Raw genomic sequence first — 72,089 nt, forward strand, 5'->3', positions numbered from 1 at the left:
GATGTCTACTGCGGCGACTTGCTTCGTAAGGACAATACGACAGTCCCCAACCGAAATGCGCCGGGATGTCTACTGTGGCGACTCGCTTCGTAAGGACGACAACACGACAGTCCCCAACCTGAATGCGCCGGTATGTCTATACTGCGGCGACTCGCTTTGTAAGGACGACAATACGACAGTCCCCAACCGAACGGCGCCGGGATGTCTACTGCGGTGACTCGCTTTGTAAGGACGACAGTACGACAGTCCCCAACCGAACGGCGCCGGGATGTCTACTGCGGCGACTTGCTTTGTAAGGACGACAATACGACAGTCCCCAACCGATCGGCGCCGGGATGTCTACTGCGGTGACTCGCTTTGTAAGGACGACAGTACGACAGTTCCCAACCGAAATGCGCCGGTATGTCTATACTGCGGCGACTCGCTTTGTAAGGACAATACGACAGTCCCCAACCGAACGGCGCCGGGACGTCTACTGCGGCGACTTGCTTCGTAAGGACGACAATACAACAGTCCCCAACCGAACGGCGCCGGGATGTCTGCTGCGGCGACTCGCTTCGTAAGGACGACAATACGACAGTCCCCAACCGAAATGCGCCGGGATGTCTACTGTGGCGACTCGCTTCGTAAGGACGACAACACGACAGTCCCCAACCTGAATGCGCCGGTATGTCTATACTGCGGCGACTCGCTTTGTAAGGACGACAATACGACAGTCCCCAACCGAACGGCTCCGGGATGTCTACTGCGGCGACTCGCTTCGTAAGGACGACAACACGACAGTCCCCAACCGGAATGCGCAAGTATGTCTACTGCGGCGACTCGCTTTGTAAGGACGACAATACGACAGTGCCCAACCGAAATGCGCCGGTATGTCTATACTGCGGTGAGTCGCTTTGTAAGGACGACAATACGACAGTTCCCAACCGAAATGCGCCGGTATGTCTATACTGCGGCGACTCGCTTTGTAAGGACAATACGACAGTCCCCAACCGAACGGCGCCGGGACGTCTACTGCGGCGACTTGCTTCGTAAGGACGACAATACAACAGTCCCCAACCGAACGGCGCCGGGATGTCTGCTGCGGCGACTCGCTTCGTAAGGACGACAATACGACAGTCCCCAACCGAACGGCGCCGGGATGTCTACTGCGGCGAGTTGCTTCGTAAGGACGACAATATACGACAGTCCCCAACCGAAATGCGCCGGGATGTCTCCTGTGGCGACTCGCTTCGTAAGGACGACAACACGACAGTCCCCAACCTGAATGCGCCGGTATGTCTATACTGCGGCGACTCGCTTTGTAAGGACGACAATACGACAGTACCCAACCGAAATGCGCTGGCTTGTCTACTGCGGCGACTCGCTTTGTAAGGACGACAATACGACAGCCCCCAACCAAACGGCGCCGGTATGTCTATACTGCGGCGACTCGCTTTGTAAGGACGACAATACGACAGTCCCCAACCGAAATGCGCCGGTATGTCTATACTGCGGCGACTCGCTTTGTAAGGACAATACGACAGTCCCCAACCGAACGGCGCCGGGATGTCTACTGCGGCGACTTGCTTCGTAAGGACGACAATACGACAGTCCCCAACCGAACGGCGCCGGGATGTCTGCTGCGGCGACTTGCTTCGTAAGGACGACAATACGACAGTCCCCAACCGAACGGCGCCGGGATGTCTACTGCGGCGAGTTGCTTCGTAAGGACGACAATATACGACAGTCCCCAACCGAAATGCACCGGGATGTCTCCTGTGGCGACTCGCTTCGTAAGGACGACAACACGACAGTCCCCAACCTGAATGCGCCGGTATGTCTATACTGCGGCGACTCGCTTTGTAAGGACGACAATACGACAGTCCCCAACCGAACGGCGCCGGGATGTCTACTGCGGTGACTCGCTTTGTAAGGACGACAGTACGACAGTCCCCAACCGAACGGCACCGGGATGTCTACTGCGGCGACTTGCTTCGTAAGGACGACAATACGACAGTCCCCAACCGAACGGCGTCGGGATGTCTGCTGCGGCGACTTGCTTCGTAAGGACGACAATACGACAGTCCCCAACCGAACGGCGCCGGGATGTCTACTGCGGCGACTTGCTTCGTAAGGACAATACGACAGTCCTCAACCGAACGGCTCCGGGATGTCTACTGCGGCGACTCGCTTCGTAAGGACGACAATACGACAGTACCCAACCGAAATGCGCCGGCTTGTCTACTGCGGCGACTCGCTTTGTAAGGACGACAACACGACAGTCCCCAACCGAACGGCGCCGGGATGTCTGCTGCGGCGACTTGCTTCGTAAGGACGACAGTACGACAGTCCCCAACCGAATGGCGCCGGGATGTCTGCTGCGGCGACTTGCTTCGTAAGGACGACAATACGACAGTCCCCAACCGAACGGCGCCGGGATGTCTACTGCGGCGACTTGCTTCGTAAGGACAATACGACAGTCCCCAACCGAAATGCGCCGGGATGTCTACTGTGGCGACTCGCTTCGTAAGGACGACAACACGACAGTCCCCAACCTGAATGCGCCGGTATGTCTATACTGCGGCGACTCGCTTTGTAAGGACGACAATACGACAGTCCCCAACCGAACGGCGCCGGGATGTCTACTGCGGTGACTCGCTTTGTAAGGACGACAGTACGACAGTCCCCAACCGAACGGCGCCGGGATGTCTACTGCGGCGACTTGCTTTGTAAGGACGACAATACGACAGTCCCCAACCGATCGGCGCCGGGATGTCTACTGCGGTGACTCGCTTTGTAAGGACGACAGTACGACAGTTCCCAACCGAAATGCGCCGGTATGTCTATACTGCGGCGACTCGCTTTGTAAGGACAATACGACAGTCCCCAACCGAACGGCGCCGGGACGTCTACTGCGGCGACTTGCTTCGTAAGGACGACAATACAACAGTCCCCAACCGAACGGCGCCGGGATGTCTGCTGCGGCGACTCGCTTCGTAAGGACGACAATACGACAGTCCCCAACCGAAATGCGCCGGGATGTCTACTGTGGCGACTCGCTTCGTAAGGACGACAACACGACAGTCCCCAACCTGAATGCGCCGGTATGTCTATACTGCGGCGACTCGCTTTGTAAGGACGACAATACGACAGTCCCCAACCGAACGGCTCCGGGATGTCTACTGCGGCGACTCGCTTCGTAAGGACGACAACACGACAGTCCCCAACCGGAATGCGCAAGTATGTCTACTGCGGCGACTCGCTTTGTAAGGACGACAATACGACAGTGCCCAACCGAAATGCGCCGGTATGTCTATACTGCGGTGAGTCGCTTTGTAAGGACGACAATACGACAGTTCCCAACCGAAATGCGCCGGTATGTCTATACTGCGGCGACTCGCTTTGTAAGGACAATACGACAGTCCCCAACCGAACGGCGCCGGGACGTCTACTGCGGCGACTTGCTTCGTAAGGACGACAATACAACAGTCCCCAACCGAACGGCGCCGGGATGTCTGCTGCGGCGACTCGCTTCGTAAGGACGACAATACGACAGTCCCCAACCGAACGGCGCCGGGATGTCTACTGCGGCGAGTTGCTTCGTAAGGACGACAATATACGACAGTCCCCAACCGAAATGCGCCGGGATGTCTCCTGTGGCGACTCGCTTCGTAAGGACGACAACACGACAGTCCCCAACCTGAATGCGCCGGTATGTCTATACTGCGGCGACTCGCTTTGTAAGGACGACAATACGACAGTACCCAACCGAAATGCGCTGGCTTGTCTACTGCGGCGACTCGCTTTGTAAGGACGACAATACGACAGTCCCCAACCAAACGGCGCCGGTATGTCTATACTGCGGCGACTCGCTTTGTAAGGACGACAATACGACAGTCCCCAACCGAACGGCGCCGGGATGTCTACTGCGGCGACTTGCTTCGTAAGGACGACAATACGACAGTCCCCAACCGAACGGCGCCGGGATGTCTGCTGCGGCGACTCGCTTCGTAAGGACGACAATACGACAGTCCCCAACCGAACGGCGCCGGGATGTCTACTGCGGCGAGTTGCTTCGTAAGGACGACAATATACGACAGTCCCCAACCGAAATGCGCCGGGATGTCTCCTGTGGCGACTCGCTTCGTAAGGACGACAACACGACAGTCCCCAACCTGAATGCGCCGGTATGTCTATACTGCGGCGACTCGCTTTGTAAGGACGACAATACGACAGTACCCAACCGAAATGCGCTGGCTTGTCTACTGCGGCGACTCGCTTTGTAAGGACGACAATACGACAGTCCCCAACCAAACGGCGCCGGTATGTCTATACTGCGGCGACTCGCTTTGTAAGGACGACAATACGACAGTCCCCAACCGAAATGCGCCGGTATGTCTATACTGCGGCGACTCGCTTTGTAAGGACAATACGACAGTCCCCAACCGAACGGCGCCGGGATGTCTACTGCGGCGACTTGCTTCGTAAGGACGACAATACGACAGTCCCCAACCGAACGGCGCCGGGATGTCTGCTGCGGCGACTTGCTTCGTAAGGACGACAACACGACAGTCCCCAACCTGAATGCGCCGGTATGTCTATACTGCGGCGACTCGCTTTGTAAGGACGACAATACGACAGTCCCCAACCGAACGGCGCCGGGATGTCTACTGCGGTGACTCGCTTTGTAAGGGCGACAGTACGACAGTCCCCAACCGAACGGCGCCGGGATGTCTACTGCGGCGACTTGCTTTGTAAGGACGACAATACGACAGTCCCCAACCGATCGGCGCCGGGATGTCTACTGCGGTGACTCGCTTTGTAAGGACGACAGTACGACAGTCCCCAACCGAACGGCGCCGGGATGTCTGCTGCGGCGACTTGCTTCGTAAGGACGACAGTACGACAGTCCCCAGCCGAATGGCGCCGGGATGTCTGCTGCGGCGACTTGCTTCGTAAGGACGACAATACGACAGTCCCCAACCGAACGGCGCCGGGATGTCTACTGCGGCGACTTGCTTCGTAAGGACAATACGACAGTCCCCAACCGAAATGCGCCGGGATGTCTACTGTGGCGACTCGCTTCGTAAGGACGACAACACGACAGTCCCTAACCTGAATGCGCCGGTATGTCTATACTGCGGCGACTCGCTTTGTAAGGACGACAATACGACAGTCCCCAACCGAACGGCGCCGGGATGTCTACTGCGGCGACTCGCTTTGTAAGGACGACACGACAGTCCCCAACCGAAATGCGCCGGGATGTCTACTGTGGCGACTCGCTTCGTAAGGACGACAACACGACAGTCCCCAACCTGAATGCGCCGGTATGTCTATACTGCGGCGACTCGCTTTGTAAGGACGACGATACGACAGTCCCCAACCGAACGGCGCCGGGATGTCTACTGCGGTGACTCGCTTTGTAAGGACGACAGTACGACAGTCCCCAACCGAACGGCGCCGGGATGTCTACTGCGGCGACTTGCTTTGTAAGGACGACAATACGACAGTCCCCAACCGAACGGCGCCGGGATGTCTACTGCGGTGACTTGCTTCGTAAGGACGACAACACGACAGTCCCCAACCGAATGGCGCCGGGATGTCTGCTGCGGCGACTTGCTTCGTAAGGACGACAATACGACAGTCCCCAACCGAACGGCGCCGGGATGTCTGCTGCGGCGACTTGCTTCGTAAGGACGACAGTACGACAGTCCCCAACCGAATGGCGCCGGGATGTCTGCTGCGGCGACTTGCTTCGTAAGGACGACAATACGACAGTCCCCAACCGAACGGCGCCGGGATGTCTACTGCGGCGACTTGCTTCGTAAGGACAATACGACAGTCCACAACCGAAATGCGCCGGGATGTCTACTGTGGCGACTCGCTTCGTAAGGACGACAACACGACAGTCCCCAACCTGAATGCGCCGGTATGTCTATACTGCGGCGACTCGCTTTGTAAGGACGACAATACGACAGTCCCCAACCGAACGGCGCCGGGATGTCTACTGCGGTGACTCGCTTTGTAAGGACGACAGTACGACAGTCCCCAACCGAACGGCGCCGGGATGTCTACTGCGGCGACTTGCTTTGTAAGGACGACAATACGACAGTCCCCAACCGAACGGCGCCGGGATGTCTACTGCGGTGACTCGCTTTGTAAGGACGACAGTACGACAGTCCCCAACCGAACGGCGCCGGGATGTCTGCTGCGGCGACTTGCTTCGTAAGGACGATAGTACGACAGTCCCCAACCGAATGGCGCCGGGATGTCTGCTGCGGCGACTTGCTTCGTAAGGACGACAATACGACAGTCCCCAACCGAACGGCGCCGGGATGTCTACTGCGGCGACTTGCTTCGTGAGGACAATATACGACAGTCCCCAACCGAAATGCGCCGGGATGTCTACTGTGGCGACTCGCTTCGTAAGGACGACAACACGACAGTCCCCAACCTGAATGCGCCGGTATGTCTATACTGCGGCGACTCGCTTTGTAAGGACGACAATACGACAGTCCCCAACCGAACGGCGCCGGGATGTCTACTGCGGTGACTCGCTTTGTAAGGACGACAGTACGACAGTCCCCAACCGAACGGCGCCGGGATGTCTGCTGCGGCGACTTGCTTCGTAAGGACGACAACACGACAGTCCCCAACCGAATGGCGCCGGGATGTCTGCTGCGGCGACTTGCTTCGTAAGGACGACAGTACGACAGTCCCCAACCGAATGGCGCCGGGATGTGTGCTGCGGCGACTTGCTTCGTAAGGACGACAATACGACAGTCCCCAACCGAACAGCGCCGGGATGTCTACTGCGGCGACTTGCTTCGTAAGGACAATACGACAGTCCCCAACCGAAATGCGCCGGGATGTCTACTGTGGCGACTCGCTTCGTAAGGACGACAACACGACAGTCCCCAACCTGAATGCGCCGGTATGTCTATACTGCGGCGACTCGCTTTGTAAGGACGACGATACGACAGTCCCCAACCGAACGGCGCCGGGATGTCTACTGCGGTGACTCGCTTTGTAAGGACGACAGTACGACAGTCCCCAACCGAACGGCGCCGGGATGTCTACTGCGGCGACTTGCTTTGTAAGGACGACAATACGACAGTCCCCAACCGAACGGCGCCGGGATGTCTACTGCGGTGACTCGCTTTGTAAGGACGACAGTACGACAGTCCCCAACCGAACGGCGCCGGGATGTCTGCTGCGGCGACTTGCTTCGTAAGGACGACAGTACGACAGTCCCCAACCGAATGGCGCCGGGATGTCTGCTCCGGCGACTTGCTTCGTAAGGACGACAATACGACAGTCCCCAACCGAACGGCGCCGGGATGTCTACTGCGGCGACTTGCTTCGTAAGGACAATACGACAGTCCCCAACCGAAATGCGCCGGGATGTCTACTGTGGCGACTCGCTTCGTAAGGACAACACGACAGTCCCCAACCTGAATGCGCCGGTATGTCTATACTGCGGCGACTCGCTTTGTAAGGACGACAATACGACAGTCCCCAACCGAACGGCGCCGGGATGTCTACTGCGGTGACTCGCTTTGTAAGGACGACAGTACGACAGTCCCCAATCGAACGGCGCCGGGATGTCTACTGCGGCGACTTGCTTTGTAAGGACGACAATACGACAGTCCCCAACCGAACGGCGCCGGGATGTCTACTGCGGTGACTCGCTTTGTAAGGACGACAGTCCCCAACCGAACGGCGCCGGGATGTCTGCTGCGGCGACTCGCTTTGTAAGGACGACAACACGACAGTCCCCAACCGAACGGCGCCGGGATGTCTGCTGTGGCGACTTGCTTCGTAAGGACGACAATACGACAGTCCCCAACCGAACGGCGCCGGGATGTCTACTGCGGCGACTTGCTTCGTAAGGACAATACGACAGTCCTCAACCGAACGGCTCCGGGATGTCTACTGCGGCGACTCGCTTCGTAAGGACGACAACACGACAGTCCCCAACCGGAATGCGCAAGTATGTCTACTGCGGCGACTCGCTTTGTAAGGACGACAATACGACAGTCCCCAACCGAACGGCGCCGGTATGAGTACACACAGCCGGCGGACCAAGTATTGTTAATGGATTCGCCGTTACCGTCACGGTTTGTTTGAAGCGGTGGAACTCCTGGAAGAACGTGTTTTGCGGCGCCGTCTTACGGGTCTTAGAAGTCGTCAGTCAATGGACAGACGCGGCGGCCACTGTAGCGGGGTCAACTCCGGGACCTAGAGGCACCTGCTTAGGGCAAGACCCGGCCGTGTCTGCGAAAACGCTCTCACGTTGGTGTGGTCAGTGAAACCTGTGCGGAAGTCTGTGTAAACCCTCCCCCTCAAAGGCGGGTCGGCTACGATGACTTTGGACGCTCTGAATTGGTCGACGGTTGAACTGCCGTTTTCCCTCACATAGGGATCTAGGGAGGACAGAGTGTTTATAAGCAGCTGTGGCGCGGCTGGTGGGTGTGCATTCTCTTTTAGTCATGCTAGACTGATGAACTGTAATGTTCTCATGTAGATACTGTAAATAAATCCCATATTTCTCGTTTTCGATGAGAACAAGTCTCTCCCTTCAACAACGCCCTCAGCGTGGATGAGTTGGACGACGGCATCGGCCAGCTACCATCTATTTCATGCCCGACCCCAACCATTACAACTGACTGACAGCGGTTGGATGGACTTTGTGATGTGGTGCTGTGTCTGAGGTGAGTGCTTGGTTCTTGTTTTGATTTTCCAGGCATCATTTTGTGGTTTAGTTTAGAACAGTAGGGAAGCTGGATTGTTGATTGTTAGCTTGGTTGTGTTTATCTAGGTATGTTTAGCGAGCACGACCAAGGCAGTATAGCAGCAATCATGGAGTTAAGGACACTGCTGAGAGACGAATTGTTGATTGTTGGTGAGGAACTGAGCCTAGAGGTAAACAAGGAAATGCTAAAATCGGTATTATAGTGGCTGATTTTCGAACAGGCCAGGGACGAGGACATTGAAATTGGGTTGGAACTTCTCAGGAAAAGTGAAACGGGACAGAGGTAGAGAAGAGCGGGGCAGAGAGAGAGAGAAGCGCGAGTAATATCACGAGTTAAGAAAAATGCAACTTGAGCTTGAAAGCAAGGATAAGCTGCGGTAAGGATGTAGTTGACTGGAAGCATGCTGAAAACAGTGATAGGTGAGCGCAAAAGCTATTATACAATAGTGGAAGGCAGACGACAAGTGTGGCCGTAGCTGTAAGAAAGTACGATCTTGTTGATCAAGTCGATATTCCTGCGATTCATGTTTTTCGAATTGTTAAATTATTTGTGCAATATCTGCGTGTTTTCGTAGTTTCCTGTCCAACGTGCCAAACTCTGAAGGCATGCGCGTCACTGAAATGGCTGAATGGATGTTGAGGTAATCCTTATAGGAGAGGCACTTGCAAAGAAAAAAAAAGCCTCATAGGTTTACTCATTACATGTAGGTACATTGTTGCCCAATATAGAACTAATTTTCAGATTGAATGGAATAAAACTATAATAGTGCCAGAAGTGAAACAAATGAAGAATACGTTTCAAATTGTTTTGAAAAGATGAACAGGTATTATCGAAATATGCATGAAACAATGTGCACGTCCTGGTATTCATAACACTGGCAGGTTCTTTTAGTTACATCGCACATTATGAAGCACTGTTTATTAAAAGCACAAATGGAGCAGAAGGAATGAATGAGCAAATAACTCTCATACAAACGGCTCTTCAGAGTGTGAAAATGGTCTCTGTATAGCCGGGAAAGCCTAGCTGCCTGAGACGTGTATCCTGCCTCTACTACGGACGCTCTCATGTGTTATGCCTATACTATGCCTACGGGGGTGGCATTTATCATGCTTTTGCTTCCATTTGAGGTTTATTTCTGTACACGTAATGTTTTAAGTGTTCGAAGGCTATAGGAAAATGGTTCTATTGACAAAGTGACTGCTTTACCGTATCAAATATTTGCATGTCCTTAATCTAAACAGTGAATCCTTGTATTATCTTTAAAGCATGTCCCGTGCACAATTTTGTCGGTGAAGAAATTCCCGATGAGAGACTGGCCCTGTTTCTTGCCTTCTGCACACAAATGTATTACACAGTGCAGGTCTATACTGGAAAAGTTGGGCCTGGTCTATGCAGGCCCAACTGGAAATGTAAAGTTTATACAAACATTTCTAGAAATATATGTCATACTAGTGCTTATAGAAATGCTGGTACATTAGTTGGAATTAAATGTAGGAATGAATTAGGCATGGTGGACTTGACATTAGATTGAAAAAAATTACTCATTTATGTTACTTATAACAGCTTCTTTCTATGCTAATTATGAATTTGCGAATGTCGCCACTAAACTTCTCTTCCAGCTCCAGATACAATAAAATGCTAAGATCCGTTTATTGCAGCTGTCATACAAGCATAGAAATACCAACAACAATGAATACTCGCAAACACTGACATTTATTTGATGCTCTGATGAAACATACCGTCGAAAGCTTTAATTTAGTGAACAAGCAATTCCACTAAAGAAGTACTCATTTGCAAAAAAAAACATGTGAATAGAATAAGTTCTAAATAATCCAGGATGAACCACGTAAAACAGAACCTAGAGCCAACAAATACATGAATTGGTCAAACAGAAAAATTTCGTATTACCAATGAGAATACTGAAAACAAAACTGCTTAAAAAGCAGATCATTCATACATCTGTAATGTAATAATAATATCACATACAGTGACATACATAGTTTGTAGGGGCATGCAAACAGTAATTTTTGAGATAGGAACGAACATCGATTAATTTTCGAATAATGAAAACCCACAACATGACAAACGAAATTGCTGATTTTACCGACTTCAAGAAAAGAGTTTCAGGCATCCTTTAAGAGGAAGCTTCAGCTCAGGGGCTCCCATCTAAATACATGGGAAAGGAGAAATCGTTTTTCTCAACAACTACTACACCAAACTTGATGAGGTTTGTTGAAGTTAAAAGAAATACAATCTAGTAACTGCTGATAGTGAATTCTTTATTTAGGCCACCAATCTCATAATAAAAATGGTTGAAAATCACAAATTTTCAGAGAACGAAACCATCAAGTTTGCAACTCAGCAATGAAAATGATATCACAATTCTGTAAAGTACATCGAATAGGACATATAAAGCAAACAAAATTGATGTATTAAACAAGGCTTTCAACTATGCCACTAATTAGTGGCACCCTGTCAACGTGTAACAGCCGAGCTCCGTCGAGTGAGGCTAGCATAGCATGACTGTTTGAGGAACTATCAGACATTCTTTAAGATATCATCGGCCTAAGACGGATAAGAAACAATGGTGAGGCTGATACATTGATGAATAACGGCCATGTCTTCTGCTATAGAGGTCTCCCAGAAAAGAACCAATACGGGGTGCGATTCCTAATCCATAAGGACATGCCAGGCAACATTGACGAATTTACAGCATTAATGAGAGGCTAGCAGCAGTCGTAATCAAACTTAATAAGAGGTATAGACTAAAGATAGTACAAGCCTATCCTCCCACATCCAATCACGATGTCGAGGAAGTAGATCGGTTTTATGAAGATGTTGAATCAGCAATGAGAAACGTGCAAACTCAGCATACTGTAGTAATGGGCAACTTCAATGCAACAGAGGGGGGCAGCAGGCTGGTGAACAAGCAACTACAAACTACGGTGTCGATTCTAGGAATGCTTGAGGAGAGATACCGGTAGAATTGGCAGAAAGCAACAAGCTTCGAATAATGAACACCTTTTTCGGGAAGCGTAATAAAAGAAGGTGGACCTCGAAAAGCCCTAATGGTGATAAAAATGAAATTGATTTCACACTTTCTGCCGATCCCAGCAGAGTGCAGGATGTAGAAGTAATAGGCAAGGTAAAGTGCAGTGATCATAGGCTAGTGTGGGCTAGGAGTCACTTAATTTGAAGAAGGAGTAAAATTGGTTAAGAAGAAACAGGTCAACCTAGAGGTAGTAAGGGTAAAAGCAGACGAATTCAGGCTGGTACTTGCAAACAAATATGTAACCTCAGAACAGAGATGAAGATGACATAGAGGTAATGAATGAAACCATAACTAGGCTGGCTACAGAACCTGCAATTGAAATGGGAGGCAAGGCACAAAGGCAACCAGTAGGCAAGCTCTCCAAAATAACAAAGGACCTAATGAAGAAACGACAAAGAATGAAAGTGTCCAACTCAAGAGAGAGAATTTGCGGAACTGTCAAAACTGACCAAAAAGGCGAAAATAACTGCTTTTCAAAACTATAACGTGAGAAAGACTGAAGAAGCCATAAAAAATGGATGAAGCCTGAAATCAGTGAGAAAGAAACTTGGCATAGGACAAAGCAAGATGTATGCACTAAAATATAAGCACGGTAAATATCATCAGCAATCTCAAAGGTATAGTAAAAGCAGTGAAGGAATTCTCTAAGGTCACATACAGTACCCATAGGAGACAGGATACCTCCACTGAAACAGTAATGAACAGGATTTGGAAACTCGTCCTATAACTAGCAATGAGGTCAGAAGAGCCTCGCAAGACATGAAACGAGGAAGCGCGGCAGAGCAAGATGGAACAACAGTCAATTTAATCAAAGATGGAGGAGACGTAATGCTTGGAAAACTGGCAGCTCTACGTATTTACGTGTCTATCGACCGCAAGGGTGCCAGAAAACTGGAGGAATGCAAACATTATACCAATCCACAAAAAGAGAGACGTGAAAGAATTGAAAAATTATACGCCCATTAGCTTACTCCCAGTATTACATAAAATATTCACCAAAATAATCTCCAGTAGAGTAAGGGCAACACTGGACTTTAGTCAACCAAAGGAACAGGCTGGCTTCAGGAAGGGGTACTCTACAATGGATCACCCCCATGTCATTATTCGGGTAATCAAGAAATCTGCAGAGTACAATAAGCCTCTCTGCATTGCTATCACAGATTACGAAAAGGCATTTGATTCAGTAGAGATACCAGCAGTCATAGCGGCATTACGTAATCAAGGAGTACAAACCGCTTACGTAAATACCTTGGAAAATATCTCGAGAGATTCCACAGCTACATTAAGTCTACAGAAGAAAAGTAGGAAGGTACATATAAAGAAAGGGGCCAGAAAGGGAAGCAACCTCTTCACTGCGTGCTTGGAAAAAGAATTCAAGCTATTAAACTGGGAAGGCTTAGGATTAAGGATCGAAGGCGAATATCTCAGCAACTTTCGGTTTGTCGATGACATTGTTCTATTCAGCAACACAGCAGACGAGTTACAACAAATGATTGAGAACCTTAACAGAGAGAATGTAAAAGTGTGGTTGAAGATTATTAAGTAAGAAGACAAAGATAATGATGAATAGATTGGCAAGGGAGCAAGAGTTCAGGATCGCAAGTCAGCCTCTAGATTCCGTAAAAATGGGTTGGATTGCATACAGAAAGCATTGTGAGCTCGTGACTGGGAGCTTACCATTATCACTGAAAGAGATGGTGCACAATCGGTGCATTTTACTGGTGCAGTATGCTACGCATCACATTAAGCGACAGAAAGAGAGCGGTTTGGATCAGAGAGCAAATGGGGATAGTCGATATTCTAATTCACATTAAGAGAAAAAAATGGAGCTAGGCAGGTCATGCAATGTGTGAGATAACCGCTGGACCATTATGGTTACAGAATGGGTACCAAGAGAAGGGAAACGCAGTCAAATACGATAGAAGACTAGGTGGAGTGATGAAATTAGGAAATTCGCGAGCGCTAGTTGGAATCGGTTGGCGCAGGAATGGGGTAATTGCAGATCGCAGGTAGAAACCTTCAACCTGCAGTGTACATAAAATAGGCTGATGATGATGACATTTGCAAAGTCCCTGAAAACAATGTAACAAGTTCACGAAAGATATAAATTGATACAACAAATTTGTACACTTTGGATTATTATCATATACAACTTACAGAACTACGATACCTATTCCAGGTGCAGAGCTACAAATTTATGAACATATTGCTTCAATTCTTTTTCAAGTTGAACAACTTTTGTAAATTCCTGTTATAACATTCAGGCCTTCAACCGAAAATCTGCTTCCAGCAGTCACCAGAATTCAATCTTATCTCAAAGATCTAAGGAATTTCCTTATAATGGGCCCACTGGTTATCTGAGCAAAGCATTACTGTGTTTTACATGCGTTTAAATAAGCGTATTTGGAATGGGGCCCGAGCGAAAGCTTCCCCTTGGGAGCATGTGGAGACACTTGTGCTACCTGATGCTGTAGAACACTACGTAACATGCTGCACATATGTAGATGTTTAATTCAGACTCTAGTTCAACGAAATTGTTGACCTACCCTACAGTATCATGGTTCTGTGCTCTTTTAAATCTGTTCAAGTGATGAGGACCTGGAGAAGATGGTGAAACTATATGGACACTCATCAGGATGAAGGCACTGGTGTGTCTTCAGGGCATTCTGCAACGAGAATCTCTGAAGACCGAGTGGGCATTGAAGTGGCTTCCCGCTTCATGTGTTTTTGGAGGCTGGACTTTAGTTTGAACCTCTGAGAGCACGAAGGGCACTGATATGGCTTCTCGTCTGTGTGGCTGAGCAGGTGGGCTTCCAGGTGGCCCTTTACCAAGAATCTCTGAGGGCATGATGGGCAATGATATGGCTTCTCATCTGTGTGGCTGCGCATATGGGCTTTCATGTACCACCCGCTTGAGAAGCTCCGAGAGCATACAGAGCACTGATATGGCTTCTCGCCTGTGTGGGTGCGCAGGTGGGCTTTCAGGTGGACCTTGAGTGAGAAGCTCCGAGAGCATGAAGGGCACTTAAATGGCTTCTCACCTGTGTGGATGCGCAGGTGCTGATTGAGGGTGCTCTTTCGTAAGAAGCTCTGAGAGCATGAAGGACACTGATATGGCTTCTCGCCTGTGTGGCTGCGCATGTGATCAATTAGGCGGTTTTTGTGAGCAAAGCCCCGAGAGCATGAAGTGCACTGATATGGATTTTCGCCAGTGTGGGTGATCACATGGGCATTCAGGCTAACCTTGTGTGAGAAGCTCCGAGAACATGAAGGGCAGTGATATGGCTTCTCACCAGTGTGGGAGCGCAGGTGCCTATTCAGATAACACTTGTGTGAGAAGCTCCGAGAACATGAAGGGCATTGATGTGGCTTCTTGCCTGCGTGGGTGCGCAGGTGAACTTTTAAGTTGGATTTGACTGAGAAGCTCTGAGAACATGAAGGGCACTCAAACAGCTTCTCGGCAGTATGGATGCTGGCATGTGCTTCCAGAAGAAATAGTTCATCGGCCTCATAGTCACACAGGTGACATCGGTGGAGGCATCCTTGCCTTGAGTTGTCACGTTTGGCAGTGGATGGAGAAATACAGGGCCTCGACGCTGCACAAATAAAACAAAAGCACTTAAGAGTTATTGTGAAATGCGAAAAAAGAACACAAATGCTAAATTTAATAACAAGCTGGCTTTCATTTACGAGACCTTCTGGGCGATTTTAAGTAGGATGAAACAAAAAACTTCTAATTGCCCTTTTTAATTTACTCAATATTTTTGCACTTGAATACTTCATGTCGCCATTTGTGAAGTTCACTTACAAGAAGTATTTTGCCAGAAGGCTAAAAAATCACAAATGAGAGAATGTGGAGTGTGAACATGGATTCCTACGACTGTTAGAGAAAACTAAAAATGCTAGGACTAAGCTTGCTCTTTTATCTTTAATGAGCATTTGAGGCCCCGAGGCCTAATTTGGCATTTGCAAAAGTTGTTGCGATTCTCTGGCACAAAAAATTTGTCTCGTATGAGACTTCATCAGCGGGTTTGCACTTGATCACACATTGAACTTTGGCAATGTTTTTATAAGTTGAGATTGCAAGGAGCTGGCTAGGAAATAACATATTTTTCCCCATATAACCCAGAAACACGTATAAGCTACATCCTTTTTCAGAACAGCCCAGAAGGAAAAAAATTATGTGCATATAACGTATGGAAATAACTGCATACAACCCTTAGATGTTTACCATAACAGCATCCATTTGGGGATAAACAACTTGTCCACGTTGTATCTTCAGCCAGTGGCTCTGCATTGCTGTTTTCAGAGACTGGTGCTGGGCCATTAAGCATGGCTTATCGTGACCCAAGTTATACTTTGCCAGTGCCATGTGCACTATTCACCAACTGCTAAACGCTAAATGGTGACCCATGTAGAAGAGGAAAATGACCGACAGTGCAGGAGGATAGAAGAGATCTTCCACACACAGGTGTGGAAAACTGTGGGGTTCCTCAGGAGATAACAAAAGTGTGGGTAGTCAAGAACTTTGCCCGGAAGAGTGGCTTTATGGCAGCGCACATTGCACTGCCATGGACACACACCTCGAATCCAAATCCCAGTGCTTCATACCCTGATCCTCACCTCACAGTAAAATTTTTCCGGTGTTTGGTGTGGGTTGTAGGTGCACAAATAGAGCAATATCTTTTTGCTCTGCCATCACAAAATAGTGGCAAATGATTGCTGGCACCGACAAGGAATAGTGCAGAACAACCGCACCCTTTGCAAATCGGAATGCATTTTAACACACTAACAGGTGAAGGTACTGTAGTGTTTCCAAAGGGAGGAACCGACCACCGTCGGTGGCTCCGATGGAACGACATCTACACTAGTTTCATGCCCCGGGCCCAACTTACCCCTGAGTTGCAGTGAGAGTGTTCATATATTACATATATATATATATATATATATATATATATACACACGAGGATCGCCCCAGAATTAAGCTTTACATCATTGGAAAACTGAAACTTTCCTCTATTTTCATACATAATCGCCATCTCTTTCTCAGCATTTTTGTAAAAGGTGCTCCAATTTCTGTATCCCAATGTCACAGAACTCTGCCACCAACCCATTGAGGCGTTTCACCTCTCCTTTGACTTCATAGTCACCACAGAAGCGTTGGCCATTCAAATGTTCCTTTAACTTGGGCAACAAGTGATAATCGCTAGGCAGGAGGTCTGGACTGTACCGTGAGTGGGGCAAGACAGTCCACCCAAAGTTTGTCAAAATGTCATGGGTTTGATGGGAGAAGTGAGGTCGGGCGTTGTTGTGAAGCAGCATTACACCGGCTGCCAGTCGTCCTCGCTGGCAGTTCTGGATAGCTCGCCCGAGTTTCGTTAGTGTTGCACAATAACTGTCCTGAATTGACTGTTGCCCCACGTTCGATGAAATCCATCAGCAGTATCCCGTTACGGTCCCAAGAAACACTGGCCATGACTTTGCCAGCAAAAGGAGTTCGTTTGAATTTCTTTGCGACTGCCGACTCTGGGTGACGCCACTGTTTGGACTTTTGCTTCGTTTCAGCCACCTTTCGTCTCCCGTAACAATCGAGTAACTACACTTCTTTATCTTCTTGACACTCTTCAAGAAACTGGCGAGCACAGTCAAGGCATCTCTTCTTGTGGTCTGATGTCAATAGCGAAGGTACCCATTGAGCGCAACACTTGTGAAACCCCAATTTTTCAGTCAAAGCACTTTCCACTGTACTGTAAGAACTCCCAGGAATCTGAGCGACAAGTTCACAGATGGTGATGCTTCTGTTTTGATGCACTTCGCATTGGACCATATTGATAACAGCCTCCGAACTGATGGTCTTCCACTCCGTTCTTCATCGTGGACTTTCTTCCGACCAGCACTAAACTCCTTGCACCACATTCGGACCTGTTGAATGAACGTACAATTGTCGCCATACACCTCAGACAACTGACGATGAATATCCACGGGTGGAGTCCCTTTGGTGTGCAAAAAGCGAATTAAAGAACGAATCTCACACTTGGCGGGATCAACAATGGGAACCTCCATATCGCACGGCTGCTGAGCCAAGAATGAGCCGCCCAGCGAAGCGTGGCCAGGGAAAAGCGAGAGTGGGGGAACAGCTGCGAGCAGCAGTGTTGCCAGACTTCACCTTGCACCTTAAATATACAACAGGTATAACAAAACATGACCTAGACAGTTGGATAAAAACAAGGGAGGCAACTGTAGGTAGTGATGGAAGTGGCACTTGGTCTTTTTCAGCAGCTTCCAGTGAAAAAAATCACAGTTTGGAGCAGAAATATATGCTTTTAGAGCAAGAAAAGAATGCTTTTGAGCAGCAACTTACTACTCCAGTGCAAGGAAGACACACTGTGTAAGTTAGTACTTTCTGAAACATTGCATACAACACATGTTATGCTAAGATGCCAGTATTTTTTCTCGAACTTGCTCTTCCATTCTTTTTTTTATACAAGATGATGAAAATAAGTGCTAACTTAATCCTAATTCACAGTTAAATCTGCATTCAAATAAAGAGTTAACCCCCCATCAAGCCACGCACCATAATTGGGTGGCTGAACCATATCGACACTATATATCCCTAACATTGAAATTACTAGCTGAGCAAGTTGGTAGATGATCAGAAGCATGACTTAGCAGTGAAAATACAGATGGAACAGAAACAATCATGTTATTCTAACTGCCTTAGCAGGAATAGGTTCAACAGCCTCTGTGTTGCGTGATTTGTACACCCGTGGCTACCTCCGTCTCCCATTATCATATTTTTTTTCTATGTCGAAGCTGCCTAGTCATAATAAAATGTGCCTCAGAGTTCCACAGTGCCATATTGGAGTAGAGAAACATGCCAAGAGATGAGCTCCTGCAACTCTAGTCAAGCATCTCACAGGAAGGACAAGGACGCAGCTGCCTATGAACACCAAGCTTCTAGAGCTTGAGACAGTACCACCCTAGCAAGTGACTGCAAGACTTAAGGAGATACGCCAGTGCAAACAGACATACTACAACTGAGGTGCAAGAGGAGTGGAGAGTCTGCACCCTGGGTCCGTGCGACAACCGAACAGGTGCGGTCACAGAAAACCGCACACCCAGTTCCTACATCGTGGCAAACGAACATGGTCAAGAGCTTTGTTGCAACAGAGAGCATCCCCGCTCCCACAGCCCCACATCAACAGCAGCAACGATGCAACAGCCTACAGGACCCCAACCCCTGGCACGAAGGTGAAGCTCAAGAAAGCGCTGAAAGCCACGTGCTGCCGAAAGCCACGATGCTATGTGGAGTGCGACTGAAGCCTTAGTTCCAAATGTCATTTTCTTTCACTAAAGAAAGGGAGATGTGACCAGCAACATTGTCACATGCATCACCAATGCCACATCCCTCCTTAATTATTTGTAATCAAAGGACGCCTATAAAATGTCTGTTTCTTAGTGGCCAAAATGTGCAGTTGTGTGTGTAGCAGGGTCCACAGGATAGGCAACGCAAAAAAGAAGTACAAACAGAGTACAAGTAGAAGCAGATGAGCGATTTCATAACGTGCCACCGTGCCGTAAATCTGCCTCTACTATTAACAGGTACAAGGCTCAAGGTGTGACCCGACCAAGCACACGCTACAGTGTTGAGCTTGGCCCAAAGGCCATGATGCTACATGGTTGAACACAGCGAGGCGGTGTCCTGCAGCGTAAATGGTGCCACCTGATCCCCTTTGTTCCTGCAAGAGAACCGCAGACAACTTCACCAGGTATGCAAGAGCCACCGCAGCATTTTGTTGCAGTCCGAGGACCACCGTCTTCGAGCACAACAGGTTCAGGAAATGCCCAGGGACAGTCCTCTATGGATAGTGATCGAGTAGTGTGGATGTGTAGTGGCCAACGTGTTGTTTCCCCAGATCACCTACACCTTTACTTCGTTCCTGGCCTCGCCTCTCTCCTCTGGTCTTTAAGAGGGGAATGCCACTGTTCTGTACATCAAAAGTTCCTGGCTCCCTCTGGATGTTGGTTGACTGTATATGTACTGGCCTTAGAATAAAGGTCAATAAAGGTCACTTGCTCGTTTAGAATTGAGCGTGTCAGGTGTCTGTCTTTCTGTGCGGTCACAAAGAGTGGTATGGGCCTACAAGCCTACACCGGTCATATTCACACATAAAAGATGTGAGGAACATTGTGCAAACATAGTACCTAGCATAGCACCATCAAACGAAGCAATAATAAATAGCAGCTTAGCAATCTAGCTGTCATAAATCTAGGAAAATTTATTGGACTTCAAGAAAGCCAAACTTTAGAGCGAAATTGAGCCTGAATAAAACTATCAGTGGTCGGGCCATATTACTTAATATTTGCTTTCATTGTTCACATTGTTCATTTCACATTTGGGTTACTGAACATGTGCCCTTTGCATTATGGCGAGCAGTTGCTCAAGCAAGTCTTCTATTCATAGCTGCAAGAATCCGAGATAAACAGAGTAACAGTATAAAATGCAAGGCAAAAAACAGTCGAGAAACAGGCAAGAAATGCTACATAGAGTGCCATTAAAATTTGCAAGTGCTCACCTACTCACGCATTATCTGCAACAGCAAGCCCCACAATGGAGAAAATTTTTTTCTTCTTGATCTATGCACAAAACTCACTGGCAACAACAGCAACATGCATAAGAACCAGTTTAAACCTTTGCATTGTAGGAGAAGAAATTGGCCAAGCTGAAAGCCCGAATGCACCCCATTCACAAAGGCAAATTCAACAAAGAAGAGCAACAGCACTCAATAAAAGATAAAAGCTGCAAACGACCAATCTACCACCCACTAATGCACTGCAAGGCACAAGGAAACGAGCTGCTCCAGAGTTGCACACGAGTGTCCCCACGAGTGTGGTCTGACTTTAAAAAGACTGACAGTCAATGTTCATTGTACCCCCCCCCCCCCCCCCCCCTTTTTTTTGGTGCAATGGAAAACCTACCGGTCAAGAGTGTCTAATCAAGAAGTCCTACTGTGGAAAACACCCTGGAACATCTTTTATCAAAATTTTTCAATCTGCCTTAAGGATGTAGTTCACTGGAAGCATGCTGAAAACAGTGATAGGTAAGCACAAAGGCGATTATACACTGGCAATAGTGGGAGGCAGACGACAAGTGTGGCCATAGCTGCAACAAAGTACGCTTTTTTTGTCAAGTCTATATTCCCGCGATTCATGTTTTCTGAATTGTTAAATTATTTGTGCAATAATAGCGACATATTTTTGTAGTTTTCTGTCCGTGCCACAGTCTGAAGGCATGCGTGTCACTGAAATGGCTGAGTGGATGTAGAGGTAATCCTTAGGAGTGGAACTTGCAAAAAGAAAAAGAAAGCCTCACAGGTTTATTATGTGTAGGTACATTGTTGCCGAACATAGGAGTAATTTCTCAGATTGAATACAACAAAATTTGAAAAGTGCAAGAAGTGAAACCAATATAGAATATGTTTAAAATAGTTTTAAGAAATGAACAGCTATTACCAAAATATGCGTGAAACAATGTGCACGTTCTGGTGTTCATAACATTAGTAAGTTCTTTTAGTTCCATCGCACGTTATGAAGCACTGTTTATTAAATGCACAAATGGAGCAGAAGGAATGAATGAAGAAATCACTCGCATACAAAAAGCTCTTCAGAGTGTGCAAATGGGCTCTGTATAGCCAGGAAAGTCTGGCTGCCGCAGAAGCGTATAAAGCCTCTAGCACGCACGCTCTCATGTGTTATGCCTGTACTATGCCTACGGCGGAGGCATTTTCACGCCTTTGCTTCCATTTGAGGTTTATTTCTGTACAGGTAATCTTCTTAAGTGTTTGAAGGCTATTAGAATATATTTAAAATTACAAAGCGCCTACTATAAAGCATCAACTATTTGCACACCCTTAATCAAAACAGTTAATCCTTGTATTTGTTATTTGAAAAGCATGTCCTGTGCACAATTTTGTTGGTGAGGAAATTCCTGATGACAGACTGGCGCAACTGAAAATCAAAAAGAACCTTTTCAGATTTCAAAAAACAGGATTGGCCCAATTTCTTGCCTTCTGAGCACAAACGTATAATACAGTGCAGGTTTATAAGCCCAACTAAAGATGTCAAGTTTATACAAATATTTCTACAAATATATGTCATACTAGTGCTTAAGAAATGCTGGTGCATTAGTTGCAATTAAGTGTATGAAGGAATTAGGCATGGTGGACTTGACATTCGACCCAAACTTAAGTTACTTATTTATGTTACGTATAACAGCTTCTTTCTATGCTAATAATGAACTTCGAAATGTCGTCCCTCAACTTCTCTTGAGCCCCAGATACAATAAAATGCTAACATCGCTACATCGCATGCTGTCATTCAAGCATAGAAATACAGTACCAACAACAGACAATGAATACTCACAAACACTGGCACTTATTTGATGCTCTGAAGAAACAGACAGTCGAAAGCTAACTTAGTGAACAATCAATTCCTCTAAAAAAGTACCCATTTGAAAAAAGAAGAAAAAAAAAGATGTGGATAGAATAAGCTCAAGATAATTAAGGGTGAAGCAAGAAAACCACAACCTATGGCCAATTAATACATGAATTGGTCAAACAGAACAATTTCATATGTACCAATGAGAATACTGGAAAAAATAAACAGAGCTTAAAAAGCAGATCATTCAGTCATCTGTAATGTGAAAATAATACAACATACAATTACATACATAGTTTCCAGGGGCATGCAAACAGTAATTTTTGAGATAGCAACAAACATAGATTAATTTTAAAATAATGAAAAGTCACACTATGACAAAGCAATTTGGTGGTTTTACAGACTTCAACATATCAAGGTTTAACTGTATATTTAAAATTTTCTCAGCTATAAAAGCCTTTGTGTGGATCAGTTCTCATAACCCATTTTGCTCTGTGCTCTGTAACATGTTGAGAAACGATCTAGAGAAAATATGGCGACTCCAAAAAAGCGTTTCAGGCATCCTTTTAACTTCACCTCAGGGGGTTGCCATCTAAATACATTTGAAAGGAAAGATTGTTTTTCTTGACAACTACTGCACCAAACTTGATGAGGCTTGTTGCAGTTAAAAGAAATACAATCTCATGGCTGTTGGTAGCGTATTTTTTTACTTAGGCCACCAATCTCATAATAAAACTTGTTGAAGATCACAAAGTTTCAGAAAAAGAAACAATCAAGTGTACAACTCAGCAATGAAAATGCTATCAAAGTTCTGTAAAACGAATCGAATAGGACATCTAAAGCAGACAAAATTGATGTATTAAACAAGGATTTCAATTATGCCACTAATTAGTGGCACCCTGTCAACGTTTAACAGCCGAGCTCTGTCGAGTGAGGCTAGCATAGCAGGACTCTTTGAGGAACTATCAGACATTCTTTGGGATATCCTCGGCTTTAGAGACATTAGGAAAACTGGCGAGGCTTATACACTGATTGATAACGAAGATGCCCTCCGCTATAGAGGTCATAGAAGCAATAGAAGGTTGGATTCCTAATCCACAAAGACATAGCAGGCAACATTGACGAATTCTACAGCAATGAGAGGGTACCAGTCATCATCATCATCACCAGCCTATATATGGCCACTTCAGCACAAAGGCCTCTTCCTGTGATGTGCAATTACCCCTGTCCTGCACCAACCGATTCCAACTAGCACCAGCAAATTTCCTAATTTCGTCGCACCACCTAGTCTTCTGCCATCCTCTACTGCGCTTCCTTTCTCTTGGTACCCATTCTGTAACCCAAATGGTCCAATGGTTATCTGATGTACGCATTATATGACCTGCCCAGCACGATTTTTTTCTCTCCATGTCTATTAGAATATCATCTATACCCATTTGCTCTCTCATCCAAACCACTCTCTTTCTGTCTCTTAAAAGTTATGCCTAGCATTCTTCGTTCCATCGCTCTTTGTGCGGTCCGTAACTTGTTCTCAAGCTTCTTTGTCAGTCTCCAGGTCTCTGCCCATATGTCAGCACTGGTAAAATGCAATGATTGTATACTTTCCTTTTCAATGATAATGTGGGTAGCAGCGGTCGTAATCAAACTTAACAAGAGGCATAGATTAAAGGTAGTACAAGCCTACACGCCAACATATAGTCACGATAATGAGGAAGTAGATCAGTTTTATGAAGATGTTCAATTAGCGATGAGAAAAGCGCAAACTCAATATACTGTAGTGATGGGCGACTTCAATGCAAAAGTGGGGAAAAAGCAGGCTGGTGAACAAGCAATTGGCAACTACGGCATAGATTCTAGGAATGCTAGAGGAGATATCCTGGTAGAATTTGCAGAAAGCTTCGAATAATGAACACCTTTTTCAGCAAGCGTAGCAACAGCCCTAATGGTGAAACAAGAAGTGAAATTGACTTCATACTTTCTGCTGATTGCAGCATAGTGCAGGATGTAGGAGTGAAAGGCAGGGTAAAGTGCAGTGATCATAGGCTAGTAAGGGCTAGCATTCACTCGATTTGAAGAAAGAGTAAAATTGGTCAAGAAGAAACAGGTCAACCTAGAGGCAGTAAGGGTAAAAGCAGACAAAGCCAGGCTGGTACAATATGCAGCCTTAGAACAGAGATGAAGATGACATAGAGGTAATGAATGAAACCATAACTAGGCTAGTTACAGAGGCAGCAACTGAAATGGGAGGCAAGGCATCAAGGCAATCAGTAGGCAAGCGTTGTGAAGTAACAGAGAACCTAATAAAGAAGTGACAAAGAATAAAAGCGTCCAACTAAATAATTAAGGTAAAATTTGCAGAACTGTGAAAACTGATCAAAAAGGCAGAAATAACTGCTATTCGAAACTATAATGTGAGAAAGACTGAAGAAGCCATAAAAAATGGATGCAGCCTGAAATCAGTGAGGAAGAAACTTGGCATAAGACAAAGCAAGATGTATGCACTAAAATATAAGCAGGGTAAATATCATCAGCAATCTCAAAGGTATAGTAAAAGCAGTTAAGGAATTCTATAAGGACACGTACAGTACCCAGAGGAGACAGGATACCTCCACTGAAACAGTAATGAACAGGATTTGGAAGCTCGTCCTATAACTAGCAATGAGGTCAGAAGAGCCTCGCAAGACATGAAATGAGGAAGCATGGCAGAGGAAGATGGAACAACAGTCAATTTAATCAAAGATGGAGGAGACATAATGCTTGGAAAACTGGCAGCTTTACCTATCTACAAAGTGTCTATTGATTGCAAGGGTCCCAGAAATCTGGAGGAATGCAAGCATTATACTAATCCACAAAACGGGAGACGTTAAAGAATTCAAAAATTATATGCCCATGAGCTCACTCCCAGTATTACATAAAATATTCACCAACATAATCTCCAAAAGAATGAGGGCAACCCTGGACTTTAGTCAACCAAGGGAACAGGCTGGCTTCAGGAAGGGGTACTCTACAATGGATCACGCCCACGTCATTAGTCGGGTAATCAAGAAATCCGCAGCATACAATAAGCCTCTCTGTATTGCTATCATAGATTACGAAAAGGCATTTGTTTCAGTAGAGATACCAGCAGTAATAGCTGCATTACGTAATCAAGAAGTACAAACCGCTTACGTAAATATCTTGGAAAATATGTAGAGAGATTTCACAGCTGCATTAATTATCCACAAGAAAAGTAGGAAGATACCTTTAACCCTTTCGCTGTCGGACCTTTCTGGCCGTGACGCTCCCCCAGTGTCGGCTTGGTTTCAGGGAACGAGCATAACAGGGAATGAACATAGCAATTTATTTTTGATTATGATTGGTATACAAATAACACAGTCAATGCAATATGCACATTTCAGTGTTCTGCAGCTGTTGTTAGTAAACATCATCACCATCATCATCAGCCTGACTAACATCCGTTCAACATCCGAATCTGACGATGCGGAACTCATCTCTTCCTCGCATGAGACGCTGTCCGAGCCCAAATACGAGCTCAGCTCGTATTCTGAATCGGAAGAGCCACCGCTACAATGAGCAGACGAAGGTCCTGCGCGCCTCAGCTATCCGAAAGTAACCACGCGCAGGAAGGATGCGCTTTCAGTCGCCAGCACAACGGAGAGAAATGGGACGTTGTGTGATCAAGAAGACAGAGGGAGAAGGAAGAAGGCTAAAACAAAGTTTGAAGGGCTTTACGTTTACTGCTGCAAGTCAGAAGTGTCGGTGCGGTGAGAGAGCGAAAGCAGCAATCGAGTCACTCTTTTCGGAGAGGCAACGACGCGTGCGCCTGAACTTGACGCGCCGCAGCAAACATACCAACAGAAGAAAAATTAAAAACTTCAAACTAGCGGAGATGGCAGAACAACCCTTGAACCCATAACTACACGTGCACGACGCATGATCCAGCGAACACGGAGGCACCGCGCCACTCAGCGAAGAGAAAGGGGGGAGTGGCAGTCGCACCGTACTCTTCAATACATGTACTAACACAGGTCGGGGCGAAAATACGAACTTGTAGAAAGAGTCAACAGATGGCATGGCCAGTTTAGGAGCGCCAGCTTTGCGCTCAGGCGTGAAATTTTGAACGCACGATAGAGAACGTACTGGTACGTCAGTGACACTGTGGAGGGGAAGCGCGATGACGTACCGGTACGTCCGTGACAGCGAAAGGGTTAAAGAAAGCAGTCAGAAAGGGAAACAATCTCTTCACTGCGTGCTTGGGAGAAGCAATTAAAGTGGGAGGTAAGGCACCAAGGTAACTATTAAGCAAGCTCTCTCATGTAACAAAAGACCTAATAAAGAAATGACAAAAAATGAAAGTGTCCAACTCAAGAGAAAGGATAGAATTCGTGGAACTGTCAAAACTGATCAAAAAGCGAAAATAAGAGATATTCGAAACTATAATGTGAGAAAGACTGAAGAAGTCGTAAAAATGGATGCAGCCTGAGATCGGTGAGAATGAAACTTGGCATAGGACAAACCAAGATATATGCACTGAAAGATAAGCAGGGTAATATCACTAGCAATCTCGAATATATAGTAAAAGCAGCGGAAGTATCCTATACTGACCTGTACAGTACCCAGAGGAGTCAGGATACCTCAATTAGAAACAGTAATGAACAGGATACAGGAACTCCTCCCATAACTAGTGATGAGGTCAGAAAGGCCTTGCAAGCCATGAAACAAGGATGAGCGGCAAGAGAAGACAGAGTAACAGTCCATTTAATCAAAGATGGAGGAGACATAATGCTTGGAAAACTGGCAGTTCTTTATACAAAGCGTCTATCGACTACAAGGGTCCCAGAAAACTGGAAGAATGCAAACAATATACTGATCTATAAAAAGGGAGACGTTAAAGAAATGAAAAATTATAGGCCCATTAGCTTACACCATGTATTATATAGAATATTCACCAAAATAATCTCCAGTAGAGTAAGGGCAACACTGGACTTTAGTCAACCAAAAGAACAGGTTGGCTTCAGGAAAGGGTACTCTACAATGGATCACGCCCATGTCATTATTCAGGTAATTGAGAAATCCTCAGAGTACAATCAGCTTCTCTACATGGCTTTCGTAGATTATGAAAAGGCATTTGATTCCGAAGAGATACGTCCAGACAGAGGCATTACATAATCAAGGAGTACAGGAGGCATACGTGAATATCTTGGAAAATATCTACAAAGATTCCACAGCTGCCTTGATTCTCCACAAGAAAAGTAGAAAGAAACGTATAAGGAAAGGGGTCAGAATGGGAAACAATCTCTCCACTGCATGCTTGGATGAAGCATTCAAGCTATTAAACTGGGAAGGCTTAGGATTAAGGATCGACAGGGAATATCTCACCAACCTTCGGTTTGTCGATGACATTGTTCTATTCAGCAACACAGCAGACGAGTTACAACAAATGATTGAGAACCTTAACAGAGAGAATGTAAAAGTGTGGTTGAAGATTATTAAGCAAGAAGACAAAGATAATGATGAATAGATTGGCAAGGGAGCAAGAGTTCAGGATCGCAAGTCAGCCTCTAGAGTCTGTGAAGGAGTACATTTACCTAGGTCTACTAATCACAGGGAACCCTGACCATGAGAAGGAAATTCATAGAATAATAAAAATGAATTGGATTGCATACAGAAAGCATTGTCATCTCCTGACTGGGAGCTTACCATTATTATTGAAAAGGATGGTCCACAATCGGTGCATTTTACTGGTGCTGACATATAAGGCAGAGACTTAGAGATTGACAAAGAAGCTTAAAAACAAGTTGAGAACCGCACAAAGAGTGATGTAACGAAGTACGCCAGGCATCACATTAAGAGACAGAAAGAGAGCGGTTTGGACTAGACAGCAAATGGGGATAGTCGATATTCTAATTGACATCAATAGGGAAAAATGGAGCTAGGCAGGTCATGCAATGGGGTAGATAACCGTTGGACCATTAGGGTTACAGAAAGGGTACCAGGAGAAGGGAAACGCAGTCAAATATGGTAAAAGGCTAGGTGGAGCGATGAAATTAGGAAATTTGCAGGCGCTAGTTGGAATCGGTTGGCGCAGGAATGGGGTAATTGCAGATTGCAGGGAGAGGCTTTCAACCCACACTGGACATAAAATAGGCTGATGGTGATGACATTTGCAAAGTCCCCGAAAACAATGTGACAATTTCACGAAAGATATAAATTGATAAAACAAATTTCTACACTTTGGATTATTATCATATACAGCTTACAGAACTACGATACCTATTCCAGGTGCAGAGCTACAAATTTATAAACATATTGCTTCAATTTTTTTTTCAAGCTGAAACAATCTTTGTAAATTCCTGTTATAACATTCAGGCCTTCAACCAAAAATCTGCTTCCAGCAATGGCCAGAGTTCAATCTTATCTCTCACATGTAACAAATTTCCTTATAATCGGTCCACTGGTTATCTCAGAAAAGCATTACTGCATTCTACATGCGTTTATAGGCAGCATCAGAGTGGGGCCCGAGGGAAAGCGTCCACTTAGGAGCATGTGGAGACACTTGTGCTACCTGATGCTGTAGAACACTACGTAACACGCTGCACATATGTAGATTTTTAATTCAAACTCTAGTTCAACGAGATTGTTGAGATACCCTACAGTATCATGGTGCTGTGCTCTTTTAAGTCTGTTCAAGTGATGAGGTCCTGGAGCAGAGGGTGAAACTACATGGCCAGTCATCTGGATGAAGGCACTGGTGTGTCTTCAGGGCATTCTGCAACAAGATCCTCTGAGGGCAGAGTGGGCATTGAAGTGGCTTCCTGCTTCTTGTGTTTTTGGAGGCTCTTAGAGCATGAAGTGCGCATATGGGCTTTCATGTGATCATTGCGAGTGAAGCGCAGAGAGCATGATGGGCACTGATATGGCTTCAAACCTGTGTGGGTGTACAGGTGTTTTACCAGTTGGTCCTTAAACACGAATCTCTGAGAGCATGAAGGGCACTTAAATGGCTTCTCGCCTGTGTGGATGCGCAGGTGCTGAGTGAGGGCGCCCTTTCGTAGGAAGCTCCGAGAGCATGAAGGACACTGATATGGCCTCTCGCCTGTGTGGCTGCGCATGTGAACAATTAAGCGGCTTTTGTGAAAAAAGCCCCGAGAGCATGAAGTGCACTGATATGGCTTCTCGCCTGTGTGGGTGTACAGGTGTTTTACCAGTTGGTCCTTAACCAAGAATACCTGAGAGCATGAAGGGCACTCAAATGGGTTCTCGCGTTCGTGGATCCGCAGGTGCTTCGCGAGGTGGTTGTTTTGTGAGTAGCCCTTAGAGCATGAAGGACACTTATATGGCTTCTCGCCTGTGTGGCTGCGCATGTGACGATCTAAGCGGCTTTTGTGAAGAAATGCCAGAGGGCATAAAGCGCACTGATATGTCTTCTCACGTGTGTGGGTGGGCAGGTGCCGATTGAAGGCGCTCTTTCCTGAGAAGCTCCGAGAGCATGTAGGGCACTTAAATGTCTTCACGGTATTGTGGGTGCGCATGTGAATATAGACGGCGCTCTTCCGTGCGAAGCTCTGAGAGCATGAAGGACACTGATATGGCTTCTCACCTGTGTGGCTGCGCATGTGGTTAATTAAGCGGCATTTGTAACGAAAGCTCCGAGAGCATGAAGCGCACTGATATGGCTTCTCGCCAGTGTGTGTGTTGATCACATGGGCATTCAGGCTCTCCTTGCGTGAGAAGCTCTGAGAAGATGAAGGGCACTCAAACGGCTTCTCGGCAGTATGGACGCTGGCGTGTGCTTCCAGAAGAAATAGTTCATCGGCCTCATAGTCACACAGGTGACATCGGTGCAGGCATCCTTGCCTTGAGTTGTCACTTTTGGCAGTGGATGGAGAAATACAGGGCCTCGACGCTGCACAAATAAAACAAAAGCGCTTATGAGTTATTATGAAATGCGAAAAAAGAAGACAGATGGTAAATTTAATAACAAGCTGCTTTTTTTTTTATTTAGAAGATCTGGGTGATCTTAAGTAGGATGAAATAAAAAGCTTCTAATAGCCCTTTTTATTTTACTCAATACTTCTGCGTTTGAATTATTCATGTCACCGTTTGTGAAGTCCGCTTATAAATAATATTTTTTCAGAGAGCTAAAAAATCCCAAATGAGAGAATGTGGAGTGTCTTTTAGATTGCTACGACTCTTACAGATGACTAAAAATGCTAGGACCAAGCTTGCTCTTTTATCCTCAATGAGCACTTGAGGCCCGTGAGTGATCAAGTGGCTTTCCACTTGATCACACACTGAACTTTGGCAATGTTTTCGTAAGTTGAGATTGCAAGGAGCTGGCTAGGAAATAATGTATCTTTCCCCATATAACCCATAAATACGTACAACCCGCATCCTCTTTCAGAAAAGCCCAGAAGGAAAAAAAATAATGTGTGCATATACCGTATGGAAATAACTGCATACAACCCTCAGATGTTTACAATAACAGCATCTGTTTGGAGATAAACGACTTGTCCACGTAGGATCTTCAGCCAGTGACTCTGCTTTGCTGTTTTCAGAGACTGGAGCCGGGCCATTAAGCATGGTTTATTGAGACCCAAGTTATACTTTGCCAGTGCCATGTGCACTATTCACCAACTGCTAAACGCTAAATAGCGACCCATGTAGAGGAGGAAAATGAAAATAACTGACAGCGCCGGACGGGAGAAGGGAGCTTCCACACACAGGTGGGAAAAACTGTGGGATTCCTCAGGAGATAACAAAAGTGTAGGTAGTCAAGAAATTAGCCCTGAAGTGTGGCTTTATGCCAGCGCACATTGCACTGCCATGGACCCGCACCTCAAATCGAAATCCCAATTATTCATACACTGATCCTGTCCTCACAGTAAAATTTTTCCGGGAACCGACCAGGAATAGTGCAAACCAACCGCTCCCTTTGCAAAGCGCAATGCATTTTAACACACTAACAGGTGAAGGTATGGTAGTGTTTGCGAAGGGAAGCACCGAGCACCATCGGTGGCTCCAAAGGAACGACATCTACACTAGTTTCATACCCTTCGCCCAACTTATCCCTCAGTTGCAGTGAGGGCGTTTATATATATATATATATACACGAGGATCGATCCAGAATTAAAGTTTCCATGAATTTTATAAATAGACAACATTGGTTATTCGCATAGAAATTTACATCATTGGAAAAATGAAACTTTGCTCTATTTTCATATATAATCGCCATCTCTTTCTAGGCATTTTTGTAAAAGGTGCTCCAATTTCTGTATCCTAGTGTCGTAGAACTCCGCCGCCAACCCGTTGAGGAAGCATTTCACCTCTTCTTTGACTTCACAGTTGCCACGAAAGCGTTGGCCATTCAAATGTTCCTTTAACTTGGGGAAGAAGTGATAATCGCTAGGCGCCATGTCTGGACTGTACAGCGAGTGGGGCAAGACATTCCACCCAAAGTTTGTCAAAACTACGTGGGTTTGATGGGAGAAGTGAGGTCGGGTGTTGTCGTGAAACAGCATTACACCGGCTGCCAGTCATCCTCGCTGGCAGTTCTGGATAGCTCGCCTGAGTTTCCTTAGTGTTGCACAATAACTGTTCTGAGTTGACTGTTACCCCACGTTTGATGAAATCGATCAGCAGTATCTAGTTACGATCCCAAGAAACACTGGCCATGACTTTGCCAGCAAAAGGAGATAGTTTGAACTTCTTTGCGACAGCGGACTCTGGGTGACACCACTATATGGATTTTTGTTTCGTTTCAGGAGTGAGATGAAACACCCACATTTCGTCTCCCGTAACAATGGAGTAACTACCCTTCCTTATCTTCTTTACAGTTTTGAAGAAACTGGCGTGCACAATCAGGCATTTCTTCTTGTCGTTTGATGTCAATAGCCATGGTACCCATCGAGCACAACACTTGTGATACCCCAATTTTTCAGTCAAAGGCCTTTCCACTTTACCGTGAGAACTCCCAGGAATCTGAGCAACAAGTTCACGGACGCTGATCCTTCTGTTTTGAAGCACTTCGCATTGGGCCATTCGAAACTGACGGTCTTCCACTATGTTCTTCATCGTGGACTTCCTTCCGACCGGCACTCAACTCCTTGCACCACTTTCGGACGTGTTGAATGGACGTACACTTGTCACCATACACCTCTGATAACTGACAATGAATATCCACAGGTGGAGACCCTGTGGCATGCAAAAAGCGAATTACGAAACGAATCTAACACTTGGCAGAAATCAACAATGGAAACCTCCATACCGCACAGCTGCTCAGCCAAGAATGAGTCCCCCAGCGAAGCGTGGCCGGGGGGAATCAAGAGTGGGGGAACAGCTGCGCGCAGCAGTATTGCCAAGTTTCACCTTGCACCTTAAATATGCAACAGGTATAACAAAACATAACCTAAACAGTTAGATAAAAACAAGGGAGGCAACTGTAGGCAGTGATGGAAGTGGCACTTGGTCTTTCTGAACAGCTTCTAGCAGAAAAAAATCGCAGTATGGAGCAGAAATAGATGCTTTTAGAGCAACAAAAGAATGCTTTTGAGCAGCAACTTACTGCTCCAACGCAAGGAAGACACACTGTGTAAGTTAGTACTTTCTGAAACATTGCATACAACATGTATTATGCTAAGATGCCAGTATTTTTTCTCCAACTTGCTCTTCCATTTTTTTTTATACAAGATGATGAAGATAAGTGCTAACTTAATTCTAATTCACAGTTAAATCTACATTCAAATAAATAGTTAACCATCTTATTAACCCCCCATCAAGCCGTGCTTGGCTTCATTATTTATTTCACCTGGTAAATGTTTTAAACTATTCTAGCATTTCAGACGCTAAACAATAAGGTTGAATGCACGTAGCCGCCCAATTCTTTATCAATACGGTGCAAGCGCTGTATCCTCACACATTATAAATACTGCGTAAGGATAAGCTCATGCACTTAAAGCTCATGCTAGTCAAAGCACATGGTCTTCTACGCTGTTCCAAGGAAAGCACTGGCACACTACCTGTTTGGCACTTCCGCAATTTTCATAAATAATTGGGTGGCCGTACTATATTTACACTATATAGGTATCCCAACAACAGAAATTACTTGCTAAGCAAGTTGGTAGTTTATCAGAAGCACAACTTAGCAGTGCAGATACAGATGAAACTGAAACAATAATTTTATTCAAACTGTGCTCGCAGGAATAGATTCAACAGCATCATTGTTTCATGACTTGTACACTCGTGGCTACTTCCTTCTACCGTTATCATATTTTTTTTCTATGTCGAAGCTGCCTAGTCACAATAAAATGTGTCTCATGCAGTTGTCAATCAAGATATAAGGTTTCTGTCAATTCAAGAACTGTGTGCTTAGTGCGATAAAATATAGCCTGTCTTTTTTGGGTTGATTTTCAAGCAACTTCTTCTGGACCAATTTAATACCTGTGCAAGCACATCATTTGCTAAAGACACCATCCTACCTGGCTTTATACACCCCCCCCAAAAAAGTGCTTTATCATCTGCATAGCCAACCCATTGACAATTTGTAAGAGCCAAAAATGTCGTTTATACAGCCAATGAACAAGAGCGGCCCATGTATGCTACCTTGAGGCAGTCCAGTGTTAATGTTGTTTGACTGTGAATTGAAATTACAATGTGAAAGAAACTGACTTCGGTACTGTAGATATGAACGCAGAAGGGCGCTCGACTTCCTACGCACGCCATACTGTTCTAGATTTATACAGTAAGAGATTACGTTGCACGCAGTCAAAAGCTTTCTAAAGTCAATGTATACACCTAAGACAAGGTGTTTATCCTCAAAGACGAGAAGAGCTTGTTTAGCGAGAAGAGCTTGTTCTGTAGAGTTGCCTTTCAAAAAACCTTATTGGGGCTTGGAAATCAGACTGTGTTTATTTAAGAATCCAAACAGCCCCACATGCATAATCTTTTTCAATCCTTTGGATGACACTGGTAGTATAGATATCGACCTAAAGTTTGCTCAATCATTTTCATCACCACCCTTGTGAATCGCACTTACTCTCGCCGTTTGCATGTTTTGTGGAAAACAGCTAGTTTCATGCACTAAATTAAACATTTGCATGAGGATAGGATGAATGATGTTTATAATATATTTGATACGGCGAATTTGCATGTTTTTTGCATCAAGTGTTCTTGAATTCTTTAGGCTGTTAAATATCTCTACAACTTCAACCTCTGTTGTCGGAAAAAACATCATACTAGAAGAGAATGTGCTGCTTTCCTGAATAAGATACAGATTTACGTTGTAAGGATTTGGCTGGCCTACTGCAACAAAATGGTCATTCAGTGCATCTGACAAGTCTATTCGATCTTTCATTTGAACATTAATGCACAGAGCTGAAATTGTACAGTCAGCCTTAGGATAAATTATGGTGTTTAGTCATTTCCACAGCAGCTCAGTATTGTTGGCCGTGACAGAAAAAAAACATAGCATAATACTCATCCTTCGCACTCTTAAGTCTGGCATTAAAGCAATTTTTAAAATAAATAACAATTTTCCACTTGCTAGGATTTCTGTTTTTAATAAAATCCAAGTAAAGGCAGTTTTTAGTTTGATTTGGCTGCGAAGATCACTGGTTAGCCATGGCTTTCGTGAATTCTTACTTCTAGAGTGTGCAACATAGGGGGAGTGTTTTTTGTAGAGTGTTAATAGATCAGTGATGAAAGTCTCGTACCTGAAATTTGTGTCATGTTTTGCAAGAACTTGGCGTCATCATGAGTTTTGACATCCTCATGAAAAGCCTCTGAAAGCACTCTTTATATCTTGGAGATGCCGCAATGGCTCAAAATGTTTCTTGATTCCCCCTGTCTTTGCGGGACTCCGCGGTGATGACGTCGACGATTGGATCGACCATTACGACCGCGTGAGTTCTTGCCACAAGTGGAACGACACCCAGAAATTGAGGCACGTCGCATTCTACTTGACCGGTGTTGCAAAGAAGTGGTATTTCAACCACAAATCCCACATCGTGGATTGGTCCACGTATACCTCCAAGCTGCGGCAAATCTTCGCTTCCTCACCTGGCCGTGCAGAAGTCGCCAAACAGAAGCTGGGCACGTGCCTCCAACTTCCACAGGAGTCTTACACATACATAGAGGATGTCTTCGTTCTGTGCCACCGTGCGAACCCTAGCATGACGGAAGCCGAACGCGTTGGCCACATATTACAGTGGGATCTCGATGATACGAATCTCACGGAGTCACAAAAAATATTCGTATTAGCCGAAATTCGTATCATCCAAACAATTAAATCTAGCTAAATTAAACAGTGAGAGGTGAATTCACTCAGGCACACGTACGTAAAAAGCATTTATTTCTTGAAGGAAAAGTCTCCGATGTCCTTCTGCTTCTTTTTCTTTGTCAGGTCAATTAGCAGACTTTGTTCAAATCCATAAAAACGCGTGCACGTGTCGTCGCTGATTTCATCCGCGGCCATAGCACGCCTCAGAACTTCAAGCGCATGCAGCGTTTCAGCCGCCGGTGGTGGTCCTTCGCCGTCGCCCACGTCAAAGACAAGAACGCGGCCAGAAGCACAGCACCCACTCTGTCCGATGGCACGCGGAAAAGGTGGAAAAGCAACGAAAGTGTCACCGCTTCAAACTCTTCGCGCCCAGCCGCGGCCTCCGCACTGTCAGGCGCCACGTCCGCGCCTCCGCACCAAAAGAGAGAGGGAGAAATCGCGTAACTGCGCGCTGTTCTCTTTCACTGCCGTCGGTGGGGCTCGCAGTCGCGTCCGTCCGTGCACTGGAATGGTGCCAACTGTGGCCTCTTCTCCGCGCAGCAGCGCAACCTCCTCCCCTCCTTAGCAATCGGCGCATCGGTCGGGGGCGCAGCTGCGCATAGCAACTGTGACGTCACACAGTAGCGGGAGAACGAACGCGTGGGCGTCGGCGATGGCAGCTGCACCGCCGCAGCTTCGTCAGATGTCTCGTTGCAGTCGAGTGAGACCCGTAGCTCCGAAGCGACCCACTGATTGTGCGCCAAGCGGTTATGCAGCGGACGCCGGATTCCCCCAACATCAAACGCCAGAAGAACACGGAGCAAATGCGCGTGCGACGAATGAACATGTCACCAGATGCGAAAGCAAGGGAGGCAGAATGGAAACGCCAACAGCGACTGATTAGATCGCCGGGTACTAAAGGCAGGGAACCAGAACGCAAGCGGCAGCAGCGACAGGCGATATCGCCGAACACCAAAGCGAATTAATTGGAGCGCAGACGGCAGCAGCGTCTGGCCTTCGCCAAGCACACTTTCAAATTTCCAAAGTGTCTTCGGTAATATTCGTATCAACCGATGCGGGTCGAAAATTGATTCGTAACAACCGTTCTCTAGCACGTTGGAAAGTAATGGGGCTCGACCGGGACCACAGAAAAATTCGTATCATCTAGAAATTCGTATTAGCCGTGATCGTATCATCAAGATTCCACTGTAATAGGCATTGGGTCTGTCGCGTTCAATGCCTTAATCGTGCGAAATCCAACTTCTGTCCAAGACCTCACTTCCACGTGTCAACACCTAGACGAGCTGCAGTCTATTCGTATTCAACATGACAGCAGCGATCCTCAGGTTCCTCATTCTCCAGATCTGCGTGCTCTTATGCGCACCATCATCCGCGAATAGCTTCAAATACAAGACCTAAGGCGCCCACCTGCTGCCAGCACCCCAACCCCCCCCTTCAACTTGCGCAAGATCGTCAAGCAAGAGTTGACAGCGATCACTACACCCACGACACCTTTTGCTCCGGTAGGGCACCCCCCACCTACCTAGACAGACGTTGCTTCGCTACCCACCCCTACCATGACCTCCATGCCTATTGACGTTTCCTATGACCATTTGGCTTCGACGGGAACCAGAGCACTTGCTGTGCCATCCTACCCTCAGTGGCGTCCACCTTGTCCGGTTTGTTCTTACTGTGGTATACGCGGCCATATATCTCGCTTCTGCCACCATTGCCAGCAAGATGAAAGATGAGGCTATGCTGAGCACGAGAGAGACCACACTTGCCGTGCAGACACCTACTATCCTGGATCGTACTCTTTCCCGCAACAGCGTTCTCCGTCTCCTCCAGCTGCTCCCAATCTGCCTCATAGTTCCCGTTCGGCTAGACGTAGTTCTCCTTCGCCTTACCGGCGCTCTACATCACCGCTTCACCCCACTTCCCATCTTGTTGACCAGCACTCGGGAAAAATAACTGTTGCAGTTTCTGGAGGGGAAACTGATTCTTATCGGTCTTCAAAAATTTCTCCTGTTTGCCCGGCCACTATGCTTTCTGTAACTGTCGAAGGTGTTCCTGCGTCAGCTCTCATCGATATCGGTGCCGCCGTTTCTGTTCTTCGTAGTGATCCGTGTTCCCGGCTCCGGAAAGTCAAAACGCCTTATCTTGGACCTATTTTGCGTGGTGCTAATAATGCATTCATTCACTCCGAAGACGGTGTACTGCTTGTGTTCTCATTGACAGCATACACCACCATATTGAGTTTCTCATCCTTGCAACATTTATCCATGAGCTTATACTGGGTTGGGACTTCCTTCATTCTGCTTCAGCCATCATTTCATGCAGTGAGGAAGTTGTCCATATCACGGATACAGCGCTTGCACCTATTACGGACTCTTCACTTTCATGCATGAACTTGGCCATCGCTGCAGACTCCGTCCTGCGTCCTGGTCACGAAGACGCTGTAACCGTAACATCCAGTCAAATCACCGACGGGGACGCGCTAGTCACCCCTAGTACTTCCCGCTGTACTTCTCGCGGAATTCTCATTGCCACCTTTCTCGTCCAGTTTTCACGTGGCCGCACCCTTCTGTCTGCTTGCAACACGACCCCAGAACCACTGTGGCAACCCTCGCTGAAACTCAACCTATCTCTACAGTTACGCTTTGCCCTTGCTCATCGCCAGCACCAACCTCAGGTTTGGATTCTTCTTTCCCTCCGCCAGCCGTTCTTGGTTCTGACCTAACAGCCGCGCAGACCGAAGCCTTACTGGTGGTCTTGGCAAAGCACAAAGCCTGTTTCGATAGCAGTTCCCCTGTGCTGAGCCAAACTTCTGCGGCTACACATCGCATCGAAACTGATGGTTCCGCTATAATACGACGACGCCCCCATCGTGTATCGCCTTCAGAAAGCAAGATCGTTGAACAACAGGTTACTGACATACTTGTGCGGAAGATAATACGACCTTCATCTAGCCCATGGGCTTCTCCCGTGGTTCTGGTAAAGAAAAAAGATGGCTCCGTTCGCTTTTCTGTCGATTATCGAGCCCTCAATAAGATCACACGCAAGGACGTATATCCAATACCTCGAATTGACGACGCTTTGGACACACTACAAGGGGCGGAGTATTTCTCCAGCATTGATCTTCGATCAGGATATTGGCAAAATCCGATGAATGAGCCTGACAAAGAAAAGACCCCATTCGCTACACCAGACGGACTTTATAAATTTAATGTGATGCCTTTTGGCCTTTGTAATGCTCCTACCACATTTGAGCGCATGATAGACAACGTACTTCGTGGTCTAAAGTGGAAGACCTGCCTCTGTTATCTGGACGATATTGTCATCTTTTCGTTGACTTCAGCCAACATCTTCATCGATTAGACGAAGTTCTCAAGTGCCTTGCAAATGCTGGTCTCCAGATCAATACAAAAAAATGCAAATTTGCAAGCAAGAGCATAATAGTGTTGGGCCACGTCATCTAAAAAGATGGCATCCAGCTATACCCCGAAAAGATTAGTGCTGTTCTTCAGTTTCCTCGCCCCCAGCAACACAAAGATCTACGCAATTTCCTCGGCTTGGCGTCATATTTTCGTCAATTTATACAGAACTTCGCTGCAACAGCAGCTCCTCTACAGAAGCTACTGGTTACCGCTGCCTCTTTCACATGGACCAGCGACTGAGAGTCGGCTTGATTCGCAGTCGCTGCCTGACTCTGGACTCTGGAGCCTTGTCTGCGCAATATCAGAGTCGATGAACCCTGCCAAGCGCCTTTCTGCGTTGCGGAGTGGAGGAACATTGTGCCCTTCCCTGACCGTCGCTTGTAGAGCAAGCCTTGTGCAAACCCACTTGCACATTCATAGTAAGGTTTGTTACAGCGCAACACAAGACAAGATCAACAGAAGGTATAAAATGACGGCATGGCGCTAACTCTTAACTGATATTTTATAGAAGCTATGTCTAACATATATATAGGTGCCATTTGATTACCATGACATGCACAAGATACAGAGATGCATCGAGGCAACTGTTACAAACTGATGCAAAATCAAAATTGACATAGGTAATGCAGTTCCTTGTCATGAAGAGTGATAGACGGTTCACTGATACACACTTTGTCCACAAACTTTATATTGTTACCTTCGGCGATTTCCGTTGTCAATTGGCTTACATGTTTAAAAAGATGACACTAGTTTCTTTTTTAATTCGGGGCGACAACCGCACGACTCGCAGTGCTCCGGTAGATCAAGCGGCGCCACCCCTTGAAGAGATAGCTCATGCTCCCGAAGTCGAACATTCACACATCGCTTCGTTTGTCCCAAGTACTCTCGACCACAAGATAATGGAATGGTATACACAAGCTGCGTAGCAAAAGCCATGTACCTGTTCACATGTTTGACAGCGCATTTTCCCTTCAATTGCTTATCCTTCAGCAAATTATCAACTAACGGGCATATGCGACCTATCTTATGTTTCGCAGAAAAACGAACAGGCTTTTCTTTCGAGGAACCTGCAGGGGTTTCCTTTGTAGCGATTGCTACGAATGGGTAGATGTCTGGTTTTCCCTTCATTAATTACTTCTCTCCACCTTGCGGGTTTCCGCAGAACTACTACGTCAAACACTTGCCTTTGTCTCGTGTTGTCGACAAATTCGACTTTGCCGTGCCATCTGCTAGCTGCCTGGTTGGGTCAAATGGTAGAGCGGCTGCCCCGGAAAGGTGGTGCTCCCGGGTTTGAGTCTTGGAGAAGGACGACTTTTTCTTTAACTCTGAGGCTTTTCTTTCGAGGAAGCCATATGGGTTTCCTTCGTAGCAATTGCTACGAATGGGTGGATGTCCGATTTTCCTTTATTTATTAAACCCAGAGGTCAACTCACATTCTGCATTGATCTACATTCATGTTCTTACACTCATACACCGATCTATACATAACTAAGAGACTCACTGGGTGTAAGGTTATCATAAAGCAATGTAAGGGCTACAACAACACCAGGTCAAGACAGCTCTGCATTAAGCTCTGCAATCTAAGGTGCTTCAATGTGCTCAGCAGAGCATTATTTTTGCATTTTGCCTCAATAAGTATACAGACAAGAATAAAAAACTTGCTAATTTGTCCTCAGCAGCACATCACACACACTTGAGCAAGTCGTGCCAAGCTAGGCAGACTTGGCCATTTACCACACTCACACAAGCAAGCGAATGTAAGAGAAGTGCTGGTCACTGCCTACCTGAGGTGGCACTTGACTGTTCCACAGCCTCCGTAGTCTGCACGCTCCTAGACTCGCTCCCTGCTTTCAACGAGCAGCCGACAGACTTGTCAGCCAGAGGCAAGCTGAACTGCATGCCAAAATCAACCTGACCAACGACCTTTGAAGGGGTGTGGCATGCCATTTTGGCAGTGATGCTTTCAGCTAGGCTCATCGCATTTATGAGGCCTGCAAGAAACAAGTGGGGCGATTGCCATCCTGTTACACTGTTACAGCATCAGAGCAAAAGGTAAATGCAAAAGTATAAATACAGGGGAACTTGACAATGCATAGCCAAGGAACACAAAATAACCCTTCCGGTTCAGTATTCCTAAAGGTCTACAAAGGACAATCCACACTGAATACTTGAAAGGAGGGCAACCTTTTTGTGGAAGGCTTACGACAGAAGAACATATTTGAGACACTTTTTATCTCATGCATTTTAAAGCTATTGGTGCAGTCCAACTCATGAAAAGTTATTGCAACATCCTAAGGTCATTGCCATCAGCCAATTTAATGTCAACTGTAGGATCTTCAATCACCCCATGTCTTGTGCCAGATGATACCATCTCGTGCTAGTAAATTTTCTATTTCCTCACACTAGCTGTCAGCTGTCCACGATTGCACGTCAGTTCCATTGGTACCAATTCAGTAACCCCGATAGGTCATCGGTTACCTGCCCTACACATTACATTGCTTGTCCAAAGTTCATTTTTATGCAACAGTGGTCTTTAAGAACTTTACTCACTTAGCGGTAGGTCAGTACGTATGTATGCATGACCGCACATAACCTCTTTCCTGCTAACTTGGGTCGATGTGTTGTCTATGATCAAATGGGTAGAGCATTTGGTTGCTGCACTGTCCCTGGGAACTGGGTTCAAAACTAACTGCCGGCCCAACTTCGCTCGCTGAGCATGTAACCATGGGTATGTGCTGCTATTCAACAAACTTTTTTGATGCTGGGTTGGGTCACTGGGTATGCGGCCCTCGGTATGTGCAATTGTTCAATGACCCCAAGCAGCCTCTCTTAGTGATCTCCAATGACCCCTGTCTTGTCATCTACATTTACCCTGACTGTGTCTAGGTTGGCTGGCCTGTTTCCTCTCAACTAATTTGGTCTTTTTCTCTTCAAATTGAGAACAATCCTAGACCTCCATAACCTATGATCACTGCTATTTACCCAACCTCACACTTCTACAACTTCCACTATGCTGGGGTTGGGACAGAGTATGAAATCTATTTCATTTCTTGTGTCCCCATTACGACTTTTCCAGGCCCACTTCCTGTTATTCCGCTTCCAGAAGAAGGTGTTCGTAACTCGGAGGAAATTTTTTTCCGTGAAATCTGCCACATCTTTCATCTTCTAATTCTAGAGTTCATGACATAATTGCCAGTCATATGTTCCCCCAGCCAATTTTCCTTCGCTTTTGCATTAAGGGGCCCCTCGAGGTCTGGCCATTCTGAGCTGACAAGCGCAGTGCATACAATGCGCACTCATAATAAAGGATGCTAAAATTACATTGCTACACATCGCGGAAAGAGCTTAAATTCCGAACTAAACACCGTTTGCCCTTTTCCTTACGGGCCTGCGCCCCAAGGTGAGGGGATGACTTATATCAGCAAAGGTGCCTACGTACATGTGTAAGCTGTGATGTTGCCCATAGTGACATGTGACACTTCAAGAATTATTCAAGGCAACATGTGTTATTTATGTAATCTGCTGTCTCAAGAGACACATTAAAGTTTAGTGAAATAATATAACACGTAGACCGAATCTCCACAGTGTTTTTGTTTTACACTTCACTACAGCAAGAGAGATGTACAGTCGAACTCACTTATAACTATACCGGTTTCAACAATATTGACACGCGTACTTATCTTTATTGGGAGACCACGTTTCGCCACCTAACAAATGTTATCGCACAGCGTGGGATGCGCCTGCATGCATCCGAAGTTTCTGGAAAGTTATCGATGCTTCTATCCGGTTGTCTGTTGTCGCCGAACCTTGTGCTATCAGATTTCATCGCATGACGCGAATGGTGTAGAACTTTGTGGAAGGCACGCGGGTCCCAACGATTAGTCTGGAACATTCGACGACTGTTGTATAAAAGCCGACGCGCTTGACCCGCTGAGCAGATTTTTGATGATCGCCGACTGTGTTCGCCGCTATCGTTGTGCTATAAGTGTAGCCTGTTTTGTGGGCACAGGTTCGCCCAATAAAAGTTAGTTTTGTTGTTCACAGTATTGCTACTGTGTTATTCAACGTCACCACCATGTGACATCTGGTGGAGGTGCTGGGTAAGTCCGGTCATGAATGGTTATTCTTGCCGTGCAGATTCCAGTCGGCGTAATCAGGTGTCCTCCAGTGGTGCGAATTTGAGGGCCTTCCCATGCAGTCTTAACCTTCTTCAACTGGGTGGTGATGTGTCCACTCATGACGGGGTAATCAGCACCGGTGTCCACTAAGGCGGTAACTGCGTGGCCATCGAGAAGCACGTCGAGGTCGGCAATTCATGTCGGCAATTCGACCGCCGCACCAACGCTACAAACTATGCCAGAGTTCAATCACTGGCCTCCGACAACCTGCGCGAGGCTATCAGGGCAGTCGCACGAGAGGAGCTTCAGAAGATCTTCCCGTCGTCGCAGCCTCAAGGGGCCTCGATCGCTGACATCGTCAAAGATGAGGTTCAGCGGTCGCTTGGAGTGCCGGAGGTGCAACCTCAATTACCGCAACCCCAACCCGAAGCGATGACCAACGGCGCCGTCGTACGCCGTCAAGGCCCTCCTCCGCGACCGCGCCAGGGCCCTGTAACGCCGCAATTCCGTCGACCACCGCTGCCGCCGCCGACAGCGCCCCCACCCGTCGCCCAGCGGAGCTACCCGAGGAAGACCGACGTTTGGCGCACACCTGACCATCGCCCGCTCTGCTACCACTGCAGGGAAGCAGGTCACGTCTACCGACGATGTCCATACCGGGAAATGGGACTGCGAGGTTTCGCCGTCAACGCTCCGCGCCCGCAGCAAGGTGAACGCCCTCGCGATATCGCTGACTACCTCGCGGCTACTCAGTGGAGCTCTCGACGACTGTCGCGTTCACCATCACCAGGCCGCTACCTGTCGCCGACCATACACTGGCCCAGCTCGGGGCCGTACAGCGAGCCCATATCCGGAAAACTAAAAGCAGCAACCGATGGAGGTGCGGTTGCTGTCCGTCGAACTGTCGAAGATCCTACGCCGCTGACGAAGATGCCGAAGAAACTACCTCGACGACATAACGACACGCCGCCGTCCCGACGAAGTCTGGAAGGAAAGAATGCGACGACGAAAGACGACCTGACGTCACATACCAGCCACAGGTCAATGCGACGCAGTCGTGATCCGACGCCAAGACCGAACTGTAATGCAAGACAAAGACAGCACCGACAAGACCAGCGGGATTACTACAGCCGATCCAGCCTCCTTACCGACCTTTTCAGCAGATCGGGATGGACTTGTTGGGTCCGTTTCCGACATCAGCTTCCGAAAATAAGTGGATTGTCGTGGCGACGGACTATCTCACCCGCTTCGCTGAAACTAAAGCTCTACCGAAAGGCAGCGGAGCCGAAGTGGCTAAATTTTTCATCGAGAACATCCTATTGCGACATGGTGCTCCAGAAGTCCTCATCACCGATAGAGGAACGGCCTTTACAGCGGAGCTCATTCAAGCCATTCTGAACTACAGTCAGACAAGGCACAGGAGGACAACGGCCTACCACCCGCAGACGAATGGTCTTACGGAGCGGCTGAATAAGACCCTTGCCGACATGCTAGCAATGTACGTCGAACACAAGACGTGGGATACCGTCCTGCCGTACGTACCATTCGCTTACAACACGGGGGTGCAAGAAACAACACAGATCATGCCGTTCAAGTTGGTTTACGGCAGGAACCCGACGACGACGCTCGACGCCATGTTGCCGCACGTCACTGACGAAGAGAATGTTGACGTCGCTAGCTACCTCCAGCGCGCCCAAGAAGCCCGACAGCTCGCCCGCCTGCGAATCAAGAGCCAGCAGAGGACCGACAGCCAACACTACAACCTCCGACAACGCTTCGTCGAGTACCAACCTGGCGACCGTGTTTGGGTATGGATCCCGATACGCCGACGAGGACTCAGTGAGAAACTGCTCCGACGCTATTTCGGACCCTACAAGGTCATCCGACGTATTGGCGCTCTTGGCTATGAGGTCGCGCCAGATGGCATTTCGCATTCACAGCGGCGCCGCGCACGATCTGAAGTGGTCCACGTGGTGCGTCTGAAACCCTTTTACGCACGCTGACGAACTTCCTTATTTTGTTTTGTTGTTTTCTTCGCTACGGGTGTTTTCTTTACTTTCGTTAGTATGCAGCATCGGGTCGATGCTTTTTAAGAGGGGGGTATTGACACGCGTACTTATCTTTATCAGGCGACCACGTTTCGCCACCTAACAAATGTTATCGCACAGAGCGGGACGCGCCTGCATGCATCTGAAGTTTCTGGAAAGTTATCAATGCTTCTATCCGGTTGTCTGTTGTCGCCGAACCTTGTGCTATCAGATTTCATCGCGTGACGCGAATGCTGTAGAACTTTGTGGAAGGCACGCGGGTCCCAACGATTAGTCTGGAACATTCGACGACTGTTGTATAAAAGCCGACGCGCTTGACCCGCTGAGCAAATTTTCGACGATCGCTGACTGTGTTCGCCGCTATCGTTGTGCTATAAGTGTAGCCTGTTTTGTGGGCACAGGTTCGCCCAATAAAAGTTAGTTTTGTTGTTCACAGTATTGCTACTGTGTTATTCAACGTCACCACCACGTGACAATATATCGGTTATAACAATGAAAAGTTACTGCACCATAAACTTTTGTAAGTTTTCTATGGGGAAATAACTTGCTTACTTCAATGTCCTCATGATGCATAATCATTTATAACGATGAAGTATGGCTGCTGGGTGTCCATACTGAAAGGAAATGAAATGTGAAATCCTTTAAAAGAAAAAAAGAAAAGTGAAATGCAAGCTGCTGCATCATCGCCCGGCACCCCAACTGGCACCCCGTGCTTACCAGCCTCGCGTGCATTTCTTCCGTCGCCCTTCCACCCTTCCGAACACGAATAGACTGCGCCCATAGCTCTGCACTGCACCACCCTCCAAAACACAAATAGACAACGCGAAACACGCTGACAATGCTGCCAGCGGTGCTTTCAGATTGCTCGCTTGGCCCTCAATGTTGGTTCTTTATTCTTTGGCCCTCATTCTGAGCAGTTCTGCTAACGGATTAAGTAACTCGTGCTTCTCTTTGTTCGTTGCATTGAATTCATTCCTGACCACACTGTTTCTCAGCCTTGTTTGACTTGCCACAGAAATGGGAGATGGCTGATCCACGCGCTGATCATCGGCAATGCACGACATTGCAGGTGAAAAGAAAGCATACTGCTACAGATTTGGAAACGAAGTGTTTCTAACCAATGAGGTGATCGTCGCGACCAAGCTTGCATGAATAGCAACAGTGATGGCCACTACAGCAGCGCTGAAGTGGTAGAGCAGGCTGCCTCAACATTGTCCCCGCAGGAGGTCCTGTATATGATTCCGTCACTCACGAGCTTGCTCTTGCAAGGGACCTTCCGCTTCACAATGTGGAGCACCTCAATGTCTTGGAGAAGGATGTCGGCAAGCTTCGCATAAAGCAAGCAAAGCTGTCGAACATGCGTTTTTTTTTCGAGGAAGCCAGTGGGAAGTATGTGGCGAGATGCTTGTGGCGATCTTGCTCCAGCGTTTCTTCTGGATTTCTCAAGTTGAGATACTGCCACAGCAACCTTCCCGCATGTTTAAAAGGCACGTTTTGGGGCCTCCAGTGCGATTCCTCGGAGGAGCTCGTATGTCATTTGCTCATATGTCCAGCTTGTATGTCCATTCTTTGCAGATGTTACAGCACTGCTGTTCTTGAATGCCAACAGCCACACTGTTTAACAACGTGATCGGAGCGCACAGGAAGCAGAGTTAAACAGTTAAACAAGTCAACACAATCAGAATCCGGATGGAGGAAGGTGGTGGGGAGGAGGACTGACGACTCCCCCATTATAGTTTCTTGGAACAGCTATGTCATACACCATTTTGTTTTTTCATGCAACCAAGCTATAACAATGGAATTTTTGTGGCACTTCAATAAATATTGTTAAAAGTGGGTTCGACTCTATTTTTCTTTTGTCTACTTATTCCCACATCGTTCAGTTGCACGTAAACACAATAAAACTATGTCATTTTCTAGCCTGTGGTCCAGCATGTGATCTGCTTGTGTCGGCCTCGGTGTCGCACTGACCAATGCCTCCTCAAAATAAAGTTACGCCTCGGATGTCGCTTGTTTTGACATTTGAGGTACGCCATCACGCAGTGTGAGTGGACCGCCGTGTGGTGGCCCTCGCAACTGTACTGCCGGAGACGGAGTGATGCTGTTGGCAACATTGTGTCAGTGCAGCGGAGCATCTCGCTACACGTTGTGCAGGTGGTTGCCTGTACTCTTGCGACATGCACTGGAGGCACGACATAGAGCATGCGCCTGCTTCGTCACAAAATTTTTCTTTGAAGCTGTTAGAAGTATTACAATGTGAATGAATTGACATGCTTACTTTAATTTTTGTGTGTTGTTAGGACACAACAGAATGTTTATGGTTTCCATTGATGTAATTTGTCCCTAGCATTTTTATAAGCATTCGGCCATCTTTCAATAATGTCGTCCAACAGTGTCCACAACAGTGTCTCTCGCATGTCTGGCAATTGGGTAAACTCAAGCACAAGGGGACTGAGCCTGGGCATGTTACGGGATGAGTGGAAGCGCAAATGTGAACGGCCTGCATGGTGTAGGTGCTTGGTTGCAGAGCGCTCAACCACACAACATATATTCAGTAACTAAGTGCATTGTATTTTCCTGCCAGTGCAAATTTTTAGTAGGAACATGTTTCTCTAAATGTTTAAAAGTTTTTAGGCTTGATCACAGCAATATTAGCTCTTTGTTTAGCTGCTTAAGCTCTGCAGCACCAGGTGTGTGGGCCATGTAGACCGATCAGGCTGCTCACATACGTCTAAGCTAAAACTCCATCGCAGCAATAGTGTGGAGAGTAGTATGGAGAGTAGTATGGGGAGGGGCTTTAGTTTATGCCTCCACTCACCCGTTAAAGCATCCAGCTTGCCTGTGTTTACTGGAATACCGGACACACTTCATGCTGCTAAAGAATGCTCGCAACGCACACTGCTTCGAAAGCTCATGCTTGCGATAGAGAGGCTGGTAGAGAGGTTGCAGAGGCTTCGCACACTGGCTCCAAAACAACCAGAAGTAGACAACATGACATTCCATCATCACGCAGAGCCACTGAAGGTGGAGCTTAAGCCCGATCACTCGGTGAATGAGTTCAGGAGAAAATGTATGGCTGTGGCGGAGGGTAACTTGCAATTGCCTTTAGCTCTCTTATTATGAGATGCTTCACGCAAATTGTGGTGCGAATGTTTACTGTACCCTATGCGCCTACACACCATAGCCACTAAACAACCACAGTAGGTCCTGAACCATATCAGGTACCCTTTAATGAACACGACGGTGTCAAAATCCGTAGTCTGCCACTACGGCGTGCCTCCTAATCTGATTGTAGTTTTGACACACACAACCCCATAATTATATTTATCATTAACACACCTACCAAGATGTGATGCTCCATGCGAGGCAGTGACAATGCTCGACCCTCTTGTAGGTCATGAACAATGACATACAACTTTTCAAGAAATGGGTTTGTGTAGTAACGAAGGTTTGACAAAACTTTATCAAAGATGTGCAATGTTAGCAAGCAAGAGTGGAAGCCCTAAGCTATTGTTGGTAAGATTGCTGGCAAATTAGAATGTGAACTTGAGTGAAGAAAATGTGCAGGGAACATAGATGATGACTGTCAATGTAAGCAAATAGCCTAAAGGAATGAAAGGGGGAACAAACAAAAGAACAAGCAAATGAAAGAACAAGAAAGAGCGAAAATGTTTTTCTTGCAGAGTCAGACCACCAAGGAACAACGAAAATGGTCGAAAGAGCCAAAGAAATTCACTTCAAAAGGTTTCACTGCAGCCACACAACCATGTAAGAATGAAATGCAGAGTACACCACACTGCTACACATGAAGCCCAGAGCAAGTGGCAAAGTTTGAATAATATACCACCATAAGAACCATACACCAACAGTTGCCAATTACAACTCAGAAAACACTGAGACATACATCTAAGCATACCTGCAGGCTAGCAGAGCTATATCTGATGGTGAAACAATCTAAGCAATTGTTTCTGCCGACTGGCATTTCCTATGTACTATACCTAATCTATACTAACACTTTCGCCACCACTCACAGGCATCACTTGTGGCGCAGAAACTGCATTGTACAGATAGACAGTCTTATGACAATGAGTCAGAGAGTGAGGATGCAACTGGCAAGTGATAGTGCACCTGACACAAAAGACGTTGGAAAGCAACAGTATTCCCACAGGAAATTACTCACAGCTGCAGATGCTCAGTCGTAGTTCACAACACAATTATTTCTGTATGATTTATTGTCTTGAGACAGCTCAACACAAATTTTCTGGATTCTTCTAGTTTCTTTTGTGATGGCATTAGGCACCAAGGGCACTACAGTATTACAAGAGTTCTGGCCTAGACAATTTTATATGCACATGTAATGCATTGTGGGAACTTCCAACAGATAACTGGCCAGCCTTACTGGCCTAAATCTGAAGATGCCTTGCGACAACAGTGATAGGGTGTCACGCATCGCTCAAACGACATTTCATTCAATCTTCCTTTACTGGAGCAGCTCAAGTATTAGAAGCATCAGCATGCCTTAAGCAAATGGATATACATACCAGATTCTGGACTGAGCCAGCTTATTGTTGTCAACGGTGCAGAGATCGGCTAGATCTTGACGGGCACAATTAACATCAGCAGAAGCTGTAACGACAGCAGTGGCAAAGTAAAACAAATCAGACAAATGACGGTACAAACATGCAGGGATACCTGCCTTGAGCACATCACCGCGTGACTGCCGCAAAGTGCAACATGTGCTCCTCGCGCAACCAGGAAAAATGTTCTTTTAGTTGTAAACATCACGAGTGTGTAGAGTTCGTCCGCGTAGCTCGTAATAGTTATCCTAAAAACAGCAGACAGACTATCTGTGTAACATACCGTATTAGTGTTATTACAATGTCAACCACAGATGCAAAGTTACGCGCATGACATACTGTTACAAGGCGAGACGCATCAATTTAGAGGGCTCTGCACTAAAGCACTGGATGGAGCGAGGCCGCTAGAGCAAAAAGAAAGTCCACCTGTTTCCACCGCACCTTTTTTCCTTCGTGTGCACAAACCTGCAGTAACGTGTTAACACCTTACTCACTCCCTTTTTGTGGCTTCTGGATTGGATTGGCGCGGCTCGCTACGTACTTGCGCGCGCTTTTTTGAGCGCAGATTGGTGTGCGCGTGGTTTCTGCACCAGGCAGTTATGCAATCGCTTTTTCGAGCCAATGCCTCCTTTACTAGATGCCAGCCGCGTTGCTCGCTTTCCCATTGCGGCGGCGGTTCCCTTAGTTCGTGGCCTCCGCGATTCGCAGCAACGGCGCGCCGCCGGAGCCGATCGCGGAGCCGATCGCAAAGGCCACGCTTAGTTGAAGTTAGTTCAGCATAAATTTCGTGAGGCGGCGCTCGTTGCCTTTTCAACTTCCGGCGGATGCGGGCCTCCGAGATGGCAACAGACGCCATGGTAATCTCCGAGGTCGCAGCACGTGACGCAGACGTCCGCCACAAGCGGCGCTCGTTGCCTTTTCGCGGAGGAGAGTAAAGGGAGAGGGCCAGGAACCGAGTTTACGGACAACGCGGCTGGCATCTAGTAAAGGAGGCATTGTTCGAGCGCAGATTGGTGTGAGCCTGGTCTCTGCACTAGGCTTTTGTACGATCGCTTGTCGTGTTTCGTTCTCCGGCTCTCGCGGACCGCGCGTTGTTCGACGTTGCTTATGTGATTGTGCTTGCGTTGCTTGTGTGTTGGTTGTAAGTTCTGTGTGTTACTTGGCGGAAAGCCGCGAGTAGCGGCAGTGCGGCTTTCGCCTCGGTGAGCTCTGGCAGTACAGAGCACAGAGTCTGCGTTGTACGACCCATCGCTTACAGATACTTGTGCGACCCGTGCTTCCTTGACCATTGAAATGTCGAAGTGGCCTAGCGCCTGGGCAGCGAAGTTCTGCGAACCGCGATGTGGCGTCGCCGCGTCCGACTTTGCTTGACAAACATCGAGAATAATGTGCTGCTCGCTACAAGTCATGTAAATGCGACTGCGTCGACCGCCCACTGTTCAGCGCTAAATGTGTGGTTGGTGTGCTGTGGTTGAAACGAGTGGTGCGGCCGTGCAGCGGGGGTGGTGGAGGAGCAGAGTGGTTTAGGGGCTCCATTTGCGCGTCCACAGACATGTGTTCCCGTTTTGGTCTCATTAGCGGCTGTCGCGGGATTGTGGTGTGCTCCTTGACTAGTATGAAGTTTACGATGCTAGCACACAGCTTGTTCACGTTCTTCCGTGCTAGATATCATTTGCATGACGACCGAGTTGAAAACGAGGTGTTCTGTGTTCTTTGTGTTTGTGTGTTGTAAATTACTTTTTATTGTGGAAGTTCTGGCAGTCTTATTACGCAAGGTGTACGAACGTAAACATATTTTTGTGTGTCTGTAATCTTGAATTATACATAATACACTTTACGACTGATGAGTTGGCTACACTGCCTGTGTGAATCAGCTACCTTTTGTTGAGGCGCTCTTCCGTATGACAGACTGATGCATGGTGCGCGTTTATTTCAGTAATGTAAAAACCAATTTTTCGCCGCAGTACATTTTAGTTACGCGGTGAAGCATACTGAAAGTAGGAGGGGGTCGCTATCGCTCAGCATAGTATGTCCACTTAAGCGACCTGGGAAGCGGCAGGTGCGCGAGTGTATAATTGAAGAACTCGTAGTATGGGGGTCCAGTGACAGTGGCCCCTTTCCACTTTTAGTATGCTTCGCCTCAAAACATTAGTCTATTGCGAGAAAGGTAATCTTAAGAAGCCCATTTATGCAATGTTTCTTTTGTAGCTTGCTACACCGCAATACATGGGTGCAAATAAGCATCATGCAGTAAAGCATACTAAGAGTGGAAAGGGCACATAGGCTTCCACTGGGCCCATCATATACAATTGTGATATGATTTGCAAGTGCATCTCTGCTTGTAGTAAGCTTCATTGACAATTCTTTGTACATTACAAATCCATATTGCAGGGAAGCCTACTAAAGCACATTCGCCATTGTGGAACATGTTTTTCACCTTCAATGCAGGAGCACAATGCAGATTCATGCCCATGCTTTTGGCGGGACTGCACATGCTCTTTGAGAATTCATTCGTTGTTCATAAGTGCACTGGTTCTTTCTCTAAACTGGAGGGCTGAAGTTGACATGGAAGCACAATTTTTATTAGGGGGACAAGATGGTTGCAGCACAGCTTTTCTTTTCTTCCAGGCACCATTTATACTAGAAGCTTCTATTGCAGTGTTTTGAGCCAGCACATAGCGCACATAGTAATTGGACACTGATTGGGAACATCACCTTTGCTCTCTGCAGTAAACTGTGAACAGAAGTTCATGCCTATCTGTAGTAAAAAAAATGTAGCAAGGCCAGACAAAATAAAAGAAGGGGGTGGGCTGCAGCAATACTAAGTGTTAAATGGTGCTTTAGCCTTTCCCTTGAGTTTTCTGTTTTCCTGCTTTTCATTATGGACCTTCCTCAGTAACCACATGAGTGCCGAACTTGAGCTTGTTGGTTTCAGGTCTCATTGTTGTTACTAACAGAACAGTGTGATAAACGAACAAGGGCGTGGAGGCATCCAGTCACCATGCTTGTCTCATGGTGTTGCTTCATGGGCACCATGAGCCGCCAGACTAACTAGGAAGGGAGGTTTGTTGCAATCACTTCTGAACTGTATTGCCACGAAACCAACAGTGCTCTCAATGACAACTTTTGGACACTAGAATGCTTGCACCCAGCAATGTCCAAGAAGGAAGCATTCAGGATGGTGCTAAGTGGGCCTTTTGAAGCTGGCAGCATTGCCGAAGGGGCTTTGCCTGTCTGCCCACTTTATGGATACACTAAGATGATTTCCTCTGAGAGGGATTGTTTCAGAGGTTGTTACATGGCAACAGTGCTGGGTGTTTACTAGCAGAGAAGCTTGTCTTTGCCCACTGTCAATAATCTGTTCCTTCTCCAGTGCCCCTGTGAAGTGCCTACCTTTTGGATGCAATGTGCTCTTCATGCATGCATCCATTTTTAGCTTGTAAAGACGTCTGTCACCCCCTTGCCTCAATCTGGTCCTTGCTGATGTCACCCAAGAATGCTTTGGGGAGTATGGCGATGCACACTTACAAATCACTGTTGATACCTGTGAGACCAGATTAATGGAGCTGCTGTTTATTTATTTTTATGTCCACTCCATCCTCGTTAGTTACGATGAGCAGTTCTTTGTCCGAGCAGAAGGCATATGTAGTTGGTTGTGCATAGCTTGCACACTGACTTGTTGGCGTGTTATGACAGAGTACTTTAGCGCAATGTCTATATGTAAAAACCTTCCGACGTTTTGATGATTTCTTTTTCTTTATCACACTTTGCCTGATGAAGCCAGCAACTGGCTCAACCAGATGTTCAACAGGCTTCCCACTAGTTTTCCCAGAGTCTCCTTTACCAGGGTGCTGCTCATAGATATCTGGTTTCTTGACCTTGTGCTGCACTTCAACCATGGCCACACCTGCTGAACCTATAGCATGCGATCAAAAAAAGTGCTATACATCATGTTGCTCCAAACTCATGCCATGTGCTACAAGGCCTTGAGCAACACCCTCATCATACTGTATGAAGTTTTGCATAATAAGTGCGAAAATCAACATCTGGTTTTTCAGTGTTATTCCTGTACAGCTTGCTGAAAGCTATCCAGAGTGTTTCAAAAGCAAAAGACTGCTGCAGGACAAGTGCATAAAGCAGGGGTCGCTATAACCACACATGTCACACAAGATGAAGGCCACCGAATGTACAGGTGGTTTACTTCAGTTTCAACAAGCTTGGTTCTCCCTTTGCGAGTAAATTCAACTTGCCCCGAAGACACGGCCTGTGAAAAACTATGTGCCAGATGCTGTGTCCCCTGCAAAGCTGAAGAAGTGTACGAGATTTTGACACCTCGCAGCGGCTTTTTCGCTGCAAAACAGGCTACTATAAAAATGACTGCCTTTAATCAGCATGCTAATAACATGAAAACGGGCAGAAATTTGGCGATCCATTCGGCCCCGCTGCAAGCCACTCTTCCACCGGATGTGCATTGTTCACAGGAACTGGAGCTATACAAATGCACATAAAAACAATTATGTTTGAAAGTAGTAGAGTTGAACAATACTCTGCACAAGCAGTGCTACCTGCACTGCTGATACCTTATAGCCACAACTCGTGGCTGCACCACTTTGCAAAGGCACTATTATAGAATTACTAACTTCTATTTATTATATTTATGGTGGCCATATATTGCAAGTACATATCATCCATATGTTGTGCAATATGGTTAAATAATGTCAATTATGATAGCCCTTCCTAATCTGAAATGCAACAGAGCAAATATAGGCAACAAATTGTAATTCAAAAACACAATCAGTGCACAGGATAAGTGAGACTTCCTTTTTATTGAAAAAACATGTTACATGTGTCATGCCACCAGCAGTGGGTAGCAATCCTTCAAGCTTGGGTGACAGAGGCAAAACTTGGCAAAATGCTACAATCACACTCAAATCTAAAACAGCCTTGGACACAAAAAAAACGACATCATATTGTATAGAATGAAAGGGCAAGACTTCATCCAAGAACTCTATGGCACCACATACCTGACATGGTGTAAAAAATGTTAACATGCCCTACACATAAAAAACAAGCAAAAGTTAAAATGCGAAGTGCACAGTCTGAAACCAAGAAAAAATAACCCAATAAAGGTTTCGTTAAATCTCTCAATTATTTGAATTGTCACACTGTCTCGTCACTTCTTAATGAACCTGCGCAACCGAAACGGAAGGAAAGAAAGCCCAATAGCAGGGCCACAGAAAATGTCACCAAATAAATATACTTTGCTTACCAAGGATACCTCCGGTTTAGTTGTGGTCTGACTGCACAATAGTTGTGTATAAGCTTTTCTTGTTTAGAATAGTTTAGCAGATAGGGAAGAAATGACTGAGAGCACCAGGTGTATGCATAGCCTACGCACAAAAAGCCACTGCTTTCTTAATTCAGTTTTTTTTTTCTCTAGTACTATTCTCGAGTATTTATGTGCCTTAATAGCACTGCTAACATCCTACTGCAAAACACAAAATAGGGCAAGTTGTGGCAAACAGAAAATTGCAGTTTCACTCATAATGCAGAACAATGATGCAGCAGTTGGTGAAATATGCGTAGGAAGGTTGCTTCATGCGGTGTTTGAAGTGAACGCTTGCCAATGCAAGTCGGTAATCTCCTTTAGAGAAGTAAAATAAGTGCAAGTCATATTTATTTGTGGGAGTTGTGCCTCCCAGTGCTGAAGTTGAAAGACTCGACTTTTCTTACTACTCTTTCATATCCAGACTTGGCCACTGGTCCCCACCAAAACCCTTTAGCTTCTTGCTGCTGAATTGGTTCTGGTTTTCTCAAATATATATTTGGGCTACCCATTGCTAGGTCTCGCGCTGTGCTTGAGGAAAACAAGATACCAACAGCTCCATCCAGTAAATCGGAGAAGCCAAGATTAATGAAGAAGATGCACTCAATCGCTGTCATTACATGCAAGAAGAAAAATTAACATGGGACTGCCTTCACGAGTGGGAAGGTGATGTGTCAGAAATTGAAGGTGTGGACGCCAGCTCTATATACAGTATGCAGACATTGAGCAGGTGTTAGCCAATCATGGCACCGGTTGCCTTGATTGCACTCTCCAGGATCAGTATTTACCACGACTGTACCTTCAGCAGAGTGGCTCAAATATAGAATAGTGGACTGCCAATCTTTTGATCGTATGTTTGAATCCTCGCAGCAGAATGAGAACTTTATTTGCACTATTCTAGAAAGAAATTTGGGAATTCCATTGACACCACCAGTACACATCAAAACAACCAGGGGAATAAGCCCACAGCAGCTATTGCTTTAAAAAAGAAGACTGGCATAAGCACAAGAATTGAGGTGGGCACACTACATGCCTTTGTTCTAGTAGTGGTCCACTACTTTGGTGCTACAGTTATTGATCTCGAATGAGTTCAAGGAGCCAGAATTTAGCCCACAAAAAACATTACACTTAACAGCTGTATCTAGTATCATTTTGCATATGCAGCTTTATATAACCCTGTCCACACTTGCCTAAAGCACATGAGTGGCATCCTGAAAAAAAGAAATGAGCTTTTGATATTGCTTTGGAAGAAATTCATCTGTTTCGGCTTAACAGTACATGTACATACTGCACATACTTGCATTCAGTATATGTTATCACCAACTGTTAAGTCACCTTCTTACCTCATCAGCAAATCACTCCTGCAACCAAATGTGCTGGTCTGGGTTTTACCTACATTTCCACTTGTGCAGTTGGTAAATATCTTTGGCTGTTTACTGTAACTTCATATCTCAAACATTTGGCTGCATAAGAGCCTTTGGCAACACTGGTAACCTTAATGCCTGGGCAGGCTTCACGAAAAGCCACCAGTACCTCCTCGTTGCAGACTGTGCTCAACATTCTTCTTGGTTCGACTGTGACTAAGAACCCATCTATCTTTCCTCCAAAGCGGCTGGTATTGGTGATGCTTTAATGCAGAAAGTGGCTATTGTCACACGTGTCAACCTTAGGCCAGAAACCAATCTGGCACAGGTGGAAATAGTCTTGTGTTTCCCATATGGTAGTTCAGCCTCGCGAGGTACATTTCTTCAGTCAATTTGTACACTGTCAATGTGAGGAAGACTGATCAAAGGTTGGCTGTGGTGTCAGGTTTCTTGCCTGGTTTCTGTAGTGGCATCATGACCGTGTGTTTCCACTCTTTGGGGAATTCCAATATTCCAGATTTCATTGATTACAAGCAATAGTGCTTGCTTCCTCGTTTTGGCAAGATTCCTCAACATCTGCAAGATGACTACATCTTTACCACGTGCGCTTTAAGTGTTGACATGTTCGAGAGCAACAACAGGTTCCGCCATCGTAAAGAGGCTTTTCATTCCTTTCTTGGCAAGTGGTCATTAAGGTGCGTACAACTCTGGTGACGGTCAGTCACTGTGAGGTGGTCGGGGAAAGCATCTGCAGCTTGTTCCTCAAATTTCTCAGATGTGCACTGAATATCGAGCAGCGCATTTTCAATAATACTACAGTACTTCATCCTGTTATAGCCAAGAATGTGCCGCAGCTTACTGAGACCTATACGTTGGAATGACGCGCAGTGGTCCATCCACTAGTCTCTGGCAAATTTCTTAGCATGACATCTTGCCTGCTCAGGCTTGTGCAGAACATCGATCAGGGTTTGTTGTGTGCAGCCACAATTTAAGTATGCAACTTGGCTTGCTAACCCCAAAGTTGCAGCAGCTGCTTGTCAGGGCTGGATGCTGCCCCAGTAAGCTCTAGTTCGCATGTCGCTCTTTGGAGTGTGCAAAGGATGCGTGTTGCTAGCGATCCTTCAACACCTTCACATTCTGCACACTCAAGTGCATCACGGAAGTGGTCCCAGCCTGAAACCCTGATTGTGTGAATGTGGCACATTTTCACCCCGACATCAAGTGTTATATAGGATAATGGTCGCTGCCTCTTGGGCCAGAGTCACACTGACTTTCTGAATGAAACCCCCAGTTGCCCATGCTAGGCAAGTGTACTGCCCTTCTGGTTTTAATGGAAGGTGTGTGTGGCAGTTGCGACAGATGGTGTCATTGGTTAATTTGAGGTCTGTGGTGTCTGCTTCGTCAAGATGGCATCTTCTTGGCCACCTTGCATTTCCAATGTGGGTGGTGTGCATTCAGCTCACCCTGACCTAGTATTCCGTGCTCAGGAAAGCGAACTTGAAGATGTCAAAGCCAAGTGAAGTCGCCTCGGCTGCGGTGCCTGGTTTTGGGACAGAGGTAGAGGAACGCCAAAATGGCTTGCATTCACTGCCTTAGCCTGCAGCACACTACCACAACTTTCTGATCAGACATATGTTTATTCAAACTGTTCTTTCCCTGTCCTCATTCGATAATAGCCAATTTTAGGAGCTGCTAATCAAGTTGACTTCAGAAGACTGCAGATTTTTTAGCTACTTCTAGTAGCTTATTGCTTGGCTAATATTTTAGTTGGGCATGACATGCTTAGTGCTTAAAAAATGAATGGTTTCAATAATTCTTGGAGTAATATTAGGACAGGCAACTCTAACTGCATGATCATTGCTTTTTTCACAAAATGTGGCAATGAGCTAAGCAGATGCTCTCACGACGGCGTAGTGTTCAGGTTGTATGAGTCATGAGTTGCTTGCATCCTCTTATCCAATACTATTATTTTCATTGTAAAGCAACCAATATCACAGTAAGTCTGATGAATCTGCATCAATATGCTAGAAATATTGACGCACTTAAGGCATTTCAGTTGAGTGTTTAAAGCACTTCACCACACCCTTGGTCACTAGACTTGTGCTTTCCAGTATTACTGGTCAACTCTTGAGGTGGTTACATTGTTTTTCTGTGCTGTAAGATTAGTTTGACAGTCCCAATAAAATTGTTCAAGTGAAGGTCTTGGCTGTTGTATTGGCCATGTCATTCTAAAATTGTTAGGTCTGACACTGTGAAAGCATTTGGCAACTTTAATGAGCTTCACCTCACTACATATAAGTATTGCGGTGGGACCATTCAGTATGTCAAAATAAAAATACCGGCAAATAGAGAGTTCGAGAGTACCTGAGATTATAGTAAAGCGGGCGGAGCAGTATTTTCAGGGCAACAGGGACATCAAAGCTGGAACAAGGGCTGCCATACATCCCGTCACCGCAATACACTGTTTCCTTCATCGCATTACACAAATGTGTTGCGGTGAAGTTATTGCAGATGCATATACACATTCATTCATCCCAACTTTGCATAGAACCCTGCGTGCCATTGCTAAATGTAAGAGCGCGAAAAGCGGGCAGAGATGCAGCTAAACATCACAAGGCACAATTAAGCTCCACTTCACTGTGTGTATCGCGCCCTGAGTACCAATAATATGAAACATCTACTCTGCATTTTAGTTCGTGGATTTCTGGCAGACCATGTGGTGTCACTAAAGCTCCGTTATGTTTACAGCACTATGCGATAATTGTGGTAGAGCCCATGATAAAAGTAAATTGCATGAAGTCACGGATGCGCATTAGCGCTGAACACGATTGAAAACATGCGCTGCCCCATTTCAAGGACGTGTGAAAAGTTGTGAGCGAACAATATTACTCACGTAAGTCGTTGAAAAACACGTACAATACCCCCGCCCACAACGCCCGCCAAATAAAGGTGCATGTGTGATGTGATCATGCTTCCGAAAAGAGCGAACACAGCGATGCTGCTGCACAGTGCCGGTTCGCAAATTGCACTGCCAAGGCGCTACGCCACTTGAACATTTCGATCGTCAGCACCACTGAATTCTTCAGAAATACGGGTCTCAGACCACCAGAGTTGACCGAGACCAAAAGCCAACATGCCACACCACTACTACAGCACAACTTTTCGCCAACAAGTACTGAACCTACTGTGGAGACATCATACGGATCATACCACCGGCCATCGGCATGGCCCAGAGATACAACATGCCACATGGCGCCAAGTGATGCCGTGCGAAGGTATGATCCGTATGATGTTTCTACAGTAGTTTCAGTATTTGTTGGCGAAATATCGTGCAGTAGTAGTGGTGTGGCATGTCAGCTTTTGGTCTCTGTGACTTCTGGTGGCCTGAGAAGGATATAGAATAACATGTCTCAGGTTAAGGGTGACAAAGTTGGAAGTTTTAAATTGGGTTGCTATGGTACGCCGCAGGTATCTGTACTCTCGCCAATGTTATATTCTGATGATATCGAAGTTGGCTAATACACTGGACACCGTGCAGGGTATTGGCTATCCCATCTACACGGATGACGTTACTATATGGAGTGTCGGTGGTAGTGATAGAGAGCTTGATGCTAGGCTGCAGGAGGTGGTAACGCTTACAGAAGGGTATTTGGGTCTTATGTGGCTCAAGTGCTCCACTAAAAATTTGGGAGTCATTGATCTTCAAATCTAAGAAGCTAGGTGGTAGGCCGAAGGACTGGGTACCAGAAGTTGAGCCTTGCATTATAATCTACACTTGTGAAGGGTTGTTGATACCTAAAGTTGAGGCAATCAGGGTCCTGGGTTTGGTAGTTGAAGCGAATGAATCGAACAATAGAAACATTCAGCGTATTACCAAGAAGACGGAGCAGACCGTAATACTTATCAGAAGGATCTCTAATAAGCATAGGGGTTTAGGAGAAGGTGCGATGCAGTTAGTTGCCGCATTTATTCTGCGTCATTTCTCGTATGTGACAGCTATGCTAAACTGGAACAGGGGGGAGGAAGATAATTGGAAGGTTTAATCAGAAAAGCTGTTAAAGTGGCGCTTGGTCTACCTGTGAGTATGTCAAATGATATGTTGTTGCGACTGGGTTTGCATAATGCTTTAGATGAAATTGCCGAGGCTCAGGGTACGGCATAAAAAGAGCAGTTGCTAGGTGTACCAGCAGGTAGATACATCTTAAGAGTCAATTGGAGAATCGGTGGCTGTGTTGTGCGATGAGGCACAGCTACACGAGTTGAATGTAAACCTTAGGACCAATATCATGGTTTGTCCATTTTTGCGGAATGTGCACCCTGTGCACAATTTAGGGAGGCGGTGGCGAGAGACAGGGCTTTGTTGTAAGAGGCAAAGGAACAGGAGGAGGCTGCGTTTGTTGACGCGGCATGGATTAATTGGAAAGATGCTTATTCGGTGGTGGTGGTAGATGGCACAGGGAGCGTTCAAAATGCCGTTCCTTTTTCTACAAAAGAGCTGGGGGTTGTTGAGCACGTGGCTATTGCTCCAGCACTGACTGATTCAGGAATACTTTTGGTGTTTAGTGACTCACAATCTAAACATATTGCTTCAATTTTTTTTCAAGCTGAACGATCTTTGTAAATTCCTGTTATAACATTCAGGCCTTCAACCAAAAATCTGCTTCCAGCAGTCGCCAGAATTCAATCTTACCTCTCAGATGTAAGAAATTTCCTTATAATCGGCCCACTGGTTATCTCAGAAAAGCATTACTGCATTTCACATGCATCTATATAGGCGGCATCGGAGTGAGGCCCGAGCAAGAGCTTCCGCTTAGGAGCATGTGGTGACACTTGTGCTACCTGATGCTGTAGAACAATACGTAACATGTTGCACATACATAGATTTTTAATTCAGACTCTAGTTCAACGAGCTTGTTGACCTACCCTACAGTATCATGTTGCTGTGCTCCTTTAAGTCTGTTCAAGTGATGAGGACCTGGAGAAGATGGTGAAACTATGTGGCCAGTCACCTGTATGAATGCACTGGTGTGTCTTCAGGGCATTCTGCAATGAGAATCTCTGAAGGCTGAGTGGGCACTGAAATGGCTTCTTGCCTCATGTGTTTCCTAAGGCTGCACTTTAATGAGAATCTCTTAGAGCATGAAGGGCACTGATATGGCTTCTCGCCTGTGTGGGTGCGCATATGCACTTTCATGTGACACTTGCGTGAGAAGCGCTGAGAGCATGAAGGGCACTGATATGGCTTCTCGCCTGTGTGGGTGCGCAGGTGGGTTTCCAGGTGGCTCTTTACCGAGAAGCTCTGAGAACATGAAGGGCAATGATATGGCTTTTCACCTGTGTGGGTGCGCATATGGACTTTGAGGTGACCCTTGTGTGAGAAGCTCCGAGAGCATGAAGGGCACTGATACGACTTCTCGCCTGTATGGGTGCGCAGGTGGGCATTCAGGTAGGCCTTGAGAGAGAAGCTCTGAGAGCATGAAGGGCACTTAAAAGGCTTCTCGCCTGTGTGGATGCGCAGGTGCTGATTGAGCTTGCCCTTTCGTGAGAAGCTCTGAGAGCATGAAGGGCACTGATATGGCTTCTCGCCTGTGTGGCTCCGCAGGTGATTGTTGAAGTGTGATCTGTATAAAAAGCCCTGAGAGCATGAAGCGCACTGATATGGCTTCTCGCCGTTGTGGGTGATCACATGGGCACTCAGGCTACCCTTGCGTGAGAAGCTCCGAGAACATGAAGGGCAGTGATATGGCTTCTCACCAGTGTGGCTGCGCAGGTGATTGTTTAAGTGGGATCTGTAGAAGAAGCCCTGAGAGCATGAAGGGCACTGATATGGCTTCTCACCGGTGTGTGTGTTGATCACATGGGCTTGCAGGTGACCCTTGCTTGAGAAGCTCTGAGAACATGAAGGGCACTCAAACGGCTTCTCGGCAGTATGGACACTGGCATGTGCTTCCAGAAGAAATAATTCATTAGCCTTATAGTCACACAGGTGACATCGGTGGAAGCATCCTTGCCTTGAGTTGTCACATTTGGCAGTGGATGGAGAAATACAAGGCCTCGAAGCTGCACAAATAAGACAAAAGCACTTAAGAGTTATTATGAAATGCGAAAAAAGAAGACAGATGGTAAATTTAATAACAACCTGATTTTTATTTATTTAGGAGATCTAGGTGATCTTAAGTAGGATGAAATAAAAAGCTTCTAATGGCCCTTTTTATTTTACTCAATACTTCTGCATTTGAATTATTCATGTCACCGTTTGTCAAGTCCACTTATAAAAAATATTGTTTCAGAAAGCTAAAAAATCCCAAACTCTTACAGAAGACTAAGAATGCTAGGACCAAGCTTGCTCTTTTATCCTCAATGAGCACTTGAGGCCCGGAGACCATATTTGGCACTTGCAAAAGTTGTTGCGATTTTCTGGCACAAAAAATTTGTCTCGTATGAGACTTCATGAGTGGTTTCCACTTGATCACACACTGAACTTTGGCAATGTTTTCGTAAGTTGAGATTGCAAGGAGCTGGCTAGGAAATAATGTATCTTTCCCCATATAACCCATAAATATGTACAACCCGCATCCTCTTTCAGAAAAGCCCAGAAGGAAAAAAATAATGTGTGCATATAACGCATGAAAATAACTGCATACAACCCTCATATGTTTACAATACCAGCATCCATTTGGAGATAAACGAGTTGTCCACGTAGTATCTTCAGCCAGTGACTGCTTTACTGTTTTCAGAGACTGGTGCTGGGCCATTAAGCATGGCTTATCATGACCCAAGTTATACTTTGCCAGTGCCTTGTGCACTATTCATCGTCATCAGCAGCAGCAGCAGTCTGGTTATGCCCACTGCAGAGCAAAGGACTCTCCCATACTTTTCCAACTATCCCGGTCGTGTACTAATTGTGGCCATGTTGTCCCTGCAAACTTTTTAATCTCATCCGCCACCCAACTTTCTGCGCGCCCCCTGCTGCGCTTCCCTTCCCTTGGAATCCATTCCGTAACCCTTAATGACCATCGGTTATCTTCCCTCCTCATTTTATGTCCTCCACATGGCCATTTCTTTTTCTTGATTTTAACTAAGATGTCATTAACTCGCGTTTGTTCCCTCACCTAATCTGCTATTTTCTTATCCCTTAACGTTACACCTATCATTCTTCTTTCCATAGCTCGTTGCGTCGTCCTCAATTTGAGTAGAACCCTTTTCGTAAGCCTCCAGGTTTCTGCCCCGTAGGTGAGTACTGGTAAGACACAGCTATTATACACTTTTCTCTTGACGGATAATGGCAACCTGCTGTTCATTATCTGAGAATGCCTGCCAAACGCACCCCAGCCCATTCTTATTCTTCTGATTATTTCCTTCTCATGATCCGGATCCGCCGTCACTACCTGCCCTAAGTAGATCTATTCCCGTACCACTTCCAGTGCCTGGCTACCTATTGTAAATTGCTGTTCTCTTCCGAGACTGTTAAACATTACTTTAGTTTTCTGCAGATTAATTTTTAGACCCACTCTTCTGCTTTGCCTCTCCAGGTCATTGAGCATGCATTGCAATTGGTCCCCTGAGTTACTAAGCAAGGCAATATCATCAGCGAATCGCAAGTTACTAAGGTATTCTCCATTAACTTTTATCCCCAATTCTTCCCAATCCAGGTCTCTGAATACCTCCTGCAAACATGCTGTGAATAGCATTGGAGAGATCGTATCTCCCTGTCTGACGCCTTTCTTTATTGGGATTTTGTTGCTTTCTTTGTGGAGGACTACGGTGGCTATGGAGCCGCTATAGATATCTTCCAGTATTTTTACATACGGCTCATCTACACCCTGGTTCCGTAATGCCTCCATGACTGCTGAGGTTTCGACAGAATCAAACGCTTTCTCGTAATCAATGAGAGCTATATATAAGGGTTGGTTATATTCCGCACATTTCTCTATCACCTGATTGATAGTGTGAATATGATCTATTGTTGAGTAAGCTTTACGGAATCCTGCCTGGTCCTTTGCTTGACAGAAGTCTAAGGTGTTCCTGATCCTATTTGCGATTACCTTAGTAAATAGTTTGTAGGCAACGGACACTAAGCTGATCGGTCTATAATTTTTCAAGTCTTTGGCGTCCCCTTTCTTATGGATTAGGATTATGTTAGCGTTTTTCCAAGATTCCGGTACGCTCGACGTCATGAGGCATTGCATATACAGGGTGGCCAGTTTCTCTAGAACAATCTGCCCACCATCCTTCAACAAATCTGCTGTTACCTGATCCTCCCCACCTGCCTTCCCCCTTTGCATATCTCCTAAAGCTTTCTTTACTTCTTCCGGCGTTACCTGTGGGATTTCGAATTCCTGTAGACTATTTTCTCTTCCATTATCGTTGTGGGCACAACTGGTACTGTATAAATCTCTATAGAACTCCTCAGCCACTTGAACTATCTCATCCATGTTAGTAATGATATTGCCGGATTTGTCTCTTAACGCATACGTCTGATTCCTGCCAATTCCTAGTTGCTTCTTCACTGTTTTTAGGCTTCCTCCGTTCCTGAGAGCATGTTCAATTCTCTCCATATTATACTTCCTTATGTCAGCTGTCTTACGCTTGTTGATTAACTTCGAAAGTTCTGCCAGTTCTATTCTAGCTGTAGGGTTAGAGGATTTCATACATTGGGGTTTCTTGATCAGATCTTTCGTCTCCTGCGATAGTTTACTGGTATCCTGCCTAACGGGGTTGCCACCGACTTACATTGCACACTCCTTAATGATGCCCACAAGATTGTCGTTCATTGCTTCAACACTAAGGTCCTCTTCCTGAGTTAAAGCCGAATACCTGTTCTGTAGCTTGATTTGGAATTGCTCTATTTTCCCTCTTACCGCTAACTCATTGATCGGCTTCTTATGTACCAGTTTCTTCCGTTCCCTTCTTAGGTCTAGGCTAATTCGAGTTCTTACCATTCTGTCGTCACTGCAGCGCACCTTGCCGAGCACGTCCACATCTTGTATGATGCCAGGGTTAGCGCATAGTATGAAGTCTATTTCATTTCTAGTCTCGCTGTTCGGGCTCCTCCACGTCCACTTTCGGCTATCCCTCTTGCGGAAAAAGGTATTCATTATCCTCCTATTATTCTGTTCTGCAAACTCTACTAATAACTCTCCCCTGATATTCCTAGTGCCTATGCCATATTCCCCTACTGCCTTGTCTCCAGCCTGCTTCTTGCCTACCTTGGCATTAAAGTCGCCCATTAGTATAGTGTATTTGGTTTTCACTCTACCCATCGCCGATTCCGCGTCTTCATAGAAGCTTTCGATTTCCTGGTCACCATGACTGGATGTAGGGGCGTAGACCTGTACAATCTACATTTTGTACCTCTTGTTAAGTTTCACAACAAGGCCTGCCACCCTCTCGTTAATGCTATATAATTCCTGTATGTTACCAGCTATATTCTTATAAATCAGGAATCCGACGCCTAGTTCTCTTCTCTCCGCTAAGCCCCGGTAGCACAGGACGTGCCCGCTTTTTAGCACTGTATATGCTTCTTTTGGCCTCCTAACTTCACTGAGCCCTATTATATCCCATTTACTGCCCTCTAATTCCTCCAATAGCACTGCTAGACTCGCCTCACTAGCTAACGTTCTAGCGTTAAACATTGCCAGGTTCATATTCCAATGGCGGCCTGTCCTATCGTATATCTATCAAAATGTCATTAAATAAGCACTTCTGCAACCACTGCTACCTGATAATGAAGAATGTTTAGTGACCACTAGCTATAAGCTCAGTTCAGTATTCTCTTACTGTTAGTGTCAACGAGGTCAAATGATAAGTAATTCGAATGGCAATTCAAAATTAATAAGTGGGAGATGCTAAGAATTAGTCACTAGTGATCTCGAAACAGTTTGTTGGGTAAGACAGCGGTGGCCATCATTTATTCATTTTGCCACACGTATGGGCATGTTTGTTCAGAAACTTTATTTAATATTGCAGATGTGGTCGAAACAGTGGTGCTCACTAGTGATTATGTTCACTTCGATTTTCCCAACTACTTGCAAATCACAGCGTCAAGGACATAAAGTGAAAGGTCGTTTAAAAGGTGATTGAATTATGAGAATTAGGAACTGAGTAGTTTGGGCCAGTAGTATATATTAATAACCTTCTCACCGTGATAGTATTTACTTCTACATGCTACTGTTGAGTAGAACAAAGTGTCAATACACGAGCGGTTAGCTGAAGAATATAAAGAATATCAGCTAATCATTAATGACAAGCATTGATTTCGCACAGCTCTGTGTTGTTGGCATTTACAATCCTTCACTGTAAGGGTCTCACATGAACAGTCGTTAACAGGGTTATTAAATTATGTCATGTAGGATCTCATATGCTTAAGTCCATAGAGATGACAAGTGAACACAGCATTGATGGTGCTTTGCAGTACAGAGGGCAGCTGTGATGCGTACAGGACTATTTCGCAAGTCTCGTATGTTCAGAGAATGGTGGCCGATTTTACCTTTTCGTATTATAAGTTTCTTGAAAAGGCGTATGGTGCGAAGCAGTAAAAACGTGAAAACAAAGAATGAAATGCCCAACAGGTCTGTAAGGAATGAAGCGACTGCATGATTATAAGTTATAATTGCTCGGTGCGGCTGCTCTAATGGAACCCCGTTTTGCCTGGCCTGTGCAAATGGTTATGTCACACTTGGTCTGTTCACAACACGCTGCTACGTGTGAGGAAATGGATGAGTCGGTCGATTATGAGTGCTCCTTCTATTTGATGTTGTTCAGTTAGCTGTGGATGAGGAAGTCATTGACATTGTCCAGATTTTCTTAGTGGCTTCTTTAAGAGCATTGTCCTTACAAAGTTCTTCAGGTGCGGGCAGTTGAATCAGCGCAAGTTGTACCTGCTCTCTTTGTTACTTCCCGAGTCTGCAACAGGCTGACATGCTCGCTGCGGTGGCGACTGCGGTTGCTACTGGCGTCCCGTCAGGCTGGAAGGGAAGCCCAGCAATCACGTGACAGTGTCCGAGCAACCGCAGAGTTGTTAGAGGGGTTTGTTTCCTTTTCTTTTCAGACCAGTTCATCAATAGCAGGTCGTCCATGTCATTCTTGTTCTCGACTTAGGGGCCAGGAGGATTTCCGCTGCTACACCAGCATGACGATCTGCTGTACATCATGACAGCACCGCAGCACTTCCGATCAAACTTGACTTAAAGGGACACTAAAGGTTACCAGAAACTCAAGTTGAAGTGGTAGAGCAATGTTCTAGAACGTCTAAGGCGTCAATATAATCGCGAACAGAGCTTTAGTAACCGAGAAATTGAGGTAAATGCATGACATGATTTGAGACCCCCCAGCGACATTCCGGTACTAGCCCGATGACGAAAGCACTCCTCATAATTTGTGTTACTAATACTCAACTACTCGTATTAAAAATATCATTTCATTCGATTATAAGACGGGAAAAAATGCTACTTGTTTACGTCTATTCGATTCAAAGTAAAAAAATAACATTTTGACGTTACCCTTCAGTAATATGGGTGTTCGAAAGGTTTCGTTTTCGCTCGACTCTGCGCGCTCGACTCTGCGCCGCGTATGCTTTGGAGTTTCCGTAGTTTGGTTATCGCGTCGTGCTGTGAGGGTTCTGCTGGCTCGCGAAACTTTCATTTGGAACAAGCAGCGAGAATGCCAGGTCCATGTGATGTCGAGGGAAGCCCTCGTTGCTTTCCCACTCCGCAGAGCCGGTGTCGAGGCCACCGTCGTAGTACGCAACAACGCCGGCAGCGCGAGCCCTCAGCAGCAGGTCGCGCTCGTCAGTGCTCAAATCGCTGAAGTTGAGCCCACCATCGCGAGCCAATCTGTCGGTGTCAGGGTCCATTGCGGCGAGCGGCGAAGTTTGCGTCATAGAATGAAGTACCAGCTTATGGGCGTCTTGCGCTGGAGTTTGAGGTATAGTAGCGGCGCCTGGTGGCGGTGCGGGAAACGACATCTGGGCGTACCAGCTTGGGTCGCCCTGGCTGTGGCGAAGCACGTTTCTAGGCTGAGTTTTGCCTCGATTCGCACTGTTTTATGCCGTGTTGCGAGTGCGAAAAGGCTCGTCACTCCTCACAGACCACGCCGACCACGCTGCGAGCTCGCTGCAGCCTATAGTTTAACGAAAACGGACTCTCCGTGTACCGTAGGACGTAATGATGGGAGCAGAAGGAATCGGTGATGCCAATCCGGAGAGACCTAGCCCAGCCTTAAAAAGGCGTCACCGTCATTACTTCTGCGTCGTGGGCTGCCATGAACAAGAAGGCCTGAATCCCAACATCAGATTCTACCGTTTTCCTTTAAGGCCTCACGAAGTGGAGCGTGTGGCGCACTGCATAGCTGCAGTTCGTCACGCTGAGTAAGCGAAACTTCGTGCCATGCTGACTGCTTCGCCTGTCTTCAAGCTTGCTTGATTATCTGCGTTCGAAATTTCGGTCTTTTGCACCTACAATCCCGACAGCAGATCGACATAGCAGTAGGCATGGCTGGTAATTCACGATTCGAGACCCGGCCACAGCGACAATTAACAATTCGACCGATGCGAAGTGGTGAAGTGTGTGCAAATGAGCACAAATGGTCGGGCTCATTCGATGACAATTCACTACTCCACTACGAGCAGCACAGGTTAAGAGAGTTAAATGCGCTCATACTTGATCTCAAGCCAGCACGTTGAGGCAGCGCAGCAAGGCAGTATTGATTGCAGCACATCGATGTTCGAGCGCTGTCATTAAAAGCTACATCAAGCGAGCAGCGCACAAGCTCGCGCTACAGCGCGATTCGCACGCATGTGCGAGCTCATATCCATTGGATCAGTTTAGCGGCATGCAGTCAACAAAGACTGCAGGAGGCCCACCGTTTGGCGGCATGTTGAAAGACCGCTGCCGTCGCGGCGCATATGATCGTGCGCTCGAGCGGTTCGTACATCGCGGCGCGTACCGTCGTGTGCTCGAGCAGTTCCGCACTCATGATGTCTGCTTATCGCTGCTGTGGATTCATTTATAGCACGCATTTCCTCGCCTTTGTGCGCCTGAATCTAGCAGCTAGCGTGCAAACCTTACCTGTAGTTCCACTTCGTACGCGACTCGCTTCACTTGCGATTGACACCGTGCTAAAGCTTCGCCGCCTAATTCTTGAACGGCGTACACTTATTCGTCGCTGCATAATTTCTTGCCTTTACGCAGCGTGCCACCCCTGAAAAAATCTTAGGCGCCAGATATACACAGCAGGCCGTGCTACAACACAACCGAAAGTGGCGGGTCCATATTGTAAACGTGCTTTCCGAAGCAGACGACCGAGCTTGGTACGACCCATTTTAGGACAGAGGGTGCTTTTTAGCACCTTTGTCGCAGCGCCCCCTGGGCAATGCAAGAGCCCCATGGTCGCGCGTTTCTCCTTCCGCTAGCCACCATATTCCTGCTTTCGCTCTGCTCTCGGCTCTGTCTTGGCTCTGTTTCTGGCCGTACGTTTGTGTTTTGCACAGAAAAGCCGTAGCGCCGTCTGCGGACGCCGTTCTACTCACCGATGGCGCCAAATCACTATGAGACCATGATGTCAGTACTCCTCGATCGGAGGGCGGGCGATTTGAACTGCGCTAGAGGTACGCGGACGCTTCAGAACGCATTTTCTCTTAAAGTAAGTCTCTCCTTAGCACGATACAAGCGTTTCGAGGTTTCTGGGATGGTATTTCAACAGTCCACATTGACTTAAGTAACCTTTAGTGTCCCTTTAAGTTCTCTAACGTTGAGTCATTGGCGCCTTTGGCGGTAGCGGACTCTGTGGTGTAGTTCGCGGAAAATACCTCTGCCAATCGATAAAGGTGAGCCTTTCGGTCAAGAAATGATGTGGGGAATGAGGTGTCTTTCCGCACCTCGTCCCCCAGTTCCCGCCCTGTGTTTAGCTTGATCTCCGGGAACTGCCACCGTAACAGTTACATGGCTGACACAGCTAGTGCGCTGAAGCTAATTTCCTGCGCAAACTGTGCTTCTCCCTCCCAGAGTCGAATCACCGCGCGAGCTAGTGTCACCAAGACGCGCTTCAATCGGCCTCCCGAGTGGTGGTCCCCGGGCACCCTCTCCACCCAAGCTCCCTTCCGCTGAGTGCTTCATTGCCACGGATGATGCTCACAGGCCCACAACGAGCTGGTTACAAGGACCTTTTCTTCCAAAATTTCTCGTTTTCACGCTTGGTGGACCACTTCCCAGTTAGTTAGCCCTAGCGCAGCGGCCGCACATACTCGATCAGTCTTGCATTCAGCCTTTGCCCATAACAGCAGTGACTGTCATACTGTGCTCTACCTTGGTTGAATAAACCCGTGCTTGTTGGCAATCTGACTCTGGAGCCTTGTCTGCGCAGCATCAGAGTCAATGAAGCCTACCCAAGCGCCTTTGCGCATTGCGGAGTGGAGGAACATCGTGCCCTTCCCTGACCATCACTTGTAGAGTGAGCCTTGTGCAAACCCACTTCCACATTCATAGTAAGGTTTGTTACAGCGCAACACAAGACAAGGACAACAGAAGGTATAAAACGACGACACAATGCTGACTCTCAACTGATATTTTATTGAAGATATGTCTAACATATATATAGGTGCCATTTGATAACCATGACATGCACAAGATACAGAGATGCATCAAGGCAACTGTGACAAACTGACGCATAATCAAAATTGACATAGGTAATGCAGTTCCTTGTCATTAAGAGTGATAGACGGTTCACTGATACACGCTTTGTCCCTAATCTTTATATTGCGAGCTTAGGCGATTTCCCTTGTTTTTTCCCGTGTTTAAATATGACACTAGTTTTTTTTTTAATTCGGGGCGACAACCGCACGACTCGCAGTGCTCCGGTAGATCAAGTGGCGCCACCCCTTGAAGAGATAGCTCACGCTCCCGAAGTCGAACATTCACACATCGCTTCGTTTGTCCCAAGTACTCTCGACCACAAGATAATGGAATGGTATACACAAGCTGCGTAGCAAAAGACATGTACCTCTTCACATGTTTGACATCGCATTTTCCCTTCAATTGCTTATCCTTCAGCAAATTATCAACTAACGGGCATATGCGACCTATCTTATGTTTCGCAGAAAAACGAACAGGCTTTTCTTTCGAGGAACCTGTATGGGTTTCCTTTGTAGCAATTGCTACGAATGGGTAGAGGTCTGGTTTTCCCTTCATTAATTACTTCTCTCTACCTTGCGGGTTTCCGCAGAACTACTACGTCAAACACTTGCCTTTGTCTCGTGTTGTCGACAAATTCGACTACGCCGTGCCATCTGCTAGCTGCCTGGTTAGGTCAAATGGTAGAGCGGCTGTCCCGGAAAGGTAGTGCTCCCGGGTTTGAGTCTCGGAGCAGGACGAATTTTTCTTTAACTCTGAGGCTTTCGTTCGAGGAAGCCATATGGGTTTCCTTCGTAGCAATTGCTACGAATGGGTGGATGTCTGATTTTCCCTTTATTTATTAAATACAGAGGTCTACTGATCCGCATTGATCTACATTCATGTTCTTACACTCATACACCAATCTCTACATAACGGACTCACTGGGTGTAAGCTAATCATAAAGCAATGTAAGAGCTACAACACCAGGTCAAGAATGCTCTGCATTAGGCTATGCAATCTAAGGTGCTTCAATGTGCTCAGCAGAGCATTATTTTTGCATTTTGCCTCAATCAGTATTCAGACAAGAATAAAAAACCTGCTAATTTGTCCTCAGCAGTACGTCACACA

At 46.4% G+C, this 72,089-nt stretch overlaps 2 protein-coding genes across 6 annotated transcripts in view; both read right to left on the bottom strand.

Annotated features, from left to right (window-relative positions):
• Positions 1-10,358: 10,358 nt before the first annotated feature.
• On the bottom strand, positions 10,359-50,227 carry LOC139048947 (gastrula zinc finger protein XlCGF57.1-like). Of its 5 annotated transcripts, none has more exons than XM_070523945.1 (4): positions 50,104-50,227; positions 49,627-49,711; positions 40,704-40,910; positions 10,359-15,386 (listed from the first exon to the last, which is right to left on the bottom strand). In XM_070523945.1, the coding sequence occupies exons 3-4, from the start codon at positions 40,894-40,896 to the stop codon at positions 14,422-14,424; spliced, it is 1,158 nt and encodes a 385-aa protein (XP_070380046.1). In that variant the 5' UTR covers positions 40,897-40,910; positions 49,627-49,711; positions 50,104-50,227; the 3' UTR covers positions 10,359-14,421. The 5 variants fall into 5 exon arrangements, with proteins under 5 accessions (XP_070380046.1, XP_070380042.1, XP_070380045.1 ...); XM_070523941.1 differs by lacking the exon at positions 10,359-15,386 and adding an exon at positions 21,138-30,133; XM_070523944.1 differs by lacking the exon at positions 10,359-15,386 and adding an exon at positions 21,138-30,133 and having other exon boundaries at positions 50,089-50,126.
• A 10,990-nt stretch (positions 50,228-61,217) lies between these two features.
• The window catches only part of LOC139049298 (zinc finger protein 709-like), a 56,124-nt gene continuing 45,252 nt past the window's right edge, over positions 61,218-72,089 (bottom strand). Inside the window, exon 6 of the mRNA XM_070524676.1 lies at positions 61,218-62,412. Coding sequence (XP_070380777.1) covers positions 61,358-62,412 — 1,055 coding nt within the window. The 3' untranslated portion in view covers positions 61,218-61,357. The remainder of the gene's footprint in view (positions 62,413-72,089) is intronic.

The sequence above is a fragment of the Dermacentor albipictus genome, chromosome 8 (genome assembly GCF_038994185.2).
Source record: "Dermacentor albipictus isolate Rhodes 1998 colony chromosome 8, USDA_Dalb.pri_finalv2, whole genome shotgun sequence".
Taxonomy (NCBI): domain Eukaryota; kingdom Metazoa; phylum Arthropoda; class Arachnida; order Ixodida; family Ixodidae; genus Dermacentor; species Dermacentor albipictus.

What these genes read in the sequence shown, in the direction of transcription:
- LOC139048947 (XM_070523941.1), bottom strand. Translation starts at nt 40,896, where the DNA reads ATGAGCCTAGCTGAAAGCATCACTGCCAAAATGGCATGCCACACCCCT. An exon ending in ACAGTCAAGTGCCACCTCAG is followed by an intron (nt 30,134 to 40,703) that starts GTAGGCAGTGAC and finishes TTATTTGTGCAG; the next exon opens with CGTCGAGGCCCTGTATTTCT.